This window comes from Rhinolophus ferrumequinum, chromosome 5, assembly GCF_004115265.2.
Source record: "Rhinolophus ferrumequinum isolate MPI-CBG mRhiFer1 chromosome 5, mRhiFer1_v1.p, whole genome shotgun sequence".
Classification (NCBI taxonomy): domain Eukaryota; kingdom Metazoa; phylum Chordata; class Mammalia; order Chiroptera; family Rhinolophidae; genus Rhinolophus; species Rhinolophus ferrumequinum.
This window is the reverse complement of record NC_046288.1, coordinates 37,404,907-37,470,870: the sequence shown is the minus strand read 5'-3', so window position 1 is coordinate 37,470,870 and position 65,964 is coordinate 37,404,907. Positions and strand designations below refer to the sequence as shown.

Sequence of the window (65,964 nt, the reverse complement as noted above, 5' to 3'; positions counted from 1 at the left end):
GGTTGGTTGGCAGAGAAAAGCGGACGGCAGGTTGCAGACAGTGTGGCTCCTGCTTCCTGTGTCTCCAATCCAGCCGCCAGCGAGACTATAGTGGTCGGACTCCCATTTATGGCTCCGTGGGTGTTCCTTTTTGGCCTCACCATATCCTGCATTCTTATGTGGGAAGCAGGAGCTGAGACCCCGCATGCCACCCTGCATGACAAATGGCGCAGCCAGCAGGATATGGTCAGAATTTTCAAAGGGGTAATGGAGCAGTTTATACGTGTGAAAGCTCAGCTTCAGGAGGCCGTGAGGAGTGGCGCCGGGAACAGGTTGGCGTGGTCAGCCTGGGAGATTCTAGCCTCCGGACAGCACACCACCCTCTGGGCCATAGAAGGCGTCACCTTCCTTTTGGTGGTCCACTGCTGCCATGGGCTCCTAGAGTTGTGGACATCTTACACTGGGGCTACCACCCACTCGGACACCTGGCATGTCAGCCAAGATTCCGACCAGCACAGGAAAAGCCTTGTAACTGCTGGAGAGCTGGAACCCCATGGAGGGGTGGGAAGATGTGGACGGTTCTGCAACCAGAATAGGCCGGCAAGAGCGAAGGTTGTTGCGGTCATTGCGGCCCTGTGGGCTGGGAAGTGCTTGCTGAGGCCCTCACCCCCAGGTTGGGGAGGACTTGGAGCCCTCGCCCTGTGGAGACGGCACACACTGTGAGGCCAACGCACAGCCCTGGCGAATGACTCTGGACTACGGGGAATGGGCTCCATCCCTAATTTGATGGACTGCTTGACTGTTTGCTTGGGAACATACCACCATGTAGTGGAACCAGAGGATGTTTGCTTCCTGTGTCGTGACTGGCTGCCATCGAGAACATGTAAGCACCTTGACTGTGAGTCACTGTTGTTCCGGCACGGTACCTGAGAGGCCCAGAGAGAGTGGCAGTGCCCTGAGAGGCCCTGGCTGTGGGAGACTGGTGGTACCCTAAGAAGCCCAGGAAGTCTGGCTGTGCCCAGAAGGACTGGTGGTACCTTGAGAAACCCCGGTTGTACCCAGAGAGCCTGGCTGTGTCCAGGATATGGCATTCACCTCCAGGCTCCTCGCACAGGGCCCCTCACGGAAGACGCTTGTGGAGACCCTGTAGAGATGGAGTGCGGGGACAGAGTGAGGAGTGCAGTTTCCAGGCTCTCGGCCTCACGTGGAAAGGTGCTGGCTCAGGTAGTAAATGGCCATCAACTGTGATTGGATGCCCATCAGCTGTGGCTAGTTGGCCGTCAGCTGTAACCAGTGAGCCATTGGCCACTAATATAACTGCCGTGGCTACGCTAGCAGCAAATGGGGGCTAGCAAGAAGATGGGGGCTGAGCTAGCAAGAGCGGATTGCAGTTAGCACGGCAGATTGCAGTTAGCAAGTGGGGTTGATTGGCGGAGAGAAGTAGACGACAGGTTGCGGATAGTGTGGCTCCTGCTTCCTGTGTCTCCAACCCAGCCGCCAGGGAGAATATAGTGAGTGGTATGACTCCCCCATCTATGGCTCTGTGGGTGTTCTTTTTTGGCCTCACCTTGTCCTGCATTCTTGTGTGGGGGGCGGGACCAGAGACCCCATATGATACCCTGCATGACAATTATACTTGTTTTATTATCTCATTCTCTCTACCCCTAAAATGCAAGTTTCATGAGGGCAGGGATTTTTGTCTGCCTTGTATTTGGCACCTAGAACAGTGTATGACACATAGTTAAGTGCTTAATATTTTAAAAATAAATGAATGACAGGTAGCTGACTCCCTCTTTTTCCTTCCTTTCTTCCCACTCACCCTTCCTTCCCTTGCACGGTTTTTTTCCCTTTCCTCCTCCCTCCCTTCCTTTCACAAAGCTCCTCTGTTGCCCTTTTTTGGTTGGAGCAATCATAAGGCCTCACTCAGAACCTCAGAATGAGACTTTATTTGGAAATAGAATCATTGTAGATGTAATCACTTGAGATGAGATCATGATAGGCCCCCAATCCAATACTATGGGTGCACTTCTAAGAAGATAGCCACCTGAAGACACAGATATACAGGGAAAATGCCATGTGAAGATGGAGGTAGAGATTGGAGTAATGCTGCTACAAACCTAGTAATACTAAGGATTGTCAGCTGTCACCAGAAGCCAGGAGGCTTGGAACAGATTTTCCTTCAGTGCCTCCAGAAGGAACCAATTCTGCTAACACCTTGATTTCAGGCTTGGCATCCAGAACTGGGAAGGAATAAATTTCTGTCACTTTAAGCCACCCAGTTTATGGTACTTTGCAGCCCTAAGAAACTAATACAATAGATAAATATTAAAAGAAAATATAAATGTATTTGTGGTTTGTAACTCCTTTTTTTCCTGATTTAAAAGACAACTGCATAAAGCAATAATTATAAATCTATGTGCATGGGCACACAATGTATAAAGATGTAATTTATCACAATATAAGTATGAGGAGCAAAGTTTTATATCCTATTAAAACTAAGGTAGTATTGGGGCTGGCCCAGTGGCTCAGGCGGTTAGAGCTCCATGCTCCTAACTCCGAAGGCTGCCGGTTCGATTCCCACATGGGCCAGTGGGCTCTCAACCACAAGGTTGCCGGTTCAAGTCCCGCAAGGGATGGTGGGCTCTGCCCCGTGCAACTAAGATTGAACATGGCACCTTGAGCTGAGCTGCCGCTGACCTCCTGGATGGCTCAGTTGGTTGGAGCGCATCCTCTCAACCTTGTCAACCACAAGGTTGCAGGTTCGACTCCCGCAAGGGATGGTAGGCTGCGCCCCCTGCAACTAGTAATGGCGACTGGACCTGGAGCTGAGCTGCGCCCTCCACAACTAAGATTGAAAGGACAACAACTTGACTTGGAAAAAAGTCCTGGAAGTACACACTGTTCCCCAATAAAGTCCTGTTCCCCTTCCCCAATAAAATCTTTAAAAAAAAAAAAAAAAAAAAACTAAGGTAGTATTAATTAGAACTAAACTGTCATAAATTAAGATGTTAACTCTAATCCCCAGAGAAACCACTAGGAAAATAAGAATATATGGTAAAATAAACAACAAAAGAATTAAAATGGTATACTAGAAAATATGTATTTAACACAAAAGAAGGCAGTAATGGAGGACTGAACAAAAAAGATATAAAAAATATAGAAATCAGTTTTAAAGTATATAATACAATATTATTGACTCTATTCACTATGCTTTACATTAGATCTCTAGAACTTATTCATCTTTTAGTTGCAAGTTTGTACCCAATAGCAAAATGACAGAAGAAAGTCCTTATTCATAATTGCATTAAATGTAATGGAGTAAACTCTTCAGTTAAAAGGCAGAGATGGGCAGAATGGATTTAAAAACATAATCCACTAGACACATTTCAGATTCAAAGATATTTTAGGTTGAAAGTAAAAGGATGAAAAAAGATATGCCATGCAAATAGTAACCAAGAGGGCTGGAGTGGCTGGAGTAATATCAGACAGAATAGACTTTAAGACAAAAACTGTTACAAAAGACAAAGGACATTCATTATAATGTTAAAGAGTCACTCATCAAGAAGACATAACAATTATAAACATGTGTACACCTAAAACAGAGCAGCAAAATAAATGAAGCAAAGATAGAATTGAAGGGAGAAACAGTTCAACAATAATCAATGGAGATTTCAATACTCCACATTCAACAATGGATAAACAACTAGACAGAATGTCAGCAAGGAAAAAGAAGACTCAGGGCTATAAACCAACTAAAAACCAAGCAAACATCTACAGAACATTCTACCCAACAACAGCAGAAGACATACTCTTCTCCAGTGCACAAAGGATATTCTCCAGGACAGACCATATGTTAGGCCACAAAACAAGTCTCAATAAATCTTAAAAGATCAAACTCATACAAAATATGTTCTCCAAATACAATGGAATGAAATTAGAAACGGACAACAGAAGGAAATTTAGGAAATTCACAAATAGGTGGAAACTAAGCAACAGTCTTAAACAATGGATCAAAGAAGAAATCCCAAGGGAAATCAGAAAATACTTTGAGATGAAATGAAAACAAAAACACAAGATACCAAAACCTATGGGATGAGGTGAAAGCAGTGCTCAGAGGGAAATTTAGAGCTATAAATGACTACATTAAAAAAGAAGGTCTCAACGCAGTAACCTAACCTTCCATCTTAAGGAACTGGATAAAGAGGAAGCTAAACCCGAAGCAAGCAGAAGAAAGGAAATAATGAATATTAGAGTGGATATAAATAGAGAACGCAAAAAACCAAATGTTGGTTCTTTGAAAAGATCAACAAAAGGGATAAACCTTTAGCTAGACCTCATAGTCACTCAATTTTATTTTTGTTCCCACCATTCCATTGAGACTGCACTTGGTCCAATCCAGGGGTCACAGCTATTCCTGACTTACTTGAATTCTTATCAGCACTTGACACATTTGAGCACTTTCTTCATTTGGATTTCATGCTACATCTCCTTGTCTGCCCAATCCTTTTTCATCTCCCTTGCTGGTTTCTCTCCTAAACTTGATCTCTAATGTTGGAGCCTGAGGGCTCTGTCTCCACTACCAACAGACTCTTCTTATACGACTATGTCCCACGGCTTTCAATAGCATCTCTAGGCCAATGAATTCCCAAATCTAGGCTTGAGCTCTAGACTTAAATCCAACTGCTTTTTGGTCATGTCTACACTGGCATCTACACTGACATTTCGCACTTTACATGCTATGTCACCAGTTTTTCCAGTGGCACCGTCTCTCCATTTGCTCATGCTAAAAATCTAGGAATTACCTTTCCAAGCCCAATCAATAAACCAATGCTGTCATTGTCACCTCTAAAACATTCTGAATGTGTCCACTTCCATATATTTCCAATATGGCCATCCTAAGCCAAGCCACCACCATTCTTTACCTTCATTACTCCAACAGCCTTCTATCTTAGATCTAGCAAACTGGCTCTCTCAAGCACCATTCTATCCACTAATTGGAGAAGATGGAAACCTAAAGACATGTCCCAGAGATGCTTATACGTAGAGTTCTGGGTTGGAATTAGATACTGCCAATTAAATGCACTAGCACAAAGTTAGAGAAGCAAAACAGAAGCAATCTTCTTATTGGCATTGGTGATGGAAAGCAAGGTGAGAGTACAAGTGTTTAGAAGAAGTTGTAATGGTTGGACTCCGTATTCCGGTGTCCGGCCAGCTTCCTGGATTGAGTAGCAGTCAGTGGTGGCTGGCTTCCTAACTCTGGATTGCAACTACTGTGGGTGTCCTTCAACTCCAGTCCAGTGGCAGTCCCCCTGACTGCTACTGCTCTAGTTTGTCCCATTGATTCTGTAAATGCCTCACTCCTCATTTTAAATCCCTTTCCGAATAAAATACTTCAAGTGGTTTCAGGGTTGGCACTCAACCCTGATATACCTAACTGGTTTTCCTGAATCTACTCTTGCCCGCCTATACCATTCTCCATCCAACAGAGAATTCCCTTAATGTAAATCACATTATGTTATCTTCTGCTAAAAATTCTCCAGTGGCTTCCCAACACACTTAGAATATAACTCAAACCCTAACATGGTACTAACCCCTAACGAGCTGGCTTCTGCCCACTTCTTTGATGGCATCCAGCCACTGGCCTTCCCTCAGTTCCTGGAACAGGCCAAGCTCTGACCTAGATCTTTACTATATGCTGTTCCATCTTCATGGAACACTCTTCCTTCTAGTTTCTCACATTTTCTTGTCATTCAGATCAAATGTTACCTTCTTAGCAACCCCCTGTAAAAAGCCGCTCTATCCTGTTTTTCTTGCATAGCACTTACTGGTATCTATTTGTTGTTGACTATTGACTGCCTCCTCTAAGAATGTTATGTACCATGGTACTCCCATGGGAAGAACTGTGTCCCCTTACAGTAGATCCAGAGCACATCATAGATATTCAGTCAATATTTGAACAAACAACGTGGGTTAAATCTGTAAGGAAGGTGAATTTTACTTCTATTAGTTACTCCAAAGTGTTAGCAAAAACTACAAATTATTCTTAAATTAGGTTAAAAATAGTAGTATTTTACCGTCTGGGCATGGGTGGTGGATAATGAATTGTTTGTGCACATACTAATTCAACTTTGTGCTCTGATGGGAATTTTTAAAACCTGAAAACAAGTCCTTTTTAACACTGCAGCCTGAAAAACTGGCTATCCAAAAATCACCTATTTTTTGTTTAAATGTGACTTAGGCGAAAAAAGGATTTTTGTATGTAGATTTCACTTAGGATGACTGCCATTTTTTCCAAACTACTCTGACTCTCGCATTTTTCTCTTAATGCTATCTCTTAGCTCCATCTGCTGTCATCTGGTGGCCTCACACTTGATAAGGTCTCTGGAGAAACAGCACCATCTGCTGGGCAAAGGCTGCTGTGCGCTTATCTTAGCGACAGTGGCTCTCACCTTTCCTTGGGCAACTCTGAACAGCGGACATCAGTTAGACTTAGCTAGCAACTAAGGCCCGCGTTCCAGAGGCCAAACAGGAAGCCCTGCTACTCCAGAACTGCTAATAAGATTAGAGAAGCCCTTTTATCTGAGGCTTCTCTTCCAAGAAACCAACTTGGGTTCTGACCCAACATTGGAAATCGGTGCCATCGTGAGAAAGAGCACAACTGAGGTAAATCTGGATTAAAAAACAGGAAGTAATAGGGCCACAATAAGAGACCTTTGTCCCCTGTATTCTCTGCAAACAGGATGCTGAGAAAACTTGGTGCCTTTGTTCCTTTTGGAAATTCCAGAAGTGTGATTTTCCTTCCTTCCCTTACCAAAGACCAAGAATTTAACTGCATTTACTTCCTAGCTTACTACCATTTTCTAGGCATTTTTTTCCTCCTTCGTGACCAGTATACTTGACTAAGATCCTTTTCAATCACATTAATTGTGAATGAGTTTCCTACGAGCTAAGAAATATTCCAATCACCCTTTCGGAATATTTCCTTTGCGCCCCTCTTTGATAAACTGATATTGCAACTTCCTCTTAATTTTTGAATCTATTTCTGTCCTCAACTGTGCAGTATGGTTTTTCTGCTGTACTTTTTATCATGGACAGTAAATGCCTCTTGCTGTAGACTGAGTATTTGTGTCCCCCACAAATGCATCTATTGAAATCTAACCCTTAAGGTGATATATTCGGAAGTGGGTCCTTTGGGAAGCCTTGGCAGAGCCCTCATGAGTGGGCTTAGTGCTCTTACAAAGGAAGCCCAGGAAAGCTCCTTCGCCCCTTCCACCATGTGAGGTCAGAGAAAACTGCAGTCTGTGAGGAAACGGGCTCTCACCAGACACTGAATTTGTGCACCGTGATCTTGGACTTCCCAGTCTTTAGAACTGTGAAATAAAATTCTGTTTCTAATCCACCCACTCTGTTATTTTGTTATAGCAGCCTGAATGGACTAAGACATCTCTCCACCTTAATTCTCCACTGGCTAGATCCTAAGCACTCTCCTTTTCCTTAAATTCCTTTCTAATCTAGACCCTGGTGCATAATTTTCTCTCATTTCTTCCTTACGTTTCCAATTATTCTTTTACTTTCATTAAGAGTCACCTGCTGTCATCTTCCAGTGAGCTTTGTCAGAAATTGTATGAAGTTCAACATTTTATGACCATTTGTGGCTTTATCATCATTTACAAATTACTCTCCTTTCTAAGATTTACTTAAATTCATTTCCCTTTTACTACTCTTCTGTATTTTCACAGTCCTTAGATTTCTTAATTAGCTATTACAAGATAAAAATTATCAACAAAAAATATTTTATATTCCCTGTCCTCTCATATTTGCAAGACTACTTACTTGCTTTTCTTTATTGTAAGCTTCCCAAAATTATTCCCCCAAGATTCATTAGTTTTTCTTGATTAATTAGAAGAATAATTTCCTCTTTCAACTTATACCTCAAGTATAAGAGTTTCAAAAGTGTAAGACCCCCCCACTCATATCCTGAATGTTTACTATCCAAAAGTAAATAATAACCAATGAGGTTAGTCATACTTCAAATAATAGCCAATGACTTTCCAGTGGCATTCCATTAAAATACACACACACAAACACACACACACACACACACACACACACACACACGCACACACGAGTAAGGGAACAACTAAAATAAATTCTTATTTTTTAAATCTCTACAGTTTCTCTTTTGATTATGGCAGTATGTGGTACACTTCAGGGATCTACATAAAACTGAGTGAAGAAGAAAATTTTTTTTATTAATCACAACATGAAATTAACATGACATCCCATTAGAATTGAACCAGGATAAATAATGCTGTTATAAAATTTACATTTCTCACATACATTTCAGAGCAAAACAGTACATATTAGGGCTTTTCTAGGTCTTATAAACTGATTTCAGTAAACCTTTTTTTTTAATAGTAGATAGCAATTAACGTATTCTCAAACTGTGCTAAGAAGGAGTTAGAAAGACAACTATAAAATTTATAATGAAAACGACTGGCAGCATGAGGACTGTTTTGTTAAATGTTAAGATGTTAAGAACCACATTTCTATTTCACCTGTTGTATCGTGCACCTTTTTCATTGGTAAGGCAACTGCTTTGCTGAGGGTGTCACAATGATTAGAAAGTTTCCTAAGTAATAGATACCTGATTGATCAAGACTCAAACAAGATTCCTTTCCCAATTTTGCTCTCGGAGTAGAAATAAATTGCTTTGTCTTTTGTATGTAGGGAGGCTAACATTTTGAAATGCAGCTATTGTAATCTTCTAACTCATAATTAAAAGGGGGGGATGAATTATTATTAGCAGTAAGTCTTTGAAATACTTCCAGTTTTTAAAATGACAAGGCTTCTGAGTAACTTCTCAAACCTACCTTTCCATTTTGATACACAAACTTGATAAACATTAACACATCTGATCTGTACTGTAGTGATTTCTTCTATCAAATACATTTTGCCCTCAATAAGGGTTAGAGTTATGGTTTCAAATAATTTCTACATATAAAGCCTCTTTCAATAAGTTTCCTTTTCACTGAACTGAGATTCTTCCCCCCCGCCCCCGCTTATGTGCCTTGAAAGGTAATTTGAACACATATATACGTATACTTGCATACATACATGTGTGTTTATATGTGTTTTCTAAGTAAGTTACTTTTACCATTAGAATAAAACTAGACTACAGGGACAATTCCGGGAAGACAGTTCGCTGTTCCTTAGAAACCCTCCTCTAGGTTGAGGAAGGAAGGCACAGTTCGCTGAAGGATGAGATGAGGCTGTAGTAAGCCTTTTCATCATCTGTCAGCCCCGCATTGCCAGGTCGCACCACCACAGCTACGTGCACGGCCGCTTCCTCAGCAGCACTGGCCTCTGTGAAAATCAAAAGATGTGTCAGAAATGTCAAAACACAATGCCTGAGATTTGCTTCAAAGTAATCAGGAGTATGTGGGAATGTTAAGAATCCAGCGTGTCCCTGATTTGATAACTGCTGAAGCCAAAAGATGGGCATGGGGTGTTGGTGATACTATTCTCTTTTACAGTTTTTAATTTTTCTGTAATAAAAAAATGTAAATACATAATTGTACCTGACAGACTAGAATGACAGTGTATCTTAGGTTTCTGAGCTTTATTAAGTGCTTATAAATGAAAGACAGAGCCATGTTCTGTCCACAAGTTTCCTTCATTCCCTCCCATGAGTTCTGCAGAGAACTGAGCTGTTTCCCAAAAGGCAGTCTGTCAGGAATTAATACCAGGTAAGCAGATATGGAATCCCAGGATCTAATCAGGCCAATATACCTGCTCTCACATCCAACGCCCAAAGATGTCATAACCCCTGGTTAGAGTGCCTATCTATTTTGCCTGGCAAATTCCTACTCTTTGAAATTCAGCTCAAACATCTTCTAGAACTGCTATCATCTGTATTAGAGCATCCTATGTGGTCCTTTAACACCCTGTATTTACCGTATCTTGCCGAGTACAATGCGCACCCACATTTTTGGCCCAAACTTTCAGGGGGAAAAAGTATTTCATTTTAATGTTTTTATTCAAATATTTATGTTTACATTTAAGTACTTGTTTTTTGTATTATAAAGGAATTTTAGCATTTATTTTTTAACATTATGGTACAAGAAGTTTTATATAACAAATAATTACAAAACACAAGAACAGATACAAGGTACAAGAAATTTTACGTACCAGTAACAAATTTAAGATATTTACGCATCATAGAAGGCCAAGAACTCTGTCATTGCAAGTTTGTCGTAAGTTCAACAAAGCCGATTATCATATTCCAAGGGTATTATTTTGCATACGGATAGTTATTGATTTCTAGAATTACACTTTTAACTCATAAGCATAAATAACTAAAAACATTTATATAGATACGGAATGAGTACTACCCATGTATAACGTGCATCATTTTTCCCTCACAGATTTGGGCAAAAAGATATATATTATACACAGCAAAATAACGGTAGCTATATCACGATATATTATATTATGTTAAATTATATTATATTATGTTATATTATATTATATTATAAAGACCCGATCTTATAGTAAAATAAGACTGGGTCTTATATTAATTTTTGCTCCAAAAGACGCATTAGAGCCGATTGTCCCGTCCGGCTAGGTCTTATTTTCAGGGAAACACAGTAGGAACAGAGAGCAAAACAAAGCCTTCGTGGAGATCCCACTGTCATCTAAATCTTCACAACCCTGAGGTATAGTGTTACTATCCCCATTCTACAGATATGGAAACTGAGAGCTAGCAAGTAGTAGAGCTAATGTTTGAAACTGTCAGTCTGACTCTGTGGTCTGTGCTCTAGAACAAGGGTCAGCAAATTGAGGCCCGTCACTTGTTTTTGTAAATATAGTTTTATTAGACACAGCCATACCTATTCATTTGTGTATTATCTGTAGCTGTGGTTCCTATACAAGGACAGAGCTGAATAGTTGTGACAGAGACTTTATGGCCTGTAAAGCCTACAGTATTTACTATCTGGTCCTTTACAGAACAAATTTGTCAAATCCTACTATAGAGTACTACTACTCTGAGTGTGCTCCATGGACCAGCAGTGTGGGAATCACCTGGAAGCTCATAAAAAAATGCAGAATCGCAGGTCCCCAACGTGAAACTACTGAATTAGGATACACAATTTAATAAATGACTCCTCTGCACAGAGGGTGAGATTTGATCAGAAATTTCAAAGAAAGAAAACTGGTAAGACAGGAAGCATTCTAAGCAGACATAAAATACATGTGTAAACACTGGAAGAATGGAGCAAGTCAGTATGGGCGACAGGTCAGCAAGATGGGGCATGCTTGGACAGACAGAGCAAAACTGGGGAAGAATCTGAAGCACATTCTATGGAATTTAGATGTATTATAAGAAACCTCAAGCCATTTCTCAACATTTGGCAAACAGTCTCAGCATCTGAATGGATTAATTAAAGGGCAGCAGGTGCTGAGAGATAGCAGTTAGTTCCCAGAGCAGTGGGGCAGAGCTGTCTCTTCCACCTACCCATCTCCTCCAGTGTCTATCTTCTGCTTTTCCTATGAAAGGGCTGTCATTTTCCTCAGAACAAAAAAAGTACAAGACAATCCCCTCCCTCCTTATGCAAACTCTGCAGATGTCATTCATTCCAGCAAAAGAGGCACCTACCTTCAACTCTGCCCCACCCTTAGTTCCGAGCCCAACTGCCTCAAGCTAAGCTTTCCTCCAAAGCAGCAAATTCAGGATCTCTACCAAGCTGAGCCATCAAGATCCAGTGAGACTTGACACTAGCTAGTGACTATTCTGCATTCAGCCTCTTACCTAGATCACCAACGGGCAAGTTTTGTTCCTAAGAATCCATTTGCTCTATTAACCGAGACACTTAACAAGAATACTTGTTGACTTAAAACAAGTATTGGACCACTCTCCTTTCCTCCAAAGGGAAAAAGTGTTTCAGTTCTCTCTTTTGTAATTGGGTACTCTTTGGGATATCACTTGGTCTTCCACTCTGCCTTGGCAATGAAATTCTGGGCATATGGTACCAAAACACCGGATCAGAGATAACAGATAAGAGCAGGGCAGGCAGCCAGCTGCCTGGTCCTCTCCCAGCTACAGATGAGTCCAGTTCTGGCCCTACCACCAGGCATGGGGCTGGCAGAAGACAAGGGGCAGGAATAAAACCTCTTTGTGGAGGGCTTGGAGGGAGCCAATTTGTTGTGAGGCCACCTTGGGCCTCATCTCTGTTCTCTCAAAAAATATAGGAATAATTTCTGGGACTGCAACCTAAGGAAATAGCTTAAGTAAAAAGATCTGAAATTACAGATGTACTATGATGGCAACTAGAAAACAAAAACGGCTGAAGACAAGACTGTGAAGAAACTATACGTGGTCTTAGAGTCGGGTTATAATTTTTAATAGTAACCAAAAGGTGGAGGACAGGGCGAGGATCTAGGGATCACAGAATGGTCAGGACAGGCTGGCTTTGTGGGGAGCTCCAGCCACAAAACAGGTTCCTAATTCTAAGCCTGCGGAAACTTACCATTCAAAATGCTAGTGAAATTAAATACAGGGCAAACCACAGACTTTCATCTCCAACAGCCCCCTTTATGTGAATGATTCAAGAAATGCAATTCAGATTAAATCAGACAAACTCACCAGAATAAGGCGTGTCTCCTTTCATAAGGAGCAAAATTATCATTCCTCACAGAAACTGTTGGTGCACCCCTAACCTATGGAGACACTAAAGCACCCTCCGCACCCCACCACTCCAAGCCCCCAAAAGCCATTCTAGGAGAGGATTTATTGTAGCTTTGAATCAGTAAAGGGCTTCTATATGGAAATGTGATAGGCATTTACAGGACATTTATAGTTCAATGTAGAGACCAGGCAAAATGGTTGTTGCTGGGGCTAAGGCTTGTCGATGGTTCATTTAAGTGGCCTGGCTACCTAATTTTACAGTGAACCTTGAAGCAGTGTGTCCGGGCATCTGTCTGTCTCTCACTTTCTGTGCACTCAGACATGCAAATATAAAGCATTCCAAGATGTAAAAAACAAAGGAGACGCCAGTTTATAGAACACCATGGACTTTGAAGCTGACCCAAGCCAGGAGGACATGCAGGACGGAGGCTGGTCCCCACTAAATAATATCTACCTAGATCAAAAATTCCAATCTAGATTCACCAAGTCCTGAAATTTAACAAAGATATTAACAATTACTGAATGGTCTATTGTATGTCAGGTGAAATTGAGCCTATTTTACCTCTTTTTCTCTGGAAAACATATGACAATTTCTTGAAGGCATTTGATGATCTATGCTGGTTATAACATTTTCTCAAAACCTCTTAGCAAATTAATACTTGCTTATATACCTACAACTCTTGCTTATGAACACAACAGACCAAAAGCCCATGGGTCAGCAGTAGAAGAAGATACTCATACACACTTCCACAGGCAATCTGCCTTTGCCAGCAGCCTGGATATGCCTTTGGGCCATTCTCTGAAGGTCCTAGTGAGACCAGGGGTGGTTCTAGTTCTGTGCCAACATACAGAAGGGCTAGAGGGAGGAATACCACCTACAGATGCTGAAGCTGCCTCCAAGGGGCCCAGGAGCCACGTGGGGTCATTTAGGCACAAGAGCAGCCCCCCGCTTTCCCCCTAGTTCCCCAACGCCCTTCCCCAGCCCCCGGCACAGACACAGTGTGTTGGAGCAGCTGCACAGCTTGCAAAGACTTGCTCTGGGGGTAAAACGGAAGGTGAAACTTACAATCCAAGGCAAGTGGCAGAAACACAAATATGTAGAACTGCCTTCAAATACAAATGCTATTATAAACACACAAAAGTAGGCCCCCTGGGAGATGCACCACTCTAAGGAGAAGGACCACACAATCAAAAGCCGGGGCCAGGCTGGGCAGTGTGGGAAAGCCTCACCAACCAGAGGCGTTCAGGTAAGAACAGCAGAGACCACCTTCCTGCCCCCTCTATCTCTTCGCCTGCTGCTGTCTGTTTCCTCATTCACCACCATTCCCCTTTGCAATTGTCCAGAGGACGTACATTCTTACATAGATGCTTGAATGCATGTTTTACATTTGGTCAAAATTACTCTTGAAACCACTTATATTGCCAATAAAGTACAATACATCCTGTTCTGTGCATTCAATCCTTAAAGTTATAATAATGCATCTGCTAACATACGGTATAAAGAGAGCCATGCTGGGTAAAAAGGATGTCTGTCTTTAAACAGGTGAATCATGCACCAGGAGGCCTGAGGATCACAACATGAGGGGTGCCTGCGCCACTGAGACCATCTGAGAGAAGGCAAAGATGAGGCCCCTACTCACCAACAGGTCAGTGCTCACCAGTGGGAAAGACAAGGCAAAATCGCTCACACTACACTCCTCTTTCTCTCCTTTTTCTGCTGAGTGTGTATCTCACTGCTATTAAATACATGTGATACAGGTCCACTGTGACTTTATCGTCCTCAACTAGCCATGCACCCCCCTCATATTCTTGCCTGCACACTCCATGCCACAATACCACGTACGTCAGTCTTTGTTATTTTCCTATTTTATCAGAGAGAGAGAGAGAGAGAGAGAGAGAGAGAGTGTGAGTGTGTGTGTGTGTGTGTGTGTACACAGAGGGATGGGCAGGGAACCATGGATAAGGAGTTAAAATGAGAAGAATTACTCTTTCTTGTGCCACTTCCCCACACACAACCCCCAAGGATGGGTAAATGGAAAGGGAGATGGGTATAGTTCACTGTTGGTTTTTATATTAGGTTGGTACAAAAGTAATTGTGGTTTTTGCAATTATTTTTAACCTTTTAAATTGCATTTACTTTCGCACCAACCTAATAAAATGGTTTCACTTTTCAAGGGTCCACACATAAACTTTCTTTTAAGAGGCAAGTGTTTGCAGTGCCAGGCTCAGCTCCCATCCTGGAATAAGAAGTCAGATTACTCACCTAGAGTAACATCTGTCAGAAACAAGATGTTGTTGGTTGAGCACCCAATGCTGTTTGCAATCTTTCGGTAACTCTCACTCTCCACTTTGTGTCCAATCTTGGTATCAAAGTGACCGTCTACAAGCTGAATACAGAGAAGGGAAAAGACTGACACTATACATATACTTGTAACGCGGCCCCTCTGTCTCTCATCCCTTATCTCTGAGATATATGACAATCACAGTGACTTTACCACTCAATATATAGTAACTCAGTATCTACTTAATAGAACACTTTATTTATTTATTTATTGAGACTGCAAACAGTAAATACAAAGATCTCATAGCAATAAACATTTCAAAGAACCAAACTACCAATTTGACATATATAAGATCATTTTATAATCTATTTGCTTTTCTTTCATTAATTTCATTTCCAAATCTTTTAAAACATACATGCCCTACTTTCTATCCTTAAAACACTATTCACACTCAAACTACTTACTGGACTGGATTTCATTCCCGATGAAAGGTTCTGAACACTGTCCCTTTAATCCCAGAACAAACAGATTTCTCTAATCTGCCTCACTAATAAGCTGTTACTTTACTTTTAAGAAACTTTCATTTTCTGATTAAAACATTTTGAAATTCTACCCAAGGGCTAATTATATACCCTTGCCGTCTTAGAAATAGTTGGGATCAAATGCGTAACTTGCTAATTTAACCAACAGTGATTAAAATAAGTCCACATTAAGGATCACCTTTTATAATGTGATCTTTTGAATATTTTCAGAAGTTTTCACAAACCAAAAACAAGCCTAATAATCAATCAAAGACACATTAAGGTAATATTACTATTATGATATTTTTAACTTTAAAAAACTTAAGGCTGGTCTTGTATATTTTTTCCCTCAAATCTGCCTCACTTAGTAACCGGAAATAAAGTTTTTATTATTGAATTCAGTAGGTAATTCTCAGATCCTGTCTTCACCTTATTGTCTATTACATCAGAGAGAGCAGAAAAGAAGTTTATGTCTGTATTCAGAGAAGAACAGTTACCAATAATTAGGAGTTTATTACTGATTTAATATTTGATTTAGAACTAAGATGCAAAGCAGCAAAGTACTAAAATAAGAATATGAAACCCTCCAAAGCCAGAGTGTTCTCTGTACATGGTAGAGGACCAAGAAATATTTTTAAAAACAGTTGGCTGAATGACCTGTTTTTTATGACTAAGTTCAGCCTGTATCGAGTTTTTGAAGCCCTAAATGTATTTCCTTCTGCCAATGACCACCCTGTCCTCCAGGGGCCGTAGAGATGGTAGGACAGAGGAGCTAGCAGGAATTTTTTCATGTACAAGAAATTTTAAAGGTGGCCTTAACTTATCGTTGTTTAAAAATGTATCCAGGGGGCCGGCCCAGTGGCTCAGGCAGTTGGAGCTCCGTGCTCCTAACGCCATAAGGCTGCCGGTTCGATTCCCACATGGGCCAGTGGGCTCTCAACCACAAGGTTGCCCGTTCAACTCCTCAAGTCCTGCAAGGGATGGTGGGCTGTGCCCCCTGCAACTAAGATTGAACAAGGCACCTTGAGCTGAGCTGCCTCCCGGATTGCTCAGTTGATTGGAGCGCGTCCTTTGGCCCCCTGCAACTAGCAACAGCAACTGGACCTGGAGCTGAGCTGCGCCCTCCCACAACTAAGACTGAAAAAAAAAGGACAACAACTTGAAGCTGAACGGCACCCTCCACAACTAAGATTGAAAGGACAACAACTTGAAGCTGAACGGCACCCTCCACAACTAAGATTGAAAGGACAACAACTTGACTTGGAATAAGTCCTGGAAGTAAACACTGTTTCCCAAAAAAAAAAAAAATGTATCCAGTTCTCTTACATAAGAATGCTGGCTCTGCTAAAATGAAATCTGTACCTCTCCAAAGTATCAGAAACAAACAATCTACCTTGCTTGTACCCTGCTGCATTCAAGAAGTCTGTGTTATTTTGGGGGAGATAGTGGCTTGTCACTATTTTTTTACATTTTACCTGCTACTTCAAACTGCCAAAAGGAGCTGCCATTAGTTTCCTTTGAGTTGATGATTTTCCAAAATTGGCAAGATAGCTGATTTACAAGCTAGTTCATGTCTTGTTAGCTGTATTTTACATATGGTTCTAGTACTACCATCATCAGAATGACTTAGAGTGGATGTTTAAAAATGCAAATTCCTGCCTTGCCAACCCAGACCTGCCGATGCAGATTTTCTGGGAAGCAGAGCCCAGGGATCTACATTTTTAACAAATTCCCCAGGTAATCTTTATGCACAACAAAGTTTAAGAAACTTTGATGCAAAGATTATTACCACAGAGACATTTCATTGCCTATAATGTATTCCTCCCAGCTTTTCCATTTCCCTTTACAGTGTGCTTAGCATACATAAAAACAATTATCTGAATGCTGACGTAGCTTAAAACTGTAGCATATTCCTTTCACATTCATTATTTCTTGTTTTGATACTATCAAAAAAAAGAGTAATCAGGTAACCTACCTCAAGAATATTCCCCTCCGTAGAATGCCCAAATAATAGTTTCTGTGCCTCTACACTCCCTGAAGAATAGATATACACCTTCATTCCAGCCTCTCTCCACTTTCTGACTGCTGGAACTACATCTTCAAAGAACCTAGAGGGAAGACCATCAAGTTAAAATGCAGAAACACTTTATCTAGTTAGATGAAAACCAGCCAAAATAATTGCCACAAGTTTTTCTATGTGTGTCCAAATGGCTGCCACGAGACTGTGAACTTCTGCAGATCCAATAAATATGTCACCAGAGTTCTAGGATCACAGCAGATTAGACGCAACAATTTAGGTAGAGAGGAGAATAGTTTTTGACAGCTCCACTAATGATAGTCAAAGTGACTACAGAATAAAAGGGTGAAATAAGAAACTGATTTTTTAAATTCCCAAGGAACTCAAAAAAGCAACAAATATTGTACTATTATGTAATCTTTGATGTAATTCATGATATGAAAAGGTTAAATTATGTCCAGTGTGCCTTAAGAAAGCATGGAAATGCTTTTAGAAAGATCTGCACCCAAACAACTAAAAGATGTTTGGGGTCTCAAAGCTATTAATCCTTGATTAGCTAGAAAACATAACTATATTCCTTAAGAATTAAGAAGCCTAAAGTTTTACTATACAGAAAAAAAATTATGTAACAAATCATTTAAGACTTGTACCATCTCACATTTGCTAATCAGCAAACAGTGTCTAGTTTTTTGATTCCTGGCACTCAGTGTTGTTTACCAGTTCTACAGTATCTTCCATATTCAGTGGTGGAAATATCACAGGAGAGACTGGTGAACAAGAGAAGCATATGGAGCCAGTCATCTTTAAAAAGATTAACTGATGGGGCCGGCCCAGTGTCTCAGGCGGTTAGAGTTCCATGCTCCTAACTCCGAAGGCTGCCGGCTCAATTCCCACATGGGCCAGTGGGCTCTCAACCACAAGGTTGCCGGTTCAACTCCTCGAGTCCCGCAAGGGATGGTGGGCTCCGCCCCCTGCAACTAAGATTGAACAAGGCACCTTGAGCTGAGCTGCCACTGAGCTCCCGGATGGCTCAGTTGGTTGGAGCGCGTCCTCTCAACCACAATGTTGCCGGTTTGACTCCCGCAAGGGATGGTGGGCTGAGCCCTTTGCAACTAGAAACGGCAAATGGACCTGGAGCTGAGCTGTGCCCTCCACAACTAAGACTGAAAGGACAGCAACTTCATTTGGAAAAATGGCCTGGAAGTATACACTGTTCCCCAATAAAGTCCTGTTCCCCTTCAAAGTCCTGTTCCACTTCCCCAATAAAATCTTTAAAAAAAAAAAAAAAAAAGATTAACTGAAAAATGTCGGAGAAATCTACTACTGGATAAAACAGTTTAATATGCTGTACTAATTGAAGGAAAGAAATCCACTAGTTCAAAACTAGCACACATAATGGTGTGCTAGTTTGTTACTTTGCACTCAGAGACAGGATTTTTCCATGCTGAATATGCAGGCTGTTATTGGTCCAAAGCAGGGCTTAGAAGTCCAAGATAAATTATTGCAAGTCCCTGGTTGTATTTATAATTAAGGGACCAACACCAAGAGAAGGAAGGGCTAAGTACTTTGAGCATAGTCTCCTGCCTCTACTCTTGAGTGTTTTACAAAATGATCTAGCTGATATTCCCACATCATCGGCCTATCCTTAAATTCCAATGCATTCTTTAAAAGGTGGAACCCCCCTGTAAAGCATAAATAAAGGAATAGCATCTCATTTGCAAAAAAAAAAGAAATATAGGGAGCTGGAAATGGTCTTCGATCTTAGGGTTTACAACAGACAACAACAGACAACAACATACAATCCTTAATGGCAGTGTCTGTCTAAGAATTTCTTAGCAACGACTCATGAGTCTCCTTCAGCAGGAGTGCTTTCAGGAACTCCATAACCAAGACTCAAAGGGTCTGTGGAAGGTGCTCAACAGAACACAGAACACAGTGGCCTGCTGACATTCTAAGTACCCTCAAAGTGATGGGGTGTGTAATTTCATAGCGTTCTTACTTTTCTAAAGGAACAGAACGCAGGTGATCTAAAGGTCCTGTGAAGCAGCCCACCAGTGCTGTCACTCACATGCGAAGGATCAAGTGTGACTTAGTTCAAGAAAGTCACCATTTTGTAGGCAGCCATTTTAACACTGGGATTACAAGTCCTTCAGCCCTCCTACAAAGCCAAACATCAGGTTTGGAGAATTCAGCTGGGTGAAATGCTTTATCCCAGCTTATAAAAACGAAACACTCACTTGTTAGAATAAAGAGAATGTTGATTTTATCTGTTTTACTAACCATACAGCACTGGAGAGAGAGGACTAATAGAAAATGTATTTGGTTTTGAGGCTGGTGAAATGGTCAGAGTCACTTGACCAGCTACATACTCTGCTTTCATGCGCCCAGCTGTGAATGCTGCCTTCCACATGTGGCCCTGCAGCTGTTTCAGCGCCGTGGTCTTTCGGTCCAGAGACATCTGCCAGCACACATTATCTACCACGGCCTGGATTGTCTGCTGCAGGTCATCCGCCCCATTTCCAGACGCAGCAGGGATCGGAACTGCACCATCCAGGTGGGAGTCGTCTTCAGCCTTCAAGTCATAAACAAGTTTCTTATTTATTTAAAAAAAGAGCACTTAAACTGAGACCGGATAACCAAGCAGACCAATGATCTCCAACTATCTTTAGACTGAGCTCTGTGACAAATTAAAGTATCCTACACTTTGGGGCTGATTTGAATGATTCTCAAAAGACACTGGGTTACAATTAATAAATTTACTTTACCTTTCCTATATTGCTAAAGCTGAAATTTAAACCGAGGCATGTTGTATGTGAGAAGAGAGGCAGCACATAATGACAAAATGATATACTAAGACCTGCTTTGCTGATTCACTTGCCAGGATCAGCAAATCAGGACTTCAATCAAATCTGATCATTTCTTCTCTCTACAACTGAGGTAAAAATAGAGGAAACCTCTAAAATTAGTTTATGCCTAGAATTCAATGAAAAGAAGCTAGTGAAGTCATATCTGGGGTTGATTCACATTCAGTCTCCTGCCACCTCCCACATCTTGCAAAACCTCTAGCAGCTATTTGGAGCAATGACCCTGTGACAATGTATATGTCCAACCTCTGAAGACTCCATGATTTACATCCTCCAATGAGGGAATGTGTGCGTATTTCAACAAGTTGAGACAACAAAAAAGGTAAGGAGGGGAATGTTTCTGACTAATTACGAGTTACCTAGAAAATTCAACAAACTCAAATATCCCATGTCCCAAAGTATGTGACTGTATCTCCAATCCTAACTCCTAATATTAGAAAATTTAGCTCTGTGCAGCGGGTAAGATCTTCGCCACTGATTGTTTTTTTTTTCTTTTTTCTTTTGCTTTGCCAGCAATTTTAATAAGAAAAACAACAGACTAGGAGTTCCACAACACACAATGTGGAAGGAAAGAGACTAAAACCTGGGGAGAGAACAGGGAACAGAGCACATGAGACTGAGGCTGGGATGAGGGCTGGCCAAGAGTGAGCTGGGTCAGAGGTCTGGAGGAGCTGTGCGGACCTGAGGGCCCAGGAGCACTGTGCAGGGGTCACGGGTCACGGGGGTCAGCAGGGGCTCCTGCCACGAGGCAGTGGAGAATGAGGTGCTGCCACTTGAAGACATTAATGAAAAATGTGAAAAGACAGCACAAAACCTTTGTCATTCCACCCAGAAAGCGCTTAGTTTCATAAACACGTGATATTTTTATGCAGTTGCAATAGCTCCAGAAAGAGGCAATAAACTGCCATGGTCTGGCCGTTTAATTATGTACTGTAAATCTGTAAATTCCTCAGCAGGCAAGTCACTGCAATTTCCATGCCCTGTGAATCCAGAGCACTTATTTTTACAATATGCTCAGAGCATATTCTAAGTCTCTAGGAATCCTCATTTCTAAGACCCCTGGGAATGTGAAAGCAATGGAATAGAAATGTCCCAACCTGTTTCCTCAAAAGATTGACGTCCTGCTGGCACTCCTCTTCTTCCCAGTGCGTCTGCAGGTACTCTTTAACATTTTCTTTTATATAAGGAAATAAAATGTCCTGGATAAAAGAGTAAAAGAAAAAACAGAAATTAGCTTTAGTCATTTGCATGAGATCAAGTTCTTCAACAATCTCACCTAAGCTAATTGTAGCAAATGAGCCACTGAAAATTTCACTGAAAATATGAAAATTGCAACTGTGGCTGTATGAGTGGGACAGAGACAGAGACCAAGCAATAGATGAACTAGATCAAGAGGCTGCAAACTATGGCCCCTGGGCTAAATCTGTTCTACCTCCTGTTTTTGCTAATGGACTTTGATTAGAACACAGCCACACTCATGTTTATATAGTATCTATGGCTACTTGGGGGCCACAATGGCAGAGTATCTAGAACCAAGACCCTATGGCGCACAAAGTCTACACATCTATATTCAGACCTTTACAGAAAAGTCTGTTGACTCCTGAACTAGACTGCTAGATCACAGGTCCTGGAGGGCATGGATGTGGCCCACAGCTGCACCCCAAAACATACCGCACGCAGTACTAGATGCATGGACATAACAAACATCTGCTGAAAGAATGGGACCCATGCATCATAAATGTTTTTCAAAAACCACCTGATCACCATCATTCTTTCTTGGAAATCAGACTACTTATAGAATACCCTATAAGAAAGTGATGTGCAAAACAATTCAGAAATAAAATAACCTGTCAGTAATTCATGCATTGGGAACATGATTTCTCTTAGGTCAAAATTTATACCTTTACTTGCAATTGTAGCATATGCAACAATTTTTACAACAATTTTTTAATGTCTACTATATACCAAGATATGCTAGTTGCTGAGTGGGGAGCATGGAGAATGGGATTGAAAAGATACATAAGTCACAGTCCCTATTCTTGGTAGCTTAAGAATCTAGTCGGGGTGCGTGACAGGTGAACAAAAAATTATAATGTGACACAATGGGTACGACAAGCAGAGTACAGATCGCTGTGTGAATCCAGAGAAGGCCTTACATTTTAAGAGAAACTCTATAACCAAGCTGAATTTAAAAAGTATGCTCATTCAAATTCATTCACTAATTTATTTATTCAAATATTTACTGAATGTTCAGTATGGGGCAGGCCCTGTGCTAAGAGGTGGGAGATACAACTGAGAGCAAAAACCATACATAATCCCTAATCTCAAGGAGCACAAACAGACACTTTTTAGGCGGCCCACGAGGTCAAACTATTTTCATAAGAATACTAAGATGTTGCCTTTTTCACTTTCATCACTTTCAGGAGTGTATAATAGTTTTCCAGAGGCTACACGATATGTGATATCACAAGAGACCCAATACAGGTAAGAGAATCCAGCTGTCTTCAATAGCCAGACATTGAAGAGGGATGCAAAAATATAAAACAATGCTAACCATGTTTTCTAAAACAAAAAAGTTATTTGTAAAAATATATTTGTGTCAACAAAGTAATGAGATTTATTGTCTAAAATGAATAAATTTCTCAGTTTTAATATCCAATGTGGTAAACATTGATCGATATAACCCACATAAATAAAAGTTCTTTGGTTCCTCGGTAATTTTTAAGAGTATAAAGCAATCCTGAGAACAAAAAGTATGCGAACCACTAAGGATGAACAAGGACTAACCTGGAGAAGACCAGAGGGGAGAATGTTCCACAGAGAGAACGTGTGGGTAGGGGAAGGTTCTTTGTAGAGTCACCTGATCTGTGGGGCATATAAGCGAGAGATATAAGCCACAGGCTTTCAAATGTTGCCATACCACACCGCAAGGTGTGCGCAAGGCCCTGCAGATAAGCAAGCCTATCCGTGCAAAGAGGGCTCACTAATGTAGTAAGAATGGGCTCCAATTCATGAAGTGTGTGCTATCACAGAATGGTTTGTGCCAAACAGAGCACCCATCTCTTCTGATCAGTACTAATCAGAACTGGCCCTGGGCCTGGCTCTGTGGGGTGCAGAGAACATCGGAAAGCCATGGATCTGTGCTTTCTCCCTCTCTACCCTTTCGGCCTCCTCTTTGTTACAGCTTCTAGACCATCACATTTTCTTAAATACTATTACGAGTGTGAACAAGGGCAAAAAGAGGAGAAAGAAGCTGGCAGAAAACTTTTTATTTCCCACTAACAGCCCTGAGGGATGGTATGGTTAGGACATAGTTAATAGATCAATATGAACAAAACTGTTTCTTTCTCTTTGTTTTTTAGTGTGCACAGTGTTTCCCTGACAGACACAAAGGTTCGACTACATAACTAGCATTTTTTTAATATTCTAGAAGAGCAAAGTCTAAGTTCAACTTAAATTACACTCCCAAATGAAATATACAACACAAGAAAGTTATTATGGCTTTTTCTAAATGGTAGGGCTGAAGTGTTTATCTCTCTTCATAATACGTTATTCAAATTTCACCTGCCCTAGAAAAAATAAAGAAGCCATTCAATTTCGCTTGTTCTCATGAGGCATTCCAGTAAGTAATGGATCATTCAACAGATTTAGAAGCATATGAACAGTGTGATCAGGCAAATTTTTCGGCATACTTGACAGAAAAGCCTTGTTTAAGCTCAATAAAAACTCATTCTTGATCTAAAAGGAAAATGAAGAGCTCAGATTGATAAGCTTTCTTTTTCTGCAAGAGATTCCTCTTATCCTACTGATATACTTCTGATTTTCTTTAAATACCTGTACTTAGTTTTCCCATCACACCCTCCATTGTGCCCCTTATATTCCTCCTTTCTTCTAATTATTCTTCTAATAATAACATCTCTCTCCCACGCATGCACGGTGGTGGGACTGCAAACTGCCCCCCCCCTTGAGAATGATTGAGAAGATGGAGTAAAACTGAAGGTGCGCCAGCCACTCCTCTCCTCGTCATACACCACAGAGAAACTAATACATGTGCACAAGGGGAAAGTGAAAAAAATGTTTACTGTAGCACTGGGTATCATAGCAAAATAACTGGAAACAACCTAAATCTTTATCAGCTAGAGAACAGATAAACTGAGGGTTAGTCATACTCTAAAACATTATAAAGCAGTTAAACACGAATGTACTGAAGTGCTATTTATCAACATGAATATAAACTTCAACATATGAATAAAAGTCTAATACGAAAAGGGATGTACTCAGGGCCGGTTACAGCTGTAATGTTTTACTTATGATCTGAAACAAACATAGTATCAAAATTTAATTAGCTTTGTGGTGGGTGCATGGTCATTACATTAATCTTTCCTGCTTATTTTAAATGTTTCACAATTTAAAAACAAGCAGGCCCGCTTCGATCCCTTATCCTAAACCTGCTTCTTTCTTTTTTGGTCAGCTTCCTCCAGTGTCCTGCCTCCATTATTTCCCAACTCCCAAGCAACTAGAAATATTCCAGGGAAAAACTGTTGGTTAGATTCAGGGCGTCCTAGTAACTGAAAAGTTGAAGTACTCAAAAGTTATAAAAATGCATGCAATGTTATACTATTTTGTGCTTTACAAAGTCCAGTTTCCTATATCCAGCTTTGTTGGTACCCAGAACACTTCATGAAGAGCCTGTGGATGCTGAGAGCGCAGGTCCTTGATCTCGGTGCAAGAGAAGAATACAGACTCCGGGCGCATGTCAGGCTGGGGTCCTACCTCTGCTTTTTACTAGCTGTGTTCAAGTAACTTATCCTCTCTGAGCCTCAGTTTTTCTCATCTGCTACTATGGGAATAATACCAAGCAAAGGCACTGCAGTAACTAGAGACAGACAGAAAGCACTTTACCACTTATTATATTCTGCAGCACAGATAAATATTTAAACTGGGCAAGGGTAACTTTTGATTTAATTTAGTGATAAATAACAGCAGAAAAATTCCCAGAGGATAAATGAGTAGCACAACCAACTCATTCATTCAATACTTACTGAAGACTTGCTGAATGCCAGATACTTCTGATAATGGAGTTATGAAGCACAGCCCCTCTCCTCAGAGATCTCACAGAAATAAAAGACGCAAGGTTTCTAACAATTCTAAAGTTTTCGGAAAAGCTTTAAAAGTTAGATTATTTTAGAATCCCTAATCATCCAATTTGCCTCCTTTCTCTACACATAAAATTCCCCTCTGCACTGAGTAAACACACAAAACTAGGCAATGAAGCTAGAATTTAGTATAACATCTGGAACTATTAATATTGCCTGAGGGTGGCAAGTTAGCGGACTGTTCTATTTTAGTGCAAACATGTTATTGCATAACATAAAAGAACAATAACCAAATAGTATTTTATGCATCCTTTCAACATATTAAGCATCTAGTTGGTGCAAAAGTAATCGCGGTTTTTGCAATTATTTTTAACCTTTTAAACCGCGATTACTTTTGCACCAACCTAATATTATGTAAAATAAAAATCCTCAAGTTGCTTATTTTAAAAAGCCAGTAATTAATCAGTCTGACATGTGCTATGATGCCATATAAGAAAGCTCTAAAAATAGACTTTTTATTTGAAACCCAGTGCTTATTGCCCAACCCTGCCCATTGAAAATGTTCACGCTTTAAAAGTAATTCCAGAAATAACTGGGATGATAGATGTTTTAACTTTTGTTATAATTTCATAATACTATTGTGGGGACAGAGCCAGCAGTGCAGTTTCCAGGCTCTCGGCCTCACGTGGAAAGGTGCTGGCTCAGGTAGAAAATGGCCATCAACTGTGATTGGATGGCCGTCAGCTGTGGCTAGTTGGCCGTCAGCTGTAACCAGTGAGCCATTGGCCACTAATATAACTGCCGTGGCTACGCTAGCAGCAAATGGGGGCTAGCAAGAAGATGGTGGCGTGGCGTGGTGGAGTTAGCATTGCAGATTGCAGTTAGCAAGTGAGGTTGGCTGGCAGAGAGAAGTGGATGACGACAGGTTGCAGACAGTGTGGCTCCTGCTTCCTGTGTCTCCAACCCAGCAGCCAGTGAGAATATAGCGGTATGACTCCCCTACCTATGGCTCCGTGGGTGTTCCTTTTTGGCCTCACCATGTCCTGCGTTCTTATGTGGGGAGCGGGACCAGAAACCCCGCATGCCGCCCTGCATGACAACTATATAGCACACAAAAAATGCAGCAATAAGCCCAGGATTCTACAAATGTGTGACTATTTTTAGTATGCCAGATACTTAAGGGGTTGTTATGGTTTAGTACATACAAAAGGCTGTAGAAATAAATGAGTATTTGTCTTTCAGGGGACTATGATTAAATTCTGCTAAATGCTGGAGGGGATACTATGCACGCAGCAATGTATATCCCTCTAGATAGCTCAATGGCAGCTTTCTGAAAGAGCTCCATTAAGGGCCACACAATTTCTGAAGATCTAATTAAAGAAATTGCCTCATAAATGCTTAGAAGTCCAAATTTGATCTGCTTTATGGTTAAGTCATTGTTTTAATGGAAAGGTCATAGAATGAGTAAAAATAAAATTGTTATAGTATTTACTTAAGTCTTTGAAGAAAATGGGTGATAAAAGGTAATGGGTATTAGAGTAAAGCTTTTTAAAGAAACTATTTTAAGGAACCACAATATGCAAATGATTTATAGTATTTGAGAACTTAAATTTTTTCAGCAGGTAATTAAACAACACAAAGGCAATATTGGGTGGGCTACTATTTCTCTATTAATCTCAGAGGATAAAAAGGAAATTAGAAATAAGTGGCTTGAGTCTTAAATCACATTCTCTAAATAAGAAATAAAAGGTTACAAATAGCATGTAGAGCATAATCCTATTGGGGGAATATCCAATGCATAGAACATGGATGCAAAGGTTCTCTCTGGGTCATGATATTACAAGGGAAAATACTCCTTTTCTGGCATATCTAGCTTCCACAATGAAAGCATAATCTTTTTAAATTGACAAATAACGTATTAGTTTCAGGTATACAATATAATGGTTCGATATTTGTGTATATTGTGAAATTATTACCACTATTAGTCTATTTAACATCTGTAACCATACATAGTTACAATTTTTTTCTTGTGTTAAGAACTTTTAAGATCTACTCTCTTAACAACTTTCAAATACACAACACAGTGTTATTAACTATAGTCACCATGCTGTACATTACATTCCCAGGACTTATTTATTTTATAACTGGAAGTTTATACCTGCTTGAACATTTCTAATGATGGGAATTTACTACTTCTTGGAGTGAGTGGTCCACGCCATCCGTCAGACAGATTCAGCAGTTGTGGTATTAGAATTGCTTCTTAAATATCCTTCCTGAAGACCGTATTAGAATACCAAGGGGAGTATTGTTGCTCTGGCTGCTATACAAGGCTACAAGGGCTCAGAAATTATAACTTTGCTGTCCGTATCTTCATGGGGCAAGCAGGGATGTGCCATTCTCTTTTGAAAGCTGAAGCCCTTAGGAAAAAATATTAGAATTTCATCATTTGCATTCAAAGTACATTAATGAATGTGCTGCTGATAAAAGTGTCTTCTAAATCCAATTAAGGAGACTAAACTGTAAAGATAAACTGTAATCTAATTAATTGCAATGAATCACATTGCACCAGGGAAAGTTATCATTATGAGGCTGGTAGTTGGGATCGGTTTTTAAAAAGCAGCACAAAAGAGGGCGGTTGGTTGGCTCAGCTGGTTAGAGCACAGTGCTCATAACACCAAGGTTGCCGGTCCCATACCCACATGGGCTAGTCAGCTGCGTCTTCCACAACTAGACTGAAAACGACTTGACTTGGAGCTGATGGGTCCTGGAAAAACACATTGTTCCCCCAATAAAAATTTAAAAAAATAAAATAAAAGACAGCACAAAAGAGACAATGAATTCCAGAGAGGGAAACCTGACTGGCCCAGAATGGAGGGGAAAGGGATAAAATCACATTTCTCTCCTTGAATCCACCTACCATCCCTGCAAAATGACCCCTTTGAACAGATGAAGCAGCAAAGTTCAGAAAGGTTTCACTGCTGCTACAAAGTAAAACCAGGACTCAGACCCAGGCTTAATGACTCCCAATGTCTGAGCCCATCCAGCTCCGTGGGTGGGTGACTGAGGGGGTGACTCGGGAACACAGTTCACTAGGATCACCCAACTCCCTGTGTCCTGATACTATATTCTCTATAGACATTTCTAATATGGCTTTGGTTTCTCAAAGAGATTTGTACTAAGAAAATGAGAGATTTGGGTTCACCTGGCAGTTCTGTAGTGCTTCCAATAAACAGTAATAATATAAGTAGGTGTAGTCATAGTGGGAGTGACTGCCAACATTTATTTAGTCCTCGTTATTCCCGGCACTTCTCTATCTACAGTCAATCCTTAGTGATCTCATCCAATCCCATGATTTTAAATACCATCTATTGCTAACGACCCCGAAATCCGTAGCTTTAGCCTGGACCTCTTCCCTTTATGCCTGACTGATTGTTTCCAACTGCCTCCCCCAATCTCCACTTGGATGTCTGAAACGAAACGAAACGCCGGCTTCTGCTCCTCAATCCTACTCCTCCTGTATCTCCCTTCTCAGTAAGTGGCAGCTCCATCTTTCCAGATGTTCAGGCAAAAAGCCTTAGTTCTCTTGGCTCCTCTCTGTCTCACGCTCCACAACCAATCCATCTATTAGCAAACCTGGAGTCCTACACCTTCAAAATATCCAGAATCTAATCACTTCTCACCACTGCCCCTGCTACCAAGCACTCCAAATTTATTCAATGAATTGATGACGAATGGCCTGAATGATGAATTTCAATTCTCATAATAACCCTATGAAACGAGTGCAATTATTTTCTCCATTTTACAGAGGCACATAAGGTTAAGTATAAATTTATAAGCTATGATTATAGTTTATCAGTCAGGTCTTTTTTTTTAGTTTGAAGAGTCAGATCCCCAGTGCCTGATCATTTCCATTGAAGAGATCTAATTAGCTTACTGCACTTACAACGACTTGGACCCACACAAGCCCAGCCAGGGAGTCGGCCAGCTTCTTGGAGCCCACCAGCTAACTGCCAAACACTGGTCTGCCCAGGAGCTCCTCACCAAAGTCCCACCCAGGTCCCACTGCTGAGATTACCACTAGTTTCCAAACCATATGTTTCAGTGTCTCTTTACTCAGTAAAGGGTGTCAGCACACTTTCGAGATTTAAGAAAAAGAACTTGTTAGGTCACATAATGAATCACTGAAAGTTAAGAAATGAACGCCTCATGTACATACCTAGAAGACAAAGAACTCTTTTCTGTATTAAAGACTTCTGTCTTTGAAAAGAAACCCGTGTTTCTGAAATGGAGTCCCCTGGGGAAGGGGCCAGAGAAGTTCCAGGAGGGCCTCTGAGGACAGGGCTAACTTTCCACACAATTCTTTAGAGAGGTGACGGAGAACCAGGTACAATAGGATCAGAGGGGTTGCCTTCCACCCCTCTTCTGACTCCTACCTCCAACAAACCAACTTGAAAAGTAAATGAGTTAATAAATGTGAAAATCAAAAGTTGTATATAAAAATAAGCTTTTATTGTAAAAAGGAATACCTTTTTTTCTTTAGTGGGTGACACGGGGTGAGCTGGAAGGATGCAAAATTTTCAGAAACATCAGACAAAGTAGGACTTTTCGGAGCTAAACACACGATATCCTTAAAAAGTTTATCTGAGCAAGATAAAGGCCTATCTAATGTATTTTAAAAGTAGGGATTATATGTTTAAATTGGTGCCTATTTTGGGGTTGATCTGAATACATTTCTTCTAAGGATCTAAATGACTTTATGTATAGGAAAAAAATCAGAAAGAATATTCACCAAACTCTTAATGGTCGCCTCTGCGTGGTAGAAGCACATGGCGGGGAGGGGAGGTTGGGGTGGGGTTTTCACTTCTACAATGTCTACAATTTTATAACAAGCGTGAATTAATTTTTGGTAAAAAATTTTGGGAAAAAAACTTTCTTCTAATCTCACATTAACAGATACAAGTTTCCACAGAATAAAGTAATTAACTTTTCAACTTACTTTTTTAAATTAATAAAATTTCTATCTTTTATGGTTTTGAATTTCCACTGTTAGCTGATTTCTTCCTCTACAACTTGTAGGTTTTAGAAATGTTGAATCAATGAAAATTCTATGCTCTTCTAGAAACACTTCAGTTAAATTACATGCTGTTCAAATAAGAGAAAGTGCCATTTTGAGGAAATGTGAACTAGCAAGGAAAGCAGAAGCTGAGAGAAGTTAATCCCAGCCTCCCCCATGCCCGTCCTGGAATGCATCGTATCACCATAACCAAGCGTTTACTGAGTGCCTCACGTGTAAGCGCTGTACAAAGCTCTGGTGCCTGCCCTTGACAGCTCCCACTTTGCCAGAAGACAACCCAAGGCAGCAGCTGCTACAGTGGAGCTGCAGAGGAGGGAGAGAACTTTGAAATTCCTTTTTAAAATAAAAGTCTGGCGAGAGCAGAAGCTGGTCTCACCTCTGTATTCCTATAGACTAGGTCAATAAATATTTTTTAAGTTAATGACACATGGGGCCACCCTGCATTTGGAGAGGAAAAAATGTGACATTCCAGGCTGGAGGAATGGTGGTGGCATGAAAGGGCATGACCCTAATGGGATTTCTCAGCTATAAAGAGTGTAAGGAAATAGAGGGATAGAAAGTTGGAAAACCCAATTCATTAAAGTACAGAGGTTGAAACTACCTCTTAGCCAATAGGAAACCACAAAGGATTTTGAAAGTACAAACAGAGCCTATTTATGTACCTGTCTGTCATCCTTAATAGGTTACTTGAGGATAGTAGCTGGGTCTTAAGGATTTTGGATCACTAACAGAACCTGGCACATGACAGGAATCCACATAAATATGAAAAAAAGGAAGATTGATTAGGCTGGAAAGATTACACAAGTACCATGATACAGAATGTTCTAGAAGAATAAGAGATCAAAAATGAAGGCCAAAGATGCTTTCTTAATATACCTCTTGATATGCTCAGACCAATTCGGTGATTCTCCAAAGGTCCCTTCCCTTGTTCCAAGTTGAATCAACAAAAATCCTTTCACATACCACCAAGGGTGTATCTAACTTTAGGAATCACTACCCTAAGCAATGGGGAAGGTTTGGAAGAATGTTTATCAACCCATAAGCAACTACTTATCAAGGCAGTCCTGCCATTCCAGCTCTTCCACAAATTCTGAGATTAGCAATTGTGAGGACAGAGCCAGGAGTGCAGTTTCCAGGCTCTTGCCCTCACATAGAAAGTTGCTCACTAGGGTAGTAAATGGCCATCAACTGTAATTGGATGGCCATCAGCTGTGGCTAGTTGGCCGTCAGCTGTAACCAGTGAGCCATTGGCCACTAATATAACTGCAGTGGCTACGCTAGCAGCAAATGGGGGCTAGCAAGAAGATGGTGGCTGAGCTAGCAAGCGGACTGTGGATTGCAGAGAGGCCGATTGCAGCTAGCAGGGTGAGGTTGGTTGGCAGAGAGAAGTGGACGGCAGGTTGCAGATAGTGTAGCTCCTGTCTCCAACCCAGCCGCCAGGGAGAATATAGTGGTATGACTCCCCTACCTAAGGCTCCGTGGGTGTTCCTTTTTGGCCTAGCCATATCCTGTGTTCTTATGTGGGGAGCGGGAGCTGAGACCCTGCATGACACCCCTGCATGACAGCAACGTTCTGAGTCTTCTTCTTAACATATTTCTGGATTGGGGCATTAGGAGCAGAGGTGGAGGTAATCATGGTGGGAAAACACTGGGAGCAGGGTGGGTTTCAGTAAATACTAGTTCCCCCTTTTCCTTACTGACCCTTCACAGGCACTTTCAATGTCCACCAAACAGTCTGACGTTTCCTGCATTATATCAGTGTTTCTATAGGGCTTTATAATTTTCAAAGGCTTTCTGAATTCTCTCTGATTTGATCATCATCACCACTTTATAAGCATGACAGATCCTACTACCCACTCTTGCAAATGAAAAGGTCTAAATTCACAGACAGAATGAAGACAGAGAAAGTTACTCAATTACATTTACTAGCATCAATTAAAAAAAAAGCACAGGTGAAAGCAAGCTCTGGTTGCTGTCCCTTGTGGGTAGTCTTCCAGTAGTTTCATACTGAGGGCAGAGTGGGCATCATTACTTCAGTGCTGAGAACATCAGAAATAATACTTTTCAAATGGATGTTTAACCAAAATTGGGAGCTATCAGACAACACAAGCTTTCCTTCTAGAAAGACCATGAATAACAGCGGTTTTCATGAGAAGAAACATCAACATATCCTGATTATCTTCTAAAATTGTTGGCATATAAAAGAACTTAAAAGAGTAAATTATAAGCATTAATAAACAATCAAGAATATATTAGCTATTTCTAAGAGTCTTAACATAAAATATGTTCCGAAGACATGTATTAAACACCAGAAAAGAAAACAAGCAGGATTCCGTTTTTAAAGCGAATGAAAATCTTTGTCATTTTGACTTTCAATAAAATGGATATCTGTTACTTCAAATAATTATTATTTATAGGACCAAAGATTTGTCTGCTTAATTCACTTTTTCTAACATACTGTGGGGACAGACCCAGGACTGCAGTTTCCAGGTCTCAGCCTCACATGGAAAGGTGCTGGCTCAGGTAGTAAATGGCCATCAACTGTGATCGGATGGCCATCAGCTGTGGCTAGTTGGCCGTCAGCTGTAACCTGTGAGCCATTGGCCACTAATATAACTCCTGTGGCTACGCTAGCAGCGGATGGTGGCTGGCAAGCGGGGATTGCAGTTGGCAAGTGAGGTTGGTTGGCAGAAAAGCGGACGGCGGGCTGCAGATCATGTGGCTCCTGCTTCCTGTGTCTCCAACCCAGCCGCCAGCAGAATATAGTGGTATGACTCCCCTACCTATGGCTCTGTGGGAGTTCCTTTTTGGCTTTGCCATATCCTGTGTTCTTATATGAGGAGCGGGAGCTGAGACCCCGCATGACACCCTGCATTGCACTTAGAGAGTTCAGTTTGAGATCTCTTCTTTTTCCCTTAGTCTTGTTCAAAACCTTGCCAAATATCTCATTCTCCAAGGTAAAACTCCAGCCCCTAAATACTGTCTTTACTAATCTCCACTCCACCACAATCTTTAAACACCAACACAATCTTTAAAAAAAAAACTTAAAATTTTTAAAAATTATAGATCATATGCAACACCATAAAGGGTAAATTTCAATTCAAAATTGGAGCCATTATAAAGTCCAAGCCCTATGTAGCTAAGAACCTGTTAAGGCACCCATTAGTCAGAAATGTTTGTGTTAACCAGGTGTGGTGGACCGGAAAATGCACCCCACCCTCAGATGTGCATGTCCTCCTAATCCCCAAAACTTGTGAACATGTTAACACTTAACATGGAGAAACGGACTTTGCAGATATGATTAAATTAAGGCTCTCAAGATGGGGAGATTATCCTGAATTATTGGTTGGGCCTGACACAATTACAGGGTCCTTGTAAGTGAAAGAGGAAAGCAGGACCGTCAAAGTTAGAGAGTGAGGCATCAATCTGCAGAAGCTACACTGCTGGCTTCCAAGATAAAGGTGCCCAAAAAACAGGGAATGCAGGCAGCCTCTAGAAGCTGGAAAAGCAAGGAAAAGAATGTTCCCCTAGTGTGGGGACAAAGTCCCAGAGAGCAGTTTCCAGGCTCTCGGCCTCACGTGGAAAGGTGCTGGCTCGGGTAGTAGATGGTCATCAGCTGTGACTAGTTGGCCATTAGCCACTGATATGACTACAGTGGCCACGCTAGCAAGCGCGGATTGCAGAGAGGCGTGGATGGCAGTTAGCACGGCGGATTGCAGTTAGCAAGTGAGTTGGGTTGGCAGGCAAAAAAAGCTGACAGCAGCTTTTGGATCGTGTGACTCCTGCTTCCTGTGTCTCTAACCCAGCTGCCAGCGAGATATGGTGGTATGACTCCCCTATCTATGGCTCTGTGGGTGTTCCTTTTTGGCCTCACCATGTCCTGCATCCTTATGCAGGGAGCGGGAGCTGAGACCCTTCGTAACACCCTGCGTGACACCTAGTCTCCAGAAAGGACACATCCCAGTCAACACCTCGATTTTAGCTCAGTGAGACCCATTTCAGAGGTCTGACCCTCCAGAACTATAAGATGATAAATGTGTATTATTTTAAACCATTAAGTTTGTGGTAATTTGTTATAGGAACCATAGAAAACTAATACAACAGGGTTAGCAAGGCACTATTTACCTGCCCATCTATCAGGATACCCTAAGGCTTACTACACAGCTCCCTACTATTGTACAGACATTCATGAAATGTTTAGAACAAATTATCTAGAAATTAACACAAGATGGTGGTAGTGGGGAGTTGGAGAGATCCACAAAGGAATTTTGGAGATCTGTCAGAAATTTTCAGGTCTCTTATTCTGCTTTCCTACAAATATACCTTCTTATTATTTGTCCTCTAAGAAAGGTGCTTTTGCTTTATAGTTCAGTTCTGGAAGACGATTTGCCAAAGCTGGGGAATGCTTTGGTGTCTACCAGGCATATTTCATTATTGTGCTTTCGTTTGTATAAAGCTTGACTGATCCATAATCAACGTAGCTAACTTCTGAGAGGTTTTGGTTCTGTTAATGAAGTCATACCTTCTCTAACTCATCTCTCTTGCTTGGTCTACCTTATCTCAAACAAGTCATTAGACAAGAACAACACTAACAGGCCGAGGCATAGGCCGAGCTTACAAATTCCTGTAAAGCCTAACTACTCCAAGTGTGGTCTGTGGACTAGCAGCATCGGCATCACCTGGGAGCCTTTGAGAAATTCACGGAAAACCTGTTAGATATCAAGTCCCATTCCAGATCTCCTGAGTCAGAAACTACATTTTAGCAAGATCTCTAGCTGATTTGTATAAACATTAAAGTCTGAGAAGCAGATATAAAGAGCCATTCATTGGCAAGGGTACCCACCATGCCCCACTAAATATATTTTAGGGACAAATATCCTAATCAGATTTATGTTTGGTTAATGCAAGCTTAATTATTACAAAGATTTTATTTCAAGCACGAAAAGTTTTCGTGAGGAATAAATGACAAACATGCCTCCCCACCTCCACTACTTCTTGACAAGATTTGGTGGGATGGTGGATGAAATACTGATGTAAGTATATTTATTTCTTTTATAAAGTTTTTTCAGGAGCTAAGCATTCATTAAATGTTCATAGTAGCCTTATGAGTCGATATCCCCAGAGTACAACTGAGGAAATACTTACCGAGACACAGAGACGTTAACTAACTTGCCAAAAGTCACATAGGGAGGAGCCAGAATGCTAATCCAGACTTGCAGTCTCCAAGACCATCCTTGTAAATACTACTCTATACAGTCAATCCTCATTACTTGCAGATTCCATATTTGCAAATTCTAGTCACTAAAATTTATTTGTAACCCCCAATCACCAATACTCGCTGCAATGTGACGATCAATTCAAGAACAAGTGCGTGTGCAGACTGGCAAAATTTTGAAACACCAGATGTACATATTCCCAGTACAAGGTAATGCTTTTCCTGTTTTACCTCTCATATTTTAAACAAGTGTCTTTTTCAGAATCTATTTAGTACCAAATTTTTCATATTTTGTGCTTTTTGTTCGTAATTTTGCAGTTTAAAATTGGCCAAGCAAAGCGCTGAAGCCCTATCTAGTGTTCTTAAGTGCCAGAAAGCTTTGATGTGCCTTATGGAGAAAATATGTGTTAAATAAGCTTCATTTAAGGATAAGTTACAGTGTTATTGGCTGTGAGTCCAATGTTAATTAACCAAGAATATATTAAATAAGGTAAACAGAAACACACATAAAACAAGGCTATGTATCGATCAGTTGATGAAAATGTTGTGACCACAGGCTCACAGGAACCTAACTATATTTGTTCTAGGGGCAAGGATTCAGTATTTGCTCACATGGTATTCTCAGTGACTTTATGGAACATTACTGAAACTGTTGTTACATGTACCAACTTGACATGTAACAACAGGAAAGCCACCAAATTTAGAGCATTTTGAGGAACAAGAGATCATTTTCCCTCAAACTCAGAAACAGCAGTTTAAGGTTCCTGACAGGATAACCACAGGGACTGATGATGGTATTATTTCATAGCTTACAGACTAAAAACATTAGAATACAATGTACAAAGTCAAAAAATGAATATTACATCACCAAAGACAAAATTCAAGAGGTGGCTCCATAGAGTACATACTATACCCCCAGGACGTGCAAATGAATCAGTGAGGTAAGAAAAGAGTACTAACATTCATCTATACTTATTATTTTAATGTCATCTTTAAATTCTATTTTGTAACTTAACAGTACAATAATATGTGTACACAATTTCTAAATTCTAATGGTAGTGCCGGCTTCAGTTCTGTTGACGGCACACATGACCAAAAATTGTTGGGAGATCACCACTGTAGACAATCAGAGTCAGTACATGAAAAGAAAATAAACTCCAGGGGCATGTGTCCTGCAGTGAGGGACAGGGCTGGTGGCTTTGAGGACTCAGGTGCACTGGGACCACCTAAGAAAATCTGGGTTCTTCTGCTGCTCTGCCCCCAAGTTGTGATGATCCTCATACAGGAAATCCCTCCAGACATCAATTGACTCATCAGAAAAACTAATTATCTGGTTGCAACTTTCACTAGACAATCCCAGCTAGGAGCCCATCCTGCACTAGTAATTTGACAATTCTATGACTCAGAAAAAGACATAATAGCTGGTAAGTAAAACCATTGTATGTTGTTGCCTGGAGTCTAAGGACTGAGTACAACAGACTGTCCACAAAATACTACTTCCCAGACTGGGAGGATTGTATGGAATCCTATGAGATCTTAGACTGTCAGTGTTATCATATATAGTTAGGCTGCATCATATACACATTTAACTGTAAGTTCTCGACAGAGAGCGAGAGAGAGAGAAACAAAAAACAAAAAACCATGACCAGTGCTAGCAATCTGTCTGCCATTCCATTAAACGAGGGTGTTCTGTTCCCTGGGACAGTCTCAGTTCCCCTGTGTCTCTTACAGTGTGAGTGGCTCAGTGTGAGGCTCATGTTTGACACAACATATTTTTCATTTACATCACCTAAACATAAACTTTTATACTTCCTCTGGTGTTCAAGGAAAAAAGCAGGGATTGTTTCAATCCTAAAGGAAAAATGGTTGCATATGACTTAACTTAAAGGTGAAAATCGGCCTCCAAAGAAGACTGATTTGCTAAGGGTATTACAATGGCAATTTTTGACATTAATCTTCATAGTATACATCGACTATTGAATCAAATCCCCAAATAAAATAAGACTCAACTGTAGTTTTTCTGGTTCACTTCTAAACCTATCACCAAGAAACTGAAATTTGTTCCCATATACTTTTATGGTACTTCATATTGATTAAAGTGTTCTCTTATCAACTGAGTCATTTAACATACCTAGCAGCAAAGCAAAGACACAACAAGCACTGTGGTTCCCATTTCCGAGATCCAGTGCAATAATGGAAAGAGTAAGGTTTTTGTCAGGCAATTTGGGTTCAAATCCTGGGCATTGTTCAATTTTTCAGGGCATTGTCCTATCAGTAAAATACGCACATATCACAGTTTTTGAGGATAAGTCAAGTGTACAAGTGGCATGTATACAGTACTCAGTGTTTCCTTTCACCATTCCACAGGAAACAGGCTACAAGGTGACACATCTAATGTGACTAATTCCCAATTCCCTGCTCCACGATCGGAGGTTAAAGAATATAACTTAGCATCTCTTTAAAAGGTGTTCAAAGATATACTCTGCTAAAAGTTTTTTTAAGTAAATTTGTGAAATGCTACTCTCTGGAAGACTCACAAAGCATATATGTGTGCATGTGTATGAGATTGACTCTGAGAAGCCGTGCAATAAACCTGAACATGTACAGAACATTTCCCAAAAGTGCATTTAATACCGAATCCTTTCTTGCATAATTACTGTAAACATCCACACAGACCCAATGTTCTTCTGAGCATACTTTTAGATGAGTATACTCTTTCAGTTACATTACTTTGATAAATTAACGTATAACAAGGTAATATTATACTATAGTTCTTAATAAAAATAATGAATAGATTATATGACAAGGCACAAGAAACCAGGGCTACCTGAAAATTCATCGTGACACTTCAGTCTTTCCATTTTGCCGGACTAGAAGCCGCAAGGATCTAGATCGCGGCCGCCGCCTAGCTAGGTCCGACCAAGCACCTGCGGGGCGGGGAGCGCCTACTTTACCTCTCCCGCGGCGGACCATCCCTCCTCTGCCTTTTTTCGCCACTACCTCCATCCCTTCCCAACCATCTGCATTTAACCAAGGATAGGGACGGGGGACAGTGAAGATGGTGCCATAAGAAAAAGCATCCCCGCAACCCGCCACAGCCTTTCTTCTTTCTCCTGTTCCACAGCGGGCGCAAAGCCACACCACCTCTCCTACCCCTCGTGTCTCTGGTGAAAGGTCTGCCAATACTTTTTTAAAATTATGTTTTTAAGCACAATTCCCTGCTCCCTTCCGCCCCTCACCTTCACGAAAGCAATCGGGGTTGTGGTACCTTCGATATCTAACAGGATAACAGTGACTTCAGCGGGCACCGAAAGCACGACCATTTCCCTACCGGATGCTACCACCGGAATCGGCCTACTGGTAGGGAGGGTAGAGGGCGGTGCCTATTGCGCCCTGCACTGTCCTGGGATTCCGACAGCTCCGCAAGAATCTCGCAGCGTGCAACCGGGTGCGGCTTGAAGCACGAGGGGAAGAGGCCACTTCCACGCCCCTGAAAGTGGAGAAGGCGACCACACAAGGGACCTGAACTCGGAAGCTGCCCAGAACCTGAGGCCGAGACCACGTGGGCAGGGAAAGGGGCGGAACTTGCGGGGCTCCGAGAGGGCGGGAGGAGGTAAAGGCGCCGACACCGATTGGCCGCCAGAGGGCCTCGAACCCGATCCGTCAAAATGGGCATCGCGTGGGCGGGAACAAAGAAGCGAACGCGGGAGCCTGGTGCGCGGGAGCGCGCTCTCCGCAGACTGGTTGAGCGAGCGGGAGAGGCCCGGGGCACGTGCAGACGGGAGCCCCGCGAGTGGCGCGCCGGGGATGTGAGTGCCCCTTGCCGTCTACGGCACCTAGCCCCCTCCCCGCCCACTGCCCCCGCTTTTGCATATTTACAGTAATCTGACCGGGCCTGCGCCCCTCCTCCCGTCCTAAGCCATCAAGAGGCCGTACGGGGTCCTGGCTGGCCTGACTGCGTTGGCCCAGGTTCCGGCCGATCGGCCAGAGAGGCTCGCCGCGCCCTCTCGGCCCGCGCGCCTGTGGCGGTAGCGGAAGAGGAGTCGGCGCCGCGCCGCTGCCCGGAGGGGCTGCCGCGCGCCCGCTTCCTGTTCGGCTGGTTCCAGCCAGCTCGAGGACAAAACACGCGTGCGCGCGGCGGACTGGCAGGCGCGCTCGCTGCCTCAGCCGCGGGTGCCGGGCGCAGTCCGCCTTTTTCTGGAGCAACCCGGCCACGGTGCTAAACGATAACAGCCGCCGCACCAGCTCCGCACTAGGGGACCGAGGGCGGAAAAAGGCGGGGTTGACGGCTCTTTGCTAGGAGTGGGCTGGACCGGACGCCAGAGACAAAGGCTCTCCAGGCAAGAGGGACTCGGCCCTGCGACGGCGTTGCTCGGGATTTTTGACCCAGGACTTTTCGCTCCTTCGTTTTTCTCTTCTGACGCTTTTCTTATCCCAACCCGCGCCCCCTCACCCGCGACCTCGCTCCTCACCGGAGGGCCGCGATGGAGGTCCCGCCCCGGCTTTCCCATGTGCCGCCGCCATTGTTCCCCTCCGCTCCCGCTACTTTAGCCTCCCGTAGCCTCTCCCATTGGCGGCCGCGGGCGCCGCGACAGCTCGCCCCGCTCCTCCCTTCACTCGCTCCCAGCTCCGCGCGGCAGGGGGCGCGCCGGGCCCAGCGCCACGTCACTGCCCAGCAGCCCTCCCGATTGGCGGGCGGGGCAGCTATAAAGGGAGGGCGCAGGCGGCGCCCGGATCTCTTCCGCCGCCATTTTAAATCCAGCTCCATACAACGCTCAGCCGCCGCTGCTGCCGCGACTCGGACTGCGCGCCAGCACCCCCCGGCCGACAACTCCGCCACTATGGAGGACATGAACGAGTATAGCAACATAGAGGAATTCGCAGAGGGATCCAAGATCAACGCAAGCAAAAATCAGCAGGATGACGGGTACCGCACGCTTGTCCCCTCTCCCCCTCCCCCAGCGCGCTGCGCGCGCTCTTCGTCCTTCGAGTACCGCGCGCTGCGCACATGCTTGCCCCGAGTAGATTTCCCGCGTGCTATCAGCCTCACTAGCTTGGAGAAAAGAAAGTAGGAGTCGGAGGGGGGTGACTCGAGAGGCCCGCGGAAGGTGGGGGAAGGGCGGAGGAGTTGGAAGCGGAGGGCGGTGGCGTCTGTGTCCCGAGTGCGCAGGCGCTGCGTGGGGCCGAGGGGGAGGGGCCGGCCTCGCTGCGCCACATGCTGCAGCTGCCGCCGCCTCTTCATTGTGTCCCTGTTACGGCCCCGCGCAGTTTTCCTGGAGAGTTTGGAGCTTTTGGTTTGGAAACCAGTAGTGTTCACTGGTGTCCAGTACCTCAGGACGCGTTATGATGAGTTCTTTAGGTGGAACGTTGGCTTGACAGCTGAGGAAGAGAGTGACCTAAGTTGTGAAAGATTCGTTTAGGAAGTTGGATTTGTAAACTAAAATGTTTAACGTATATTGTTAGCCTTGTTGAAACTTTGCTTTATGCAGTGTGGAGAGCAAGCTGTTAACTGTTTTGAATAAGTGGCTGCGATGGAATTTTGGGATTTTTGTGGTCTTGATGTAATGTATCTGAAAACATGGATTAAATGACTTGGGCATAGGGGTTAAACTTCCCCGTATTATTTCATAGTTAAACATAATACCAGAACTGGAGTAATCGTTTGAGCTGCTGCTAACCTTTTTAAAAAAATAACTTATTTCTAGTAAAATGTTTATTGGAGGCTTGAGCTGGGACACAAGCAAGAAAGATCTGACTGAATATTTGTCTCGATTTGGGGAAGTTGTAGACTGCACAATTAAAACAGATCCAGTCACCGGAAGATCAAGAGGATTTGGATTTGTGCTTTTTAAAGATGCTGCTAGTGTTGATAAGGTAGGAACGGTGTTTTGCGTTGTGCTGCTTCTGTGTGCTTTTTTTTGCAAATTGTTCCATGGGTTGGTTGTACAGTGCTGTCAGATTAAATAAATCTGTCTTCCAGGTTTTGGAACTGAAGGAACACAAACTGGATGGCAAATTGATAGACCCCAAAAGGGCCAAAGCTTTAAAAGGAAAGGAACCTCCCAAAAAGGTTTTTGTGGGTGGATTGAGCCCAGACACTTCTGAAGAACAAATTAAAGAATATTTTGGAGCATTTGGAGAGGTGCGCTGTGTGGCTGTTCATATTTTGTATTTGATGTGTTTATGTAATGTTCATCCCTGGTCCACTTCTTACAGAACAAATGCATATATCAGGTGAAGGTGGTAGTAAATTATTGCTCAGGTTCCTTCCAGCCATCACGGTTTAATCACTTCTTTCTGTGCTGTAATGGAAACCAATATTTAATTTATTTTGGCCATAACATGGGTGCTTTGGTGTAGTCAGTGTTTGAACTTATTAACTAGTGGCATTTATTGGGTATGAAATGATAATAAAGGAAGTTTTGCTCTCTCTAAATGCTTAACATAAAACAAACTAAGCTAGTTTGATGTTATTAAAACAGTAGTCTATACAAACAGTAGTCTATACAGAAGTCATCTGATTAGAATAACGTTATGGCGAAGCTTGAAAAGGCCCTGTGGGAGTCTAAAACCTTTTGGTAGCTTCTTACCATTACTGGATGGTCTTGAGTGTTCATCTTGATTTCAGATTGAAAATATTGAACTTCCCATGGACACAAAAACAAATGAAAGAAGAGGATTTTGTTTTATCACATACACAGATGAAGAGCCAGTAAAGAAATTGTTAGAAAGCAGATACCATCAAATTGGTTCTGGGAAGGTAAAGCTGTTTTATATATTAAATGGAAATTTTGAATTTGTTTTTATTGGTGAAAGAATTTCTCAAATCTGTTTTGAGAATAAAATGGCTTAACTTCAGAACTTTAGTAACAATTTTGTTTGCTGTTTAAAATTTGTTTATAGTGTGAAATCAAAGTTGCACAACCCAAAGAGGTATATAGGCAGCAACAGCAACAACAAAAAGGAGGAAGAGGTGCTGCAGCTGGTGGACGAGGTGGTACTAGGGGTCGTGGCCGAGGTGAGACTTAATTCTTGGCAAATAACTTGGTGTAAGCTGTAAGTTGCTAAATAATAAGCCCATAAGAAAGTAAAACCAAATTTAAGTTGTTTCAATGTGGAAAGTGCTCAGTGGGTGGGTTTTCGTGTTTGAGTTTACTGGTTTCACTTCTTCAAAGAATGGCCACTGACTGTCATCACTGAGGGAAAATAATAGCATTAAATGTAGTTAAGATTACATGGTATACCTTGTAATAAGTTTTCTTGGACAGTACTTATTTTAAAGTTAGACAGTCTACCTGTCTTCACCTTTGTCTTGATTTTCCAGTAAATTGAGAAAGCCTGATAACTGGCACAGTTGGACTTTCTACCCCTTTTTTAGACAATCAGATAGCAGTATAGGTGTCCATTCTGCCTTTTTAAGATTTTGCAGAGAGATAGGAATGGATCATTTTATGTTAGGATTGGGGGTCAGAAGTTGTGTCTTAACAATCATTGTGCATTGTTTCAGGTCAGGGCCAAAACTGGAACCAAGGATTTAATAACTATTATGATCAAGGATATGGAAATTACAATAGTGCCTATGGTGGTGATCAAAACTATAGTGGCTATGGCGGCTATGATTATACTGGGTATAACTATGGGAACTATGGATATGGACAGGGATATGCAGACTACAGTGGTAAGAATATTTAACTTAATTTCATAACCAGTGGTATTAAAACTCAGTGTTAAATTATAATCCCTTCTAAAATTATTTGTGTGTATGGGTTTTCCATGTATTGAAGTGTTGGAAGTTAAATTCTTGAGGCGTTTGTTGCCAAAGGGTGATTATAGTAATGCAGACACTATTATAAATGTTTGAGAATATATGACTAGTTTACGATGGCTACTACAATATCTGATTATTTTCATGTTTGGCATGCAGAGTTTTACATATTTAATAGTTTTTAAATACATTTGTAATAAAACCGTTTCATAGAAAACTATCTTAATGTAATTTTTTGTCTTGTCAAAATAGGCCAACAGAGCACTTACGGCAAGGCATCTCGAGGGGGTGGCAATCACCAAAACAATTATCAGCCATACTAAAGGAGGACATTGGGGAGAAAACAGGTGTGTATAAAAGTACAAGACACAGTGGAAATGTCTAATTTAATTTAAAGATCAATAGACAAATGAAAAACAAGTAAAAACAAAATATCACGTAGCCTGTTTTTACTAAATTGTTAATTGCTTTATAAGCCTGTTTTGCCTAAAGTGTCTATAGATCTTTAACTTTAAAGTTTTACCTCACTTTCTTTAGTATTACAGAAAAACTTAAAAGTTTTTCTGTTTGCTTTGTGTACCAGGTGGTCTAGAGGAATAATTAAACTTTTTTAGAACTATTAACAGGTAAAGTACTGAAATGGGTACAACTTAAGGAAAACACGAATGTTGTCTTCTAACTCTGACATTATACCTTGTTTGTACCCGCCAGCGGGAACTTCATTGCAGGCCGTGTGTCACCCTGACCACGTCTATCTCTGGGGGTCGCACGTTGCGGGCAGAGCGCAAGGCATACACCAGAAAACGCTGTCCTGTGGTATGGTCTCTTCCAACTTCATGTACCAGCGTAAAGATTAAAGTGGAAAACTTCAGACTTTGGCTTCTTTTTTAATCTTTTTGAAGATTAAGTGTCTAAACTTAACTTAAATGGTTTTTTACAGGAGTTAAAGTACATAAATGCCTTTTTACAGCTTAATCATTTTGGTCTTCTGTTTAGTGTTGTATTTCAATTGTGGAGCCTCATTTTAAGTGTTCATTCTTTAAGATTTAATGCTTGCTTTTTCTTTTTATAGCTAATAGTGAAATCTACAAACCAAAACAACTTAAAAATCTGGGATATAAATTAAAGATCATATGCACATCGCAATTTGTTTTCTTACAGTATACTGTATAAATTCATGTTTCTAAAAGCATTTTATTTGGTTTACTGGAGATGCTTCTCGTAGACCTTAATCTAGCACCATTCAACCTATGGATATGGGAAGATTCCATTCCCAGATTCTTTTCTAAATAGATTTAAATTTAATATCATTTGGGAATTCCAGGGTGAATTTATTAATTACCCAAACTGCATTTTGCCAATGAATATGCATGTGATCTTTAATTATTGAAGAAAAGAATAAAGTGAGGACTTAAAACAATTCATGAAAGTGGACCTTTGAAAGCTTGTCCGAGTTGCACAAATCTAATTGCTATTTTGTTTTTGTTTTTAGGAGGAGATTGCTAAAGTAACCCATCTTGCAGGACGACATTGAAGAGATTGGTCTTCTGTTGATCTAAGATGATTATTTTGTAAAAGACTTTCTAGTGTACAAGACACAACCGTGTCCAACTGTATATAGCCGCCAATTAGTTTTCTTTGTTTTTACTTTGTCTTTTGCTATCTGTGTTATGACTCAATGTGGATTTGTGTTTATACAAATTTTATTTGTATGATGTCATGTTAAACCTCAAATAAATGCTTCCTTATGTGATTGTTTTTCTGCGTCAGGTACTAAATAGCTCTGTAAAAGTGTAATTTTAAATAAGCAATAATTAAGGCACAGTTTATTTTGTTAGGAGTATTGGTCCATAGGGAGAAATTGTGGTCCTTATGAATAGCCAGCTACTGTGTCACCATGTTCCCCATTTTTGTTAGATGTATTTTGTGCTCTCAGTCTTCATTTCCCTGTTAACTGAGGCTTTCACGACACTTAGAAATAATGTGCTTTCCTCTGTATATCTGGAGACTGCCGTGAAAGTCTCTGTGTTACAGTGTTGTGATTAGCGGAAGCTTTCTAGTAGACCATGATTCTTCTGGATTATTTTCTGAAGAAAAGTACCAGGTAAAGGGCACAAAGCATACTTGGTAGCTCCTTTTAAAATGAATAGGAAAGATTTTGCTGTGTTTCGGTCTCTGGAAAGCCTTTATGATTTGCTAAATATTTTTAAATCAGTGGTCTGCTGAAAAAGACCTTAGAATAATCATAATACCATGACTTTAATTGTTCTCTTGACAAAAATGTCCAGATACACCCAGGGAAAAAGTACTGTTAAACTGGTAGGAGCTACAATTTGAGAGTATCAAAAATAGTTATCACAAGGATAGGTATGGGTTTGTTAAAGTATTTGAAGTAGTGGGTGAGTAAGTTAGTTGTATTCTGTTCATGTGTCACAGCAAGCACCAAACTGGACAGTTTATTGGGGTATTAGGAAGCAATACTGGATAGTAACGTGGTGTGAGCTCTTAGAAAAAGCCACGGTAGTATGTTTCATCATTTTTAATGCAATTAGTGCATGAACCAAATCGATAAGCATATCCATATTCAGATACAGAAAGGAATAATCAGAACAGGTATGCTTTAAATCTTACATAAGTTAATGCAAATCTAAGTGACCAAGTTATGTCATTACAGCAGATCTTAGTGGTGCATTAAACAGTTTTAGCTCTAGATTTTGGAAGATTTCCTGGGTAAAAATCTTAAGTTTTTTACATTCAGTGTAGTTAACTGGATTTAAGGTTTTTTTAAGTGTTTCTATGATTCCATGTTACCCACTAGGATTGGCATTCATGTTCTTATGTGGAATAGTCGACCCTCACTTTTCAACTAAAGTGTAAACTTTTCTGCTGATGAACCTGCCTTTTGTTTTATTGGGTGCCTGCAACTTCTAATATTTGTACTTGTTGGGCTATCAAGTTACAATGCTTTTGGCCTTGTTTTGCTCCTGTTTTGCTATCTTGATCTTAAACCTAAGCCAAGTACCAGTGTTGGCTATTGCAGGGGATTTTGTTTGTGCTTTCATCATACAACCCCAGGGAACAGAAGGGATATTTTCATTTTAAGTTATGTTGTCAAAGTCAGTAGGTGCAGTGTCTTTAGGGCAGTGAATCCTGTAAATTTATGATTAGGTGACAGGTTGACATTGAAATTGTCCTTTCCCTGATCAAAAATGAATAAAGACTTTTTAAACAAAATCCAAACTCTTCAATCAAGTCTTGATATATACGACTTAAGAAATACACTGCATCTAGAGATAATTGTCAGATCTTGTACAAAGAATTGAAGGAGTGAGAGTGCACTTATTTTTTCCCCGAGGGGCTTTGGACCCTAGACTTCAGATTTTAGGTCCTAAAAATGCCAACTGATAACAAAGTTGAAATAAATATGCCAAGGCTAAGTGCTGTGGACAACGTTATGATGAGTAGTCAAGTTAGTATCAAGACTTCATTCTTAAATATTCAGAACTAAGCTAAGTGATTGGATAAGTTAATTGAAGGGGTGGAGGTGGAAAATCTCAGGTACCTATGATAAATAGACTATCTTGTATACCTTGTTAAATATGCTTCCTGAATTGTTTTAACCATGTTCTCTGGTGTTATCCTAACCTTAATAGCAGTTTCGTTGATTGGTATTCCATAGTCTCACAGCTATGTTCATAAGATTAGGAATATTAAAAATTAAGATGTCAGGGTATTAAACATGGATAGGCAGTGCTTTTATTCCCTTTGATGTATCTTTCATAATGGTGATAGGAACCAAACCTTTTGCTAATCTTAATATCTGAAAAATTACCCATTACCTTAAGATTTGATAGGATGTCAACTGCAAGGTGCTAAATTTCACTGATTAAAAAGGTGATTCAAGTACACAGCAGGTATGTAATTTTTGCTTATAGATGAGTGTGTTTATACCATTTGAATTGATCCTAGCATTAAGTAAAATCTGTTATTCTCAACATGCCTCAAACTTTCCAACCTAATAGAACTGCCATCTACTGTAGTATCAACTTGCTGAGTAAAACCAATGCAACTTGATCTGGTATATAGTCTTTCAAAAGTGTATTGGCCATAAAAATACGGGCTGTTCATTGGCTGCAGAAGGGGAGTGGTTTTATTATTTTTGTATTGAAATAGTCACGTTGGATGTAGAATTTTAGCAAGTTTTGGTTGAATACAAAATCCCTTTTCAACCACTGCTTTTTATAAACGAAAGAATAGTGGTGGTCTGGGGATTATAGGGTAATGCTGAACATTTCTGAAGACAAGTGTTACTTTAAGGGGCAGTTTATAATCTCGATTTTACTCTATCAGTACTTAAGAGGTGTACCACATGGGGAGGCATATCCTAATCAGGGTGGTGGGACTGAGGTGTAGTTTGAAAAGGATATTCGACGCAATCTCTCATAAAATCTAGGAATTTCAAAAAATGCTTAATTGTGGTTTATCAAAGAAAGACCCCTAAGAAGTAATGTGAGAAACACTATCCTGCAGACAAATTTTCTCGTATTCCAATGGTTATCCTTTTGAGACTGAAAAAAATGAATTCAGGCCAAAAAAAAAAGTCTATACATAAATATTTAAAATAGTTTCAGATTTCTCTGAAAGCCATCTAGTTTAAAAAGCTTGAAGTTGGTTGCTTTTATGGTAACAAACTGACTAAAATTCATTGACTTTTTGCTGTCATTGAGGTTGCAAAAGGAGTTTCTGCAGATGGTACTTGGGTATTTACTGTGTTTCTCTGAAAATAAGACCTAGCTGGACAATCAGCTCTAATGCATCTTTTGCAGCAAAAGTTAATGTAGGACTGGATCTTATGACTGGGTCTTATATTAATTTTCGCTCCAAAAGATGCATTAGAGCTGATTGTCTGGCTAAGTCTTATTTTCGGGGAAACGGTATGTAGTGATTGTTATATTAATGAGATGGTAATGGCCAATCCCACAAAAGGCCCTGTGCAAAGTGCAAAACATTGATTAATCCTGATTTTTCAAGTTGGGGAAGTTAGCTAATTTAAAATACCAACTCCTTACGTTTTGGAAGCTTAAATTTCTATAAAGCTTCTATTATTAAACTCAAGCATTTCTGAGGCCTAGATTTTGAACAGAGGTGTTTGTTCTGGGAATGAAGTTGAAGCATTTAGACTGGTGAGCAGTCTTTTTCTTTTTTTTTGAGGGCACAGCTCACAGTGGTCCATGCGGGTATGGAACCAGCAATTTTGGTGTTACAAGCACCACGCTCTAACCAACAGACCTAACCGGCCACCCCAGCAATCTTTTTAATACAGTTAATTTGTGGGCGCTGAGGTCTTTTGCAGGAAAATAGGATTTTACCATTCTTGTTCTCTGATGAAACGAGCTTGGATAATCGGGAACAACTACTTGTTCCCATGAGAAATATGTTCTGTGGAATTAACAGTAATTCTTTAGGTTGGTCCTAAACCATGAGACATGAACACAAGTGTTTCATAGACCATGCAAGCAGAAGGATGAATGGAGGGTATGATAGTGGGAGGCTACGTGGTATTACGGCAGTTCCAACAGTTTTCATTACCAGGAACCTTTCAAATCTTTTCTCCCCATGGACTATATGTTTTGAATGGCTGTACCTGTCAATTATATTGCTCTCATTATGTAATGACATTTTTATTAAAAGCCTATAGCTGTCGGTCAGAACTTCTACAGTATTTGTTAATCAGTATCATACCACCAAGTTAATATGCCAGCTAAAGTCAAATTTTTCATTGTGCTGATTTTTTTAATATGTGATATCTACCAGACTTTTAAAATGTTGAAAATAAACCCAAGAGTTTTCATTACTATAGTAGGCCCCTTATCCATGGTTTTGCTTTTCACAGTTTCTGTTATCCAGTCAACCACAATTTGAAAATTCCAGACATAACTCATAAATTTTGTGCACAGGTTCTGAGTAGCATGATAAAATCTTGTGCTGTCCTGCTCTGTCCCACCTGGGGTGTGAATCATCCCTTTGTCCAGCATGTCCAGGCTGTGTACACTCCCCATCCATTAGTCACTTAATAGCAGTCTGTTATTAGATCAGTTGTGGTATTGCAGTGCTTGTGTTCAAGTAACTTGCTGGCAATTCGGGTATGCCAAAGAGAAGCCTTTGGCATATGGTAATTAAGTGAAAAGGTGAAAGTTCTTGACTTAATAAAGGATGAAAAAAAAATTGTGTGCTGAGGTTGCTAAGATCTACAGTAAGAAAGAACCTTCTGTCAAATTGTGAAGGAAAAAATTCCCAGTTTGCTGAGAGTCAACATTCACATAACTTTCATTGTTATAATCATTCTGTTGTAATTCTAGCTTATCATTAGTTACTGTTAATCTCTTCTTGTGCCTAATTTATACATTAAACTTTATCATAGATATAAATGTATAGAAAAACATCGTATACAGAGGGTGCCAAAAAAATGTGTACACATTTTAAGAAAGGAAAACTTAAAATTGTAATAATATATACCAATAACAAAAGATGAATACAAGTCACGTTTCACTTAATGCAATTACAAGAAGTGCTCAAAGTGGTTACCATCAGCATCCAGACACTTCTGATTATGGCGAACTGCTGGAGCAACATTGACCAAAGTTGCCCACTTGTATTCATTTTTTTTGCACCCCCAGTATATCAGGTTATGTACTATCCCTGGTTTCAGACATCCACTGCGGGTCTTGGAACATATCCTCCTCAGATGAGGGAACTTCTAGGACTAGAACTATACCACATCATTGGAGATAAGGAAAAGAAAAGGCATTTTTGAGTATGCCATTCATTTTCATAATTTGAAAAAAGTGATATTTTAAAATTCTTGTGGAATAGATGCAATTAGGATTTTTAAATATGCATTTGAATGATTTCATCAGAAAAAGACCCCCAAATTGCACCTTTGATCTAATTTAAAACCTTTTTTCGCATTTATTTTTTAGGTATAATCCATGTAAACATCAGGATTTAGAGCCTCTCAAAACAGAATAACTCCACTCTGACCTGGGACTTCCCTTAATTCTTTCAATTTAGTTGTTTTAGTTGCTATTAGCGTGATGTTTAGGAACACCAAGATACAGACATTAGATGGGTTATTATTTTCTCTCTATCCCCACCTAAGACAATGACAAATTCAAACATACCGTTCCACTTCTGATTCTCTGCTGATGGTGGTTTTTTGTTTTTTTTTTTAATGGATCCTAAGAGAGGAGCATCTTCTTGGTATTGGCGGTAGAGATTTGTAATTGACCCACAGCCAAAATCCACAGTACTAGCAGGCTAGTATTTTTTTTTTAAATCTGAATCTTTCTTTTTAAATTTGGGTGTAAAATTTACTTCTTGATGAAATGAAATCATTCTTACTTCATTAAGGACACCAAGAGGCAAATTTCACTCTCTGCCTTCAATAGAAACAATCAAGGAAACACTCTTAACCAGGAAATATACAAGCATTACTATGTTCTCTTGACAGTTCTCCCAGGAAATGTATACAAACTCGTGTTATAACTTAAGAATAATGGTCAGTTTAACTCCCATCTGCTGCCATGAGAAGGAAAAAAAAAGCATTACATGAAGATACCAAATGTCAATTTATTACTCCATAAGTTGCTCCTCAGATCATATCCTATTCTTGTTTATTTCACATTATATATTCACATATCCATACATTAGCACAGTCCTACATATAGTGTAAGACTACTCAGGTGTACATACATACCTACATAAGATAAAAGGTGTATAATTTTTCAAAAATTATTTATGCTTTCAGTAACTATGGCCTGAGTAATTCAAATCAATCCTGAAGACAAGCAGAATAAAATAAATCTTAAAAAATAACTGAAAGCTAAAAAAGATGGGAAATTCACCTAAAATCGTAGAGAAAGTCAAAACCTAGAAAAATAAGCCCCGCACTCAAAGCTGGGTTCGATGGCCTTACAGGACAAAGGACACGGAAGTCAAAAGCTTCGGTCCAAGCCCAGGTAGAGACTCTGATACCCCAATTATTCCATTAAAGGCCTTCCAAGGGGCTACACTCTCAAGCCGAGAGAGAACCCAAGTTCCTAACCGGGGTGGGTAAGGAATCGTCAATCTCAGAATTTAGATTAAGAAAGTCCTAGAAAGGGAAAAGCCTCAAGTGCCTGGAAGAAACAAATGAAAATCACTACTTCATGCTCAATTTCTGACTATGTCAACAAATACGGTTTTCTAATATAGAAATTTAAAAATCACTTTCCCAGGCTCCCTTATTGCCAGAGCACCAATATGTGAGCTCAGTTCTATCAGAATTCTACACTCAACTTTGAGACACGAGGTAGTGAATCAAATTGATGTAGTGGAATCAATGCTAGAACAGGTGGCAGCCAGGTATCAGGTACTTCTCCAAAGCAGCTGTGGTTCTAGCAGCAACATCCAATATCTAGCATCGATGATGTCAATATTGAAAGCGGCAGGATCTGTGGACAGCAGGAGCAGCAGCAGTAGAAGTAGGGATGTCTTAATGGAGCCAGTTCTGTGATTTTGAAAATAGTTCCCTGGATTAGAGTTCCCAAGTGTGGCTTTCCAATTCCTGGAGAGTCTGAGGTACTAAAATCGTCATTGTTAAATTCATTTTTAGCTAAAAAAATTTTAAGTGTATGGAATGGATATATAACACATATTAATCAGAAGCACTTCCAGAATAACAAAGGGAGGACATCCAAAATGTCACTTGTCCATAAAAGCAATGACAACAGTGGCAAAAATTGTCAAGATCAATTTTTTCAGAACTCTGCAAATAATCTTGCAACAATCCAAGGAGCAATTTTTTTTTTTTAAATAACTGAATCTCAGAACTGTGTGCTTTGTGACATTATAACTTCCCTATAGGGAATACAATGAACAATTGTATACCAACAAATTAGATAACCTACGTCAAGTAGGCAAAGTCCTAGAAAGATAAAAACTACTGAAACTACCTCAAGAAGAAACAGAAAACCTGAACAAGTAAAGAGATTGAATTAATAATTTTTTAAAAATTTTCCATGAAGAAAAACCCAAGACCAGATGCTTCACTGCTAAATTTTACCAAAACGTTTAAAGAATTAAGACCAATTCTTCACAAACTCTTCCAAAAAAAAAGAGAGGGTACACTTCCCAATTCATTCTATGAGGCCAGTATTACCCTGATACAAAATCTGACAAAGATATAACAAGAAAACTACAGAGCAATATTTCTTAGAAGTCTAAAAAAATGAAACAAAAAAAATCTAGGAAACAGAATCCAGAAAAATTCAGAACCTTCTAAAATTAAGGTTAAAACCCTAACCTCCAATGTAACTTAGGAAATCATTCCTTTAAGGAGGTAATTAAGGTTAAATGAAATCATAAGGGTAGGGCCTAATCTGATAGGAATGGTGTCCTTACAAGGACAGGAAGAGACACCACAGATCAACCTCTCCCTACACACACACACACACACACACACATACACACAGCTAGAAATCATGCATGATTTCAAAATTTCCTACAAAGCTACAGTAATCAAGACAGTGTTGTACTGGCATAAAGACAGACATATAAAACAAGGAAATAGAGTTGAGAGTCCATAAATAAATCATTACATTTATGGTCAATTGAGTTTTGACAAGGTAGCCAATACAATTCAATAGAAGAAGAATAGTATTTCCAATAAACAGTGTTGGGACAATTTGATATCCATGTGCAAAAAAGATAAAGTTGGACACCTACCTCATACAATATACAATAATTAACAGCAAATGGATAAAAGATCTAAATGTAACAGCTAAAACAAAATTCTTAGAAGAAAACATACTGTGTTTCCCCAAAAATAAGACAGGGTCTTATACCATATTTCCCTGAAGATAAGACCAGGTCTTATATTAATTTTTGCTCCAAAAGACACATTGAGGCATATTTTCAAGGGATGTTTTATTTTTTCATGTACAATAATCTGCATTTATTCAAATACAGTCATGTCGTCATCTTCTGGTACATTGTCATAATGTACTAAATGCGTCTGTCTGGCTGACGATCTTAACTGGGAGCTTATTTTCAGGATAGGTCTTGTTTTCAGGGAAACATAGTAGATGCATAGGAGTAACTGTTTGTGACCTTGGATTAGGCAAGAACACTTTCTAAAAGCACAAGTGCATAATAATAATAATAATAACAATAATAATAATAATAAATTGGATTTCATTGACATGAAAGACTTTTGTGCTTAAAAAGGATACCATGAAATAAGTGAAAAGACAAAGACAAGCCACAGAATGGGAGAAAATACTGCAATACATATATATATCTGATAAAAGATTTACAACTAGAATATATAAAAAATATGAGTATATATCTAATTTTTCTTACAACTCATAAAAAAGACAAATAACGCAATTATAAAATGGGCAAAGATCCAACTAGATATTTCTCCAAAAAGATAAACAAATGGTCAAAAAGTACATAACAAGATGCTGAGCATCATTAGTCATTAGGGAAATGCAAATATCAAAACCACAATGAAATTCTGCTTCACACACACTAGGATGGCTGAATCACAAAAACAGACAATAACAAGTTTTGGTGAAGATATGGAGAAATTAGAATCCTCATACTTTGTTGGTTGGAATGTAAAATGGTGGAGCCACTTTGGAAAACAATGGGACATTTACTCAAAAAGTTAAATGTACAGTTACCGCATGAACCAGGAATTTCACTCTTAGGTATATACCAAGAAAAATAAAAACATTTCCACACAAACTTAGACACAAATGTTCATAGTAACATTATTCATAATAGACAGAAAGTAGAAACAATCCAAATGTTCATTAACTGATGAATGGATGAATGAAATGTGATATGTCTGTACAACAGAATATTTGACCATAAAAAGTAATAAAATACTGATACATACAACAACATGGATGAAACCTGAAAACATCATGCTAAGTGAAAGTAGCTATATTCAAAAGGTCACATATTATATGATTCCATTTATATGAAATGTCCAAAATATGTAAATCCATAGAGACAAAAAATTGATTGATAGTTGCCCAGGGGCTAGGTGAAAACAGAGAATGACTGTTAATGTGCATGGAATTCCTTTTTTGGGTGAAGAAGACGTTCTAAAGTTGTGAAAATTGCAAAATTCTGTGAACATACTACCAACCATTAAGTTGTAAATTTGAAAATATAAATTTTATGCTATATGAATTATATCTCTCTAAAGCTATTACTAAAGAAAGACACATGTATCCAATACAAAATATATATATAATATATATATATTATATATATATACAAAATATATATATAATATATATATATATATTATATATATATACATACACATACCTTTATTTGAAACAGATCTGAACTATCAAATATGATGAGACAAATTTTAAACACATTAAGGGAAATTTGAACATGGACATCATAACAGTATTTAATTATCTTTCAAAGAAAGTCCTTACCTGTTAGAAATACATACAAAAATATTTATGCTTAAATGATATGGTACATGGTATTTACAACATAAAAAATAAAGAGGTAGAAAAAACAAGATTGGTATAACATTGATAATTTTTAAAATGGGTGATGGGTACATTAGTTATTTCTAGTCTAGTGTATGTTTGGAAATTTCCACTTGAAAGTATGCAAAATCACTAATAAGAAAGTAAAATAACAAGCGACTGGGGAGAGAAATATTTCTGAAGGAGCTGCAAGTAAGCCTAATTTCTGACTTCTAAATGGAAACAATGGAAACCAGTCAACAGTGGAATGTATATTCTATATTCTAAAAGAGAATAACTGCATCCGAGAATTTTCTATCAGCCAAAAAGTTTTTCAAGATTGTAGGTGAAATAAAGATATTTTCTGAAAGAAGAAGAAATTAACACTTCACCATGAAGAAGTTTTTACTAAAGGGAATCTAAAATCTATACTAAATGTAGAAGATAAGTGATTCCAGAGAGAAGGCCTGAGATACAAAAAGGAATGAAAAAACAGTAGTGTAAATGTGAGAAAATATAAATGAATGTTGACTATGAAAAAGTAAATGCTCAAAAAGAAGTATATATTCTTGTATGCATTCCATCATTTTTATGAAAACATGGTTATGATTTGGGTTATTCAGAGTTTCACTGTTATGAAAGAGACTGTAAATATCTTTGTACAATATTCTTCCTTTGAAGTGGAGTAATTCTTTCTCGTACAGTTTTCTAAGTAATAATAATTTTATGCCTATTGTCATATTGCTTTCCAAAAAGATTGAATAATCTACAGGGCCATTTACAACATTTTTGTACTTGCCAACATTGGTCTTTACTTTTTTTCCCTAGCTTAAGAGAGATGTAATGGTAGCTTAACCTCTTTTAGTTTGCCTACTTACATATTAATATGACTGAACTAGTTAGTTCCTAAAATACAAAATAAATTTGATTATTTACATTGTAAGTTTTTAACTGAAGCAGGATATTTTGACTGTCATTTTGGCCATATAGAATATTTTATAAAGCACTATTTATTCTTGTATTAGCCATAGTGTGGACAGTTATTACATTACAAGAAACTGACCTAAGTATGTGGAAAAATTAGATTGGCCAAATGCTAGACCACCTAGTACAATGGAAGTATCTTGAACGATCAAAAATGTATTGCTCATAATTGTCTCATGGATTTTCTAAAACAGAAATACAAATTGTCAGTATTTTATCAAATTCAAAATGAGTATTACTGGTATAGATAACATCAGATAAAAATGATTTCACCTAAAACTGCACATGGTAAAATTAGTGATAAACATTTTTTAAAAATCACACCTCTTTATATCATTAAAAATTTTAAATATTAACCCAGAAAAGGTTAGAAATAATGAAATAAAACACAAAACTTCCAACTGATAAAAGAAAAACCTTTATTAACTAAAAATTGAAGAACAAAATCTTTTTGATAAAATTTAGATATGCAAAATTAGAGCATATCTAATATCTGAGAAAATTTGATTTGATAGAAATTATGGTCATAAAAAGAAATTGTAGTGGCAAAATCTTCAATGGTAAAATTACATATGGGTAAAGTATGACCAAATCTTCAAAACAAAGAATTGTTTCAGATTAAATAATTTCAGAAAATAAAAATTAAATTAAAAATATTGGAAATGGTTTTACTGCTCTCCATAAAAAAGTAATCAAAAATTGTAATTTACATTATATTTAGCTATAGAAAAGAATTGGTAAGTCATCAAGGTATCATTCTATTAAAATAGTTTTATTGATTAAAAAATGTAACAAAGAATTTCCTAATCTCAAAACATAGAAGAAAAATAAAACATAGAGACAGTGGAAATGTAATGGCTCTGTGCGATGTCAGGGGCACAGATGGGGGGAGGGGGGTTCACACAGTGTGAGGGATAGAAATGATAAACGTCCAAGTATTACTTTGTCTTGTGCACCTGAAATAAAAAAATAAAAATAAAAATAAAAACCCCCCAGCAGCATAAAAATTACTCTTAATTTCATATTCAATGTGTGTGCAAATGGGTTAGAAAATATTATCTTTATTTGTTAATTTTTTCCTTTTGCCTTTGTGCTGATGACAATTTTGTGAAATAAGTTCAAAAATTTATTTTCTACTACAATTTAGATGTACAATGAGAAAAACAGAAGTTTTTTGTTTTCCTCTCACACTAGACTTTTTATTCACTGGAAATATGGCATTCTGGTCTATCCTGACATTCTGGGATTCCGAGATTTTTTTTCAGATTTTATTCATGGCTACATAATAAATCATCATAAGGCTGTACCATAATGCATTTGTTACCTCATTGATGCTACTTAAATTTGCCCAATGTACCACCAAAAATATAACACTGTGGGTACAACACAAGCGTTTTTGTTTTTGTTTTTGTTTTAATCTAAAAGTATTCTGACCTTCCTCTTATTTAGTAGGAGGGAAAATAATTAAATACACAATGCAGTTTAAGCTTTGGCTACCTCAATGTGGAGACAGAGCCAGGGGTGCAGTTTCCAGGCCTCACGTGGAAAGGTGCTGGCTCGGGTAGTAAATGGTCATCAACTTTGATTGGATGGCCATCAGCTGTGGCTAGTTGGCCGTCAGCTGTAACCAGTGAGCCATTGGCCACTAATATAACTGCCGTGGCTACGCCAGCAGCAAATGGGGGTTAGCAAGAAGATGGCGGCTGAGCTAGCAAGAGCGGATTGCAGTTAGCAAGTGGGGTTGGTTGATAGAGAAGCCTTCGGCAGGTTGCAGATTGTGTGGCTCCTGCTTCCTGTGTCTCCAACCCAGCCGCCAGCGCGAGGCTATAGTGGTATGACTCCCCTATTTATGGCTCCGTGGGTGTTCCTTTTTGGCCGCACCATATCCTGAATTCTTGTTTGGGGAGCGGGACCAGAGACCCCGCATGACATTCAGTAATCCAAATGATCCATTTAGATTCATTAAACCAGCAAGAAGAGTATTTGGAGTATGTCTGATAGCTAGTCTTATGCTAGGTAAGGTACTCATGGAAGTGACATCTCATCACCTTTCCTGTACTCGTACATGTAAGATTTTAAGCTGTATCCTAACTTCAGAAATCTTATATCATGAAAAAGATCATCTAAGAAAAGCAACATACCACATATCTCTGGTTTTTAGAGACTATCCTTTAGACCCCTGCTGCCTTTGGGGACACTGCAATTATTTCATCCCCCGTATGCTAGGACCCTGAACTATCAACGACTCCATGGTCCCCTCCTCCAGATTTTCCTTTACATTTCAAGGCTCTGGGTAGTACATTTTGGGGGACCGAAATTGTGCTAATATATTTACTTGTTAACCTCTTTAATTCTCACAATAACCCTGATGAGAGAAATCCAGTTTATAGAGTTGGAGTAACTTGCTCATGAACATCTATTGACAAAACCTCAGCAAGGACAGAGAACTTTGTACAATGTTTTGTCCTGTTATAGCCAGGATTCAAACCTGTCTGCAGTGTTGTGTTCAGAGGTGTTTTCCCTAGCTTGGATCCCCGTGGAAAAGTTTATCAAGACCATCTATATATCAGTCTATACCCCTAAAGTATATGAAACTAGTGAGAATTGATTTATAAAATCTCAATGTTATTTATTTCTTTCTGTCCTGAATAGTGTTAGAAAGAGCGCCAGCCATTTCACCATTTGAGAAGCTTTTAAACCTGAGAAAGTAAAGATTAGCTGAGACTGAGAAAGTAAAAACGTGTCCTGCTATGCATCTGTCGAGATACAGATAAAGTCAGCTGCAAATTTAACAAGAAGTAATGTTTTCCTCAAGGACATAGCGCAGCTATAAAGCATCAAAGCAGTTCCCTTCATTGAGTGATAACTGGTTCTCTAAAATCATAGACTAGAAACTTTGCTTTCTGAAATTATATCAGGAAAAATGAAATATCCTACTCTGTCTTGGAGAATCAAAGGCACAAGGAAGCAATCTTCATTTCCAATCCAGGTGCATAGCTTCAGAAAATGGGTTTCTGAAAAGAGCTTTCCACCTTTACTTTAACTTTGTAGTTTCCAAAGAAACAAGAGCCTGTACAATTTTACAGTCCAGATCTAACATTGCCCCTTTACACACGGTCCTGCTTTACTATCAAAAAAGGAAAAAAAAAATCCATGTTAATCAATTTTCTATAATGTGTACACATTATTTTTATTTTAAAAATAAGTAATTTAAAAATAGGTATTACTTTTTCCATTAGAAAGTTAAAAAGACTATCAGTCACATATTTAAGTTACTTTTTCTAAATCTATCTTGTTAAGCCAACAGTTGGGAGACAGGTAATAAGCAAGTGAGAGTCGGTCGGTAGGGATAATTTTTGGACTATGGAGAAATGACTGGAGCGAGGAGAGGCTGTGGGAATCTGGAGTCATGAAGAGGACTCTGGGTTATGGAAGGTGGAGGATGTTAGGAAAAACAAAAGATGGGAAATTTAATTTTTTACAGGAAAATGAATCAGGAAAAACTGCTGTGGATGTAGCACAGCAACTGAACAATACAGTACTTCTGGGATGAAAGGGAAGAAACAAAGAATGTCTGGAAGTTGGTGTGTAGGGTAACTTACCCAGCAGTTTTTCTGGGTGTCCTCACCAAAGATGAGTAGGTCTTTCTTCATGAAATGAAGAGCCCTGAGAATTCAGGGCTGGAAATGTCAGCAGATCATTTTACTTATTCAGAACTCAAATTTCCACTTTTATTTTGAGTTTACAAGAGTGACGTGCTTAGCACCACTGAAGTCCCTGGGGACTTCTTAAATGTACAGTGTTTTATTCCAAAAGAGGACCTTTGATTTTAGATAGTAGTATATACTATAGAAAAAAAAAAAGGGATAGAGGAATGCATGAAAACCATTAACACAAATATATGTGCATTTCTCTCCTTTGGCCCAGATGTAACTCCTGTCAAATAGCAGTTGTGACACACATTCCTTAAAATAAACAGCTGAATCAATAATTGGGAATGTGAACTTTACCAGTAAAAATTCTATAATAAACTGAAGATTCCTATAAGCTCAACCAGGAAGAATAATATGTCAGCTACCTACATTCTCCCTTGGAATTTTATTCTTTTTGCTCACAAATATTTTTGAATTTTTATTCCTAAAAGCAAAACAAAAGGCACTTAGAGTAAAATTACAATTGCTCTATTCATTTTTTTATATAACAGCTTTGTTGAGATAAAATTCACATACCATACCATTCACTCATTTAAAGGTACAATTCAATGGCTTTTAGTATATTCACAAAGCTGTGCAATCCTTACTACAATCAATTTTAGAACATTTTTATCACCGTCCCTCAAAGCCATACCCATTAACAATCACTTCCATTTCTCTCCAACCACCCAGTCCTAGGCAATCATTACTTCTTTTCTTTCTTTGTAGATGTGCCTGTTCTGGGCATTCCGTATGCATGGAATTATACAATATGCAGCCTTTTGTTGCTGGCTTGTTCCTCTTAGCATAATGTTTTCCAGGTTCATTCATGTTGTAATGTGTGTCAGTATTTCATTCCTTTTAATTGCTGAATAATATTCCATTGTATGGTGTGCAGAAAAGAGTTAACATATAGCAAGCCCGAGATCGCTATCCTTAGAAAGTCCTGCTTGCAAGGTTTGCCCTTGGTTGGCATGTGGGAACCTGGACTTGGGGAGATTCCCACCATTCCCGAACTGTAAGAATGGTTTACTCTGCCTTAACTGTACCAACAGTGTGGTTTATGCTGATCACCTTCATTCCTTCTGGGAGTCTGGATTCTTGGTACTATGCTTGGCAGAGGGTGCCGACATGACCAGCTCCCATTAAACACCTTAGGCACCGAGTCTCATTAATGAGCTTCTTTTTAGACAACATTTCACACATTTTGTCAGAATTCATTGCTGGAGGATTTAAGCTCATTCTGTGTGACTCCACTGGGACAAGACTCTTGGAAGCTTGTGCCTGGTTTCCTCTGAACTTTGCCCCATGCATCTTTCTCCTTTGCTGATTTTGCTTTGTATCCTTCTGTTATAATAAATTTTAACCATGAGAATGACTGTATGTAAAGTCCTGTGAATCCTGCTGATGAATTATTGAATATAGGGGTGGTCTTGATAACCCCTCAAACAAATGTATATATATTTTACTTGTCCATTCATTAGTTGATAGACATTTGGGTTATTTCCATTTTTTGACTATTATGAATAATGCTGCTGTGAGCATTCATGTACAAGTTTTTTTTGTTTTTTTTTAATAGACTTAGGTTTTCATTTTTATTGGTTATTGTTCTATAGTAAAGAATATGACTGGCTTTACTCCTTGGTTCCTAGAAGACTAAATTGAAATTTCCCATGTAATAGATGTATCTTTGTTTTTTGTGAGTCCCTTGTTAAGAGGTGACTCATGGTGGACCTGTAGATAGCTTCAGGGTGGCACCTGGCCATTTGATTAGTGGTTTGGGGCTTTAAGCCATGTGATGTCAGCCCAACCTTCTGGCCTCTAAGAAGGGGAGGGAGGCTGGGATTGAGTACATTCACCTAGCCATGATTTAATCAATCATGCCTACATAGTGAATCCCCAATAAAAACTCGGAACACTGAGCCTCAGTTGACACCTACTGATTGGTGAACACATCAAGTATTAAGGGTCACACACCCTGAGAGGGCACAGAATGGTGGTACCACTCTAAAGTTTATATGTTTATTTTTGGAGCATGGGAGTGGGTTAGGAGTAAAGTGAAGAAGACTTTATTTTTTTACCCTACATTCTTCTGCTTGTCTGGCTTTTTAAAGTGAAGCTGTACTCACATATTACTTGTGTACTTTAATATTACTTAAAACTAAAAATAAGAATATAGTGCAAAATAAAATATTAAAGCTTCACAAGTGGTAGACAGTGTGAGGATACTGGCTCTTAGGCCCAGAAAGAAGAGCTGTTAGACTGTTAGACTGTATGCTGTCACACAAGAGGCCACGATGAACTGTTTGTCTGTTGAATGATGTTTGGTAACTTTCTGAGGAAGAGCTCAGAGGCAGCCTTGGTCCCTGCTGTGGCTCATAGAAAGGTATGCTGTCTTCCTGGAGTATATTGGTAAGTGATGTATGGTCTAGTTTCCTCAAATTCAACAGTCACTATCTGCTTTTACTGATTTTGGGGAAGGTCATCCATCCCTTGCAGAAGAGACCAAGGGTGTACATTTGAGGGACTTTGAAATGCTGTGTCAGAAGATGAAGTACTTAGGAGTACAAACAACATTCTCAACACTGTTTTCAAAGAAGGTTGGCAATGGGAAGAATAATATGGTATGCAGATGCTTAGCTGCATAGAATTTGGTTTCCTGAATTATATCTTTGGATAATGAAAACTAGTATCTCGGCTAGTGATAAGAGTTCATCCCTAAAAGACTAGGGAAAAACAGATTTTCCCAGAAATATGCCAAACTGATCAAGAAAGCTTTAAGTTAAATGGTGAGGTAGAGGGGAGAATCCAGATAATGCTAAATCTATATATGATGGAAACCACCTGAAATAACAGAATAACAATTAATAGAAACCTAAAGCCTTAAAGTTATCAACTTGAGATGGTATTTGAAGCTATAAATATAGATGAGATCACTCCATCCTCTTCTTGGCTACTTCCTGCAAATTAATCTGTAATTGCTTGGCTGGTTTTATTTATTTTTTTGGTTTAATTTTCGTCAGTTTCAGATTTGAGTTCTTCCATAGTCAGTAAGGCCAAAGCTCAAAAGACAGAGATGGGAGTGAACGGGGCTGGAAAACCTCCCCTAAAGGGCCCACAGAGTGGCAGTTCTTTAGTATGCCTACCATATTTCTAGGTACAGATTCTGCCATTGTACAAACACATAAGATCACACTGCAAAAATCAAAATGCCAATTTATTAATATACTGTTTTAGGAACTAAGGAAGGTTTCCTTTCCAGTGACCTAAACATTTATGGCTGCTGTGAAGGGTAGCACCTTCCTCATAGCAGGGTAACTATAAGGCTGAATTAGTAATCAAAGGGTGATTGACACAGAATAGAAAAAGGTGAACATTAATCTTGAGAGATGAGGAAATGGTAAAGTAGCCATATTCACTAAGTTAGGAATTCCTTTCTTGTTTGTTTTTGAACATTTTATTGGAGAAGCGGAAGAGGACTTTATTGGGAAACAATGTGTATTTCCAGGACTTTATTGGGGAACAGTGTGTCTTTTCCAGGACCCATCAGCTCCAAGTCAAGTTGTTGTCCTTTCCATCTTAGTTGCAGGGGGCACAGCCCACCATCCCTTGCGGGAGTTGACGGCAACCTGTGGTTGAGAGCACACGCTCCAACCAACTGAACCATCCGGCTGCCTGGGAGCTCAGTGGCAGTTCAGCAGCAGCTCATTGTATTCATTCTAGTTGCGGAGGGCACAGCCCACTGGTCCATTTGAGAATCGAACCGGCAATCCTGTTGCCCAGAGCTCACGCTCTATCCAACTGAGCCACCCGTCCACCCAGGAATTTCTTTTTGGAATTTCAAACTGGGCACTAGATAATCACTGTAGTGTTATTTTTTATAGTCTACTATTCAATAAAATATTAGGCAGCCATTATAATTTTAGCTATGAAGATTATGCAGTAACAGAAAATGTGTATGGCACAATATCTGATGAAAAAGTAGAATATGCAATTACATTTTATACTATAATTTCACAGCTTAAAAGCAAACACATAAGGAAAAAAACTGACATGAAATACATCAAAACGCTCGGAGAGGTTATATTAGGAAGGTAGTCTGATGAGTGATTTTTTATTTTCATTGCTTTTCAAAATGAGTAAGTTTTTTATGATTAAAAATTACAGCTGCATTGTGAGTATGGAGTGACTACTGCTTTTTTCTTTCTAAGTCTCCCAAGATTCTGCATGGAGTCACTAAATAATCATCAACCTCATGTCACTTCATTTTTTTCTGACAGAACTGGTTATTACACTAGATTAGCAAAATGCTATAGACAAAGTGTATCCTGACTTCAGCATAACATTTGCTATATCTTTTGCTCTTGACCCAAGGTTGTTTGGGTTACATTAACTCAAATCTACGTAGATTTGCTCATATAAATTGTGAATCTAGGGGAACCAGAAGTATTGCTTATAACCCAAGGAGTAAGTTCAGCTGAGGACAGGTATCAGTCATTGGTATGTCATCAAGAACCAAGGCAGATACCATTTGCATCTTGTCAGGACCACGTGGCCTCTGGTCCCTGTTCCTTTCTACACATCTGCTTCATTCTTTCTCTCTCGCTTCACACTCAAACCTATGTTCTCAGCTTCTCTGATCCACATGGGACAAAAAGGCTGCTCAGTCCTATAATCAAATTTCCCCTTAGCTACTCTCTAACTGCTTAGAGACCCAGTATCCAAATTTTCAGTTTCCAGGAAGAGAAAAATCCAGTTGGTCAGTTTGAGTCAGGTGTCCACCCTGGCCTTGGCTTTGGCAATGGAGGTGGGGGCGGGGTCATCTAACATAAATTTGGCTGCAAAAAGGCCACCTTTGGCTGAGGGGAGAGTTCAGAGAAGGGAGTCATAGCTTGATAGACAACTTAAAAGGTATTTACTATCTGGGTTTCTCATGAGTCCTTAGGGTTAAGGTCCAGAAATGGGAGTTGGCTGAATAGGCAAGAAGATAAATTATAACTGGTTAAATGATCACACCCACATCAGTGACATACTGCTGAAGGTTTCTGGAGGGAGTGGCTTTCAGATCTTATATCTCCAGTAGCATCCAGATATAAGATGTGTGGACTCAGTGCTGATCAGCATTTTTAATTAAAGTCTTGGATTCCCTGGACCTAGTGAATTTGTGCTTCCAAATATCCTTCATCTTTTCCTGATATCCTTAAATCTTCTCTATCTTCACCCCTGTCCACACTCTCAGCTAATGACAGATTGCTTAACTGGTTGAAAAAAAATAAAAGAGACCAAAACTAGTTATCCATTTATCACCAAACCAACTGATGGACCCACATCTGTACTCATATAATCTTCCCTCCCTTCTACACAATGGAAGAACCGTCTCTACTTCATCTTGTGCATTGGATCCCATCTCCTCTCACTTAAGAACTTGGCTTTTGCAATAATCCTCCATTCCCAGCTACATTACCAGTTTTTGTCTCTCTACTGGATCCTTACCACCATCATACAACCATGGTGTGATACTGAAGAAAAAAATCAGTCCCCACATATAGAGCTAAATGTCACCTAAACTGTCAGTTAGCCATACAGTTAAACTATCAGCAGACCACAAAAACAAAACAAAACCCATTTATGTTCTAGTCCTCTTGAACAACTACTGTATCACCTTCGAGAAATGTTTTAACAATCTTTACAAATAGCTTTCAAATTTGTTAAACTACTCGTATGGTCGGCACCACAGAACAGTATGCAACATACTTATTCTGTTGGGGACTTCCAGGATTTGAGTCTAGTTATTAGTCTAGAACAGGGGTGTCCAAACTGCGGCCCATGATCCATTGTTAAATGGCCCGCAGCAAATTCCAAAAATATAGTTTACTTAAATAAACCAGGTGAGGCAATACATACTTCACCTTGAGTGAGTGGCCCGGCTGTTTGTGTATTTTACCGCATATGGCTCTTGGTGAAAAACGTTGACAAAAGTTTGGACGCCCTTGGTATAGAAGCAATGAAATGAGAGGTGATAGATATGGGTCTTGAGGAAAATCAACATTCCTCTGCAAAGCAATTAGTTCAGGATAGACCTTTACAGGTTCTTCAAGCAAGTGGAGGGGAGGCTAATCTACAGACAGTAGATGGACCAGATTCCTATTGCTGCTGTAACAAATTACCACACGTTTAGAGGATTAAAACAACACAAATTTATTATCGTACAGTTCTGGAGGTCTCATAGGGCTAACTTAAGGAG

General features: G+C 39.7%; 2 protein-coding genes across 4 annotated transcripts; one reads left to right on the top strand and one right to left on the bottom strand.

Moving 5' to 3' along the window:
- Positions 1 to 8,210: 8,210 nt before the first annotated feature.
- Positions 8,211 to 40,029, bottom strand: ENOPH1 (enolase-phosphatase 1; the record flags this gene model as incomplete). Its single annotated transcript, XM_033106774.1, has 6 exons — positions 8,211 to 9,345; positions 14,931 to 15,054; positions 17,446 to 17,578; positions 19,857 to 20,059; positions 21,449 to 21,550; positions 39,616 to 40,029. Coding segments are annotated over 6 exons (1,116 nt in total), but the record flags the coding sequence as incomplete, so codon positions are not given.
- On the top strand, positions 40,017 to 49,209 carry HNRNPDL (heterogeneous nuclear ribonucleoprotein D like). 3 transcript variants are annotated; one of them, XR_004423072.1, is made up of 9 exons: positions 40,021 to 40,663; positions 41,442 to 41,610; positions 41,717 to 41,878; positions 42,365 to 42,496; positions 42,640 to 42,754; positions 43,244 to 43,414; positions 43,754 to 43,848; positions 44,213 to 44,317; positions 44,994 to 49,209. XR_004423072.1 is itself a non-coding variant. In XM_033106772.1 (8 exons), exons 1-7 carry the CDS (start codon positions 40,221 to 40,223, stop codon positions 43,822 to 43,824), a joined length of 1,263 nt encoding a protein of 420 aa, XP_032962663.1. In that variant the 5' UTR covers positions 40,017 to 40,220; the 3' UTR covers positions 43,825 to 43,848; positions 44,994 to 45,256. The 3 variants fall into 3 exon arrangements, 2 of the variants coding, with proteins under 2 accessions (XP_032962663.1, XP_032962664.1); XM_033106772.1 differs by lacking the exon at positions 44,213 to 44,317 and having other exon boundaries at positions 40,017 to 40,663; positions 44,994 to 45,256; XM_033106773.1 differs by lacking the exon at positions 44,994 to 49,209 and having other exon boundaries at positions 44,213 to 44,985.
- The last annotated feature ends 16,755 nt before the right edge of the window (positions 49,210 to 65,964 follow it).

Excerpts from the sequence above, each read along its gene's own strand:
- HNRNPDL (XM_033106772.1), top strand. The coding sequence starts at position 40,221 with ATGGAGGTCCCGCCCCGGCTTTCCCATGTGCCGCCGCCATTGTTCCCC. Across the intron at positions 41,611-41,716 it reads ATGCTGCTAGTGTTGATAAG|GTTTTGGAACTGAAGGAACA; the intron begins GTAGGAACGGTG and ends TCTGTCTTCCAG. Across the intron at positions 43,415-43,753 it reads GGGATATGCAGACTACAGTG|GCCAACAGAGCACTTACGGC; the intron begins GTAAGAATATTT and ends TTGTCAAAATAG.